The sequence below is a fragment of the Colossoma macropomum genome, unplaced genomic scaffold (genome assembly GCF_904425465.1).
Source record: "Colossoma macropomum unplaced genomic scaffold, Colossoma_macropomum, whole genome shotgun sequence".
Lineage (NCBI taxonomy): Eukaryota > Metazoa > Chordata > Actinopteri > Characiformes > Serrasalmidae > Colossoma > Colossoma macropomum.
This window is the reverse complement of record NW_023494787.1, coordinates 11,306,495-11,378,583: the sequence shown is the minus strand read 5'-3', so window position 1 is coordinate 11,378,583 and position 72,089 is coordinate 11,306,495. Positions and strand designations below refer to the sequence as shown.

General features: G+C 38.2%; 5 protein-coding genes and 1 pseudogene across 6 annotated transcripts; 3 read left to right on the top strand and 3 right to left on the bottom strand.

The window, feature by feature from the left end:
* Positions 1-2,041: 2,041 nt before the first annotated feature.
* Positions 2,042-10,487, bottom strand: LOC118805367. The gene is made up of 4 exons (XM_036566117.1): positions 10,345-10,487; positions 3,971-3,999; positions 3,223-3,707; positions 2,042-3,082 (listed from the first exon to the last, which is right to left on the bottom strand). The coding sequence occupies exons 2-4, from the start codon at positions 3,991-3,993 to the stop codon at positions 2,550-2,552; spliced, it is 1,041 nt and encodes a 346-aa protein (XP_036422010.1). The 5' UTR covers positions 3,994-3,999; positions 10,345-10,487; the 3' UTR covers positions 2,042-2,549.
* On the top strand, positions 4,772-7,798 carry LOC118805366. The gene is made up of 2 exons (XM_036566115.1): positions 4,772-4,846; positions 5,256-7,798. Exon 2 carries the CDS (start codon positions 5,264-5,266, stop codon positions 7,331-7,333), a length of 2,070 nt encoding a protein of 689 aa, XP_036422008.1. The 5' UTR covers positions 4,772-4,846; positions 5,256-5,263; the 3' UTR covers positions 7,334-7,798.
* A 22,590-nt stretch (positions 10,488-33,077) lies between the features above and the next one.
* On the bottom strand, positions 33,078-35,695 carry LOC118805032. The gene is made up of 4 exons (XM_036565635.1): positions 35,654-35,695; positions 34,597-34,625; positions 33,865-34,349; positions 33,078-33,752 (listed from the first exon to the last, which is right to left on the bottom strand). The coding sequence occupies exons 2-4, from the start codon at positions 34,617-34,619 to the stop codon at positions 33,253-33,255; spliced, it is 1,008 nt and encodes a 335-aa protein (XP_036421528.1). The 5' UTR covers positions 34,620-34,625; positions 35,654-35,695; the 3' UTR covers positions 33,078-33,252.
* A 121-nt stretch (positions 35,696-35,816) lies between these two features.
* Positions 35,817-39,893, top strand: LOC118805031. 2 transcript variants are annotated; one of them, XM_036565633.1, is made up of 2 exons: positions 35,817-35,907; positions 37,528-39,893. In XM_036565633.1, exon 2 carries the CDS (start codon positions 37,536-37,538, stop codon positions 39,597-39,599), a length of 2,064 nt encoding a protein of 687 aa, XP_036421526.1. In that variant the 5' UTR covers positions 35,817-35,907; positions 37,528-37,535; the 3' UTR covers positions 39,600-39,893. The 2 variants fall into 2 exon arrangements, with proteins under 2 accessions (XP_036421526.1, XP_036421527.1); XM_036565634.1 differs by having other exon boundaries at positions 35,845-35,907; positions 37,531-39,893.
* A 17,616-nt stretch (positions 39,894-57,509) lies between these two features.
* LOC118805030 (uracil nucleotide/cysteinyl leukotriene receptor) lies at positions 57,510-63,839 on the top strand. The gene is made up of 2 exons (XM_036565632.1): positions 57,510-57,567; positions 62,047-63,839. Exon 2 carries the CDS (start codon positions 62,069-62,071, stop codon positions 63,023-63,025), a length of 957 nt encoding a protein of 318 aa, XP_036421525.1. The 5' UTR covers positions 57,510-57,567; positions 62,047-62,068; the 3' UTR covers positions 63,026-63,839.
* Positions 63,840-67,275: 3,436 nt separating this feature from the next.
* Positions 67,276-70,454, bottom strand: LOC118804875 (annotated as a pseudogene).
* Between the last annotated feature and the right edge of the window lie 1,635 nt (positions 70,455-72,089).

Below are 72,089 nucleotides of genomic sequence, written 5' to 3'. Positions count from 1 at the left end.
TTAAATGATATAAATATCATTGAATTAAGGAAAGCAAGCTGTTTTCTACAATATAAACTAAACAGCATGTAAAAATGAGCTGAGTCTGTGAACCTATGTTTTTAACTTACAGGGGCTGGCTAGCTCCTGAAACTTTGGCGCATTGCAGTATCAGATGATATGTGAACAGCTAACTGAGCACAACAATAACACAAAAGTATGTAAGGCACTTTTATTTTAAAATGATGAGCTGATGCTGTCTGATGCATTGACCATCGCACTGAATATAACGAGCATAGCAGAATGTGCAGCTACTCTGGATAACAACAAGGGCCCACCGCCAACCAAACATCCTATTGCCAGACCCCAGCCAGAGTGAAATGCAGCAGCCTGACACTGTTATGCAACTGGGATTATGACAGCATGTTCACAGCAGCCATGTCGCAACTGCAAATCAAGGTCTCACACCACAGGAGCCCAGACCTGCCCAGCTTGTGGACAGATATACCACAGCTGTAGTAAGCTAAATAATTTTGCTCATGTATGTCGTTATGTTCCACCTAGGTCAGACCACCAAACCCCCCGGCTTGCAACTAGTTATCCACAAGGTCAACTCAGGGCTGGTAGCTTTCCTAGTCTAACACACCCAGCTCAGACTTGAAAATTAGTAGGTGAATTTAATCAAGGAAATGGAGCAAGGAAAAAAAACCTAATTTGCAGGGCTGGAGTGCTCCAGACCAACAATATAGAAACATTGTTTTTAATGCATATATACTCCTGTTAGACTTAAACCAAAGACTTAAATCAGACTTAAATTTGAACTGAAATACTGCATACATTTATCTAATTATTAGAACCACACGACTGGGAGGCAATGGCCTAAGGTCAGCAATTACCCACTGCACTTGTTGTAGTTAATCAAGTGCAAACGGCACTTGGTGACCAGTGTCCTTTCTTTGTAGTGTTTGCATGTTCTCCCCGTGTCTGCGTGTGAATGTATATGTCTGTCTGTCTGCCCTCTGATGGACTGGCAACACCCTGTCTAGGGTGTATCCTGCCTTCTGCCCAGTGGGTGCTGGGATAGGCTCCAGCTCTCCCTGTGACCCAGAAGGATAAGTGGCTTAGAAAGTGTGTGTGTACTTCTGCTAAACTTTTTTTTTACTTTTTTAAATACAGCCTTTTCTAAAACCTCTGGCTGCTCATCATTTACGATCCACTAAAAGACCTTCTGTGGCTCATAAGGCTCAGTTTAAAAAAAACATAAAGAGCAGAGTGCTTGGACCCTGCAGATTGTCACCAGCATCTTTATTGTAATGTAACCTGTAGATAGCACATTAGCTGTAGCTGATGTTGCAGCAGCCTGTAGAAATCAACATGTTCTGTGGGTTTCAAAAGGCATAAATTTGTTGTATGGCTTATCATCAGGGTCAGCAATGATTATTTGTATTAACCCGTAAGTATTAACCCTTTTGCATGCACCATTTGAAAGCTGTTGACAATTTGTCAAGAAATCAGAATATTCCAATATATAACTAACTTTATTGCAGTGAAACAGAAATCAAAACAAATTAGGACAGACTCGCATCACAATTCCATACGTAAACATTAACAGATTATTAACCACATATATCTTAGCTGAAAGGAGAAAGTTACTCTACAAAACCATTAGCATAGGCAAAATAGATCAATACATCTTTTTCATTAAGATGAAGTTGGCAGACTCTACCTGGCTCCAAATTCCTGTCTCTTGTATGGTGTCTTCTCAAGCCATAATCTGTCCAAAACTTACTTATATTATCCGCAAAACAATGTGCCCCAGTGTGCATAGAAATCTCAGCATATGTTGCCCCATCCTTGACCAAAGTTATAATTAAATCATGAAATGGTTTTCAGTTTCAAAGCTTCCCCATAAGCCATATTATTAAAATAGTCTCATACACATATGCAGTATTCTCAGGTTATAATAGCTTACAATATTGCCAGCCTTTACACTAATAGGCCTTAAACAAGACACAGGGAATGAACATACGAACAAATCACAGCACCCTAAGAAACCCCACCCTGTCACACTAATAAATTAACTTCTCCCTAAATTAAACCTCTTATATACATAATAAAATTATCTCGAACCTGGTTAAAGTTCCTTCAAGAATTATTCAGATTAGCCATGATACTTTCTATTGAGGCCGTTTCAATTGTAGACCCGAGCCGTTCCATAACCTCTGGTTTCTGTGAGCTCTTACATCTACACAAAATATTCTGTTTGTGGAAAATAATTCTATCAGAGCTCCCCGAATTCTGCCTTAGTGACTCTTTCTGGCACCAAAGACTTGTCTCCAAAGAGGCACAACTGTGGTGGTTCTGGAAGTGGCTGTCCAATCCATTTCTCTATTAGTGCAACTCTCCTAATAATAATAACTATTTTCCTCTGTTTCAAAATGTATGGTGCCGTGGTGATAACAGTGTTAAACATCTGCAGCCCAAACCATATTTTTCATATTTTCATATTTTGTTTAGTTTAGGCATGTGGTAGAAAACAACTTGCTTTTCTTAGTTCAAAAATATGTATATCATTCAAAATGGGAAAATACGGTTGTTCTCCTTTTTCTTTTATTGCTGGAAAATAAATGGAAAAGCCAATTCAACAAAGGTACACGGACCCTGCCTGCGTTCGTTTTTTCATATTCGGAGTCAGTTAAGCAAAGCCAGTTCCCTGTTATTTTATCTGCTGCCTTCACCAGATCCTCCATCACCTTCATCACTGGCCCCTGGATGATGAATCTGCGAGTCTGAACCTCAGCCACTCTGGACGTCCCACCCATTTCACTCAGGACGTGGACGGCACTTCTCACTTTCTCCTGGAACTCAGCTACGGCGTCTCTCTGCTGATTCACTTTTTCAATCTCTTCATGGATCCGGTCTGCCTTTTTATGTTTTTGCTTGATTTTGCGCTCAGTCTTAGAAATCTTGGACTCGTAGCCTGAGACTTTTCTTTTGTATTTTTTCTTTTCTTTCTTTGATGCTTTCACTTCCTTTTCAGCCACTTTGATAGCTTCTGTAGCTTGGGCTATTTCTGCTTCTCCAACAGCTATCATGATGGGACCTGCATGGTGAGAGAAGAAACAAAATTTTAAGTTTATTTAAAATTTTACATTTTAAATTTGTTTACCATCAAAAATAAAGTGTATGTAAAATGGTTCAAGTTTAGTGATTGTATTGTTATATGAGCAATGAGATTCTCACCGGCAATCCATCCGACTATGGGTATTAATGTCACGCCCCATCCAACATCCCTCACAGTCGTAGCTGTGTCTCTCCTTTCTTCCTGTCTCTGAAGTGCTTCTCTTGTTGTGCTTAGGTTTGTTTTGGCCAGCTCCAGAGCACCTTCAGAATCACTCAGCAATTTTTCATTAGACGTCTGTTTCATTTTCAGGTTGTCTAACATTTCTTGTGTAGCAGTCATCTTCTGTTCAAGTTTTCCCTCATCACACGTAAGGATTTCAATTCTTTCATCCAGACTCCTCAGCACTGTAGCGGCTGCCTGTTCTGACTGCTCCAGGCTCTGCTTGGCCTGCACAATCTGCTCTCTAATGTAGTTGTAGTTGGAGCACTGGCCACTAAACGGATCTACATCTGCTTCAGTGAGGGCTTCGCAGACTCTTTTGATGGAGTGGATGCCTTCTTTTAGAGGCTCAGTGAATGCTGCATTTGAGTTCTTCACATTAACACTCCGGAAAAAAACATAAAAGAGTATAAGAGAAGAAAATATACATACAGTTACAAAATAGAGCACATAGACAAAAACATATTTTTATTTGTGACACCAATTTCCTGGAAAATCAAAGAATGTTTGTATATGTATTTCTAATTGACTATTAATGATTTAAATTGTTTATTAACATTCATAAATGTAAAACATCAATTAATTTATTTAAATGTAACGTTTATTTTAATATTCTGCTACTTTGTATGTGGATGTTATTCAACTTACTCAGAAGAACGGGGTTGGCTCATGTTGATCTGACAGAGAAAGAGGAGCAGAAAGTAAATGTGTTATCAAAAAGAGAGACAGTGAGCCCGTCTGGAGGCCACAGTGAGATATACTCATTATAAAATGTAATATGTATATATATATATATATATATATATATATATATATATATATATATATATATATATATATATGACATATAATATATTATATATATTAATGTGTCTAAAAGACTCACTAGATATGTTATTATGGCTACCTCAGTATGTCCTTTCTGTCTTAAACATCTCTTCTCATGATTCTCATGAGCTTAACAGTGGCATGGCTGAAAACAATGACACAGTTCCTATCTGTAAAGCCCTTGAGTTCAGTCAATGCAAAAAGATGATAATAAGATATAATCAAAAGATTGATAACAATGACTTTTCTCACCATTTGATAATGTTAAGGGTTGCAATATGTCTAAAATCAGTTATGCTCTCAATTTTACTAAATCAAAGATGCTGTGTTTTTAAATCAGCATGACAACAATTTGAACCAAAAATGACTAAGCATATATCATTATAAAGAGCTAGATTTCATCAATGTTACATGGTGGCCTTGTAATATTTTACAATCAGTTTAAAGAATGAAATCTTACCCTACTATTAGTCCTTTTAGATCTCGTTCACCCAAGATGATTCTCTACCTGAGACTAAATAAGTCCATCCTTTTAAAGTGCAGCAGCTCTGTTTGTGGGCTGGGCTTTTAGATCCTGCAGACAGTAAATACTCTGTGACACTCATGTGTTCCTTCATACCTTCTCTTCTATTCTGGTCAGCAGAGAGCTGAGAGAACTTCATCCACACCTTCACTGAAAATTATTTAAATATCAAGGTAGGACGGCTTATTTAAATATGTCATTATTATTTACTGTATGCTTTTTATTTTTTAATATTTGCAGCACTTTTATTGAACAGCACATTTAAAAGTCTGTCCATTAACTGGATTAGGCTCTTTTCCAATTGTGCTGATGATTAGATGCTCATTTGGGGTTCTAATAAGTTACTATTTAAATTGCAGATAACCTTGTCAGCATTATTGTATTTTCTTGCTTACAGTTTGCTTTACTTTCTACATATTTACATAGCATAATTTCTTTGTCATTCTTTGGCGACTCCTCCTCATGTTTCACATGATTGGCTGTTTGTCATAAATGTAACTATGTCTTGTGCACTTTCATCAGGTTTACTCATGTATATATATATTGCTTACATGTACATGTCTCTTTTTTACTTTGTTTTAGTAGGAACTATGAATTCCAAAATTGCAAAGACCTGCCAAAGCCTGACCACAGCTGAGGAGATGAGAAACCAAACCAAGCTTGTGATGCAGCCTTATGCCAACTGGGAGGAGTACCTGACTCCTGCACCGCTCTCCATAGCCATCCTGGGAGAGCTGGTCTTCATCTCTTCCAAAACTGATTTCTCCATCAACAAAAACCCACCAAAGAACGGCTACAAGTACATCAAATACCCAGATTCATTTCGTGCCTGTCTCATGCAAGTGTGTAACTCTGGCTGGTGGGCTTTCAATGAGGCCCACAAGAACATGGACCAGATTCGGCTCCACACCATGGCTGTTCCAGACTATATGAAGACTGCAGTGAAGATTCTGTTCCAAGGTAATGATGAAGTTGTACAAGCACACCTTCCTGACCAGCTGGAGAACATTCGTGTTATTGCAGATGACTGTCTTGAACTGGCCAAATCAACAGAAAATCACTTCATTGATGTCATCAATATTATCCAAGAGCTGCTGGAAGCCTGTATAAATGCTGAGCACTTTTACGGAGAGGAGCTGGAGGCAATCAAGAAGAAACTGGAGGAGAATAAAATTAGGAAACAGTCATCAGAAGAAGCTGCTAAACGGTATGAGAAGGCAGTTAAAATCATGGAAGAGGAGCTGAAGGAAGCACATGACACCTACAAAAAAGCAATGGATTCCCTCCCTGGTGGATGGAACATGATAGCTATGGATTTTGTTGGAGCTTTGAGTGAGAGTGTCACATCTGTAGTCACTGGCCTGACAGCTGTAGTGGCTCAGCCAGTGTTTCAAATAATGAATGCTTCAAAATTAATTACAGAGACACTGAAAGCTGCAAAACATAAAACCTCTTCTGCAGATGGAGTTGATAAAATGAACATCTACAGCAAGTCTGCAGAAATTCTGGCATGGACAGTGCATATTCAACAGTATGTGCACAACAACAACATTGACTGGAAGGATCTGTATGATCAGAAGAACAAATCTACAAAAACAGACTTTGTAAAAATGCAGTTCAAAAGAATCAACAGCAGCTTAAAAAAATTCCCAGACTGCAAAGCAAAGCAGCATGCCCAAGAGCTATGTGAAGAGGCAATTAACATCTGTGAAGTACTGGCAAAACATGCACCAGAAGGGAAATGTGAAGATGATGAAACAGAGGTGTTGATCAAGAGAATCAGAAAACTGACAGATTCAGCCCGCAGTTTTGACTGCAAAAGCAAAGATGTCACAAAAAGTCCTTCCCTGATTCCAAAACCACCCATGTTGTCTAAGGAAGAAAGTCAATTTGAAGGCATGAGTGCTTCTAAAAGGGAAACAGAGAATGCCAGGTTCCGCATAGAGCAGAGCCGAGCTCAACTGGACAAGACCAGAGAGATCTATGAGAAGAGTGTGGAGAACATGGAGAAAAACCAAAAGGAACTGACTGAAATCCTGATCACCATGAGGAACTGTGAAGTCAAAGAGATCGACTTTAACACCACCATACAAATGCTGGTCAAAGGGATGGATGCCATGGGGAGAGTGAAGGAGCAGTGGGAGAAGATGGTGCGCTTCTTTCAGATGGTGTCCAACATTGTGAAAGTCAGCCTGACCAAAACTCTCAAAGATTTTGCCTCCACATCTGAGAAGACTCAGTCACTTTCCTACAACTCAAAGCTCTTCTCTAAAGACCTGCTGTACAATCAAGCATTTCAGGCCACTAACATTGCCAGCCTCGTCCACATGATCTCAGCAACCTACACTGAAGTGTCTGACAAGTATCTCATGGATCGTGTCAGCTCACTGGGGAAACTTATGGCCATGGACAAGGAAAAAACAGAGTTTGAAAAGGAGCGTCTGCAGTTGCAGAACTCCTGTGACAAGGCTCAGAAAGGTATTTTACGCCTTGTTCTCAAGAACAAGGCTGAGTTTGAAAAGAAGAGTGACTCAAGAATTAAGAAGATTGACAAAGAGTTGCTGGCCATTCTTCCCTCTGCTGCCCCAGAAGAGATGAAGAGCATTCAAGCCGCCGTCAAAAGCGGATTCACAAAGGAAGAGGAAGCAGATTACTACTGAGTGTATTTGTAAAAGTCTTCCTCATTTAGTGGCAAAATTAAATGAGAATAATAATGACAAGATTGCCTTGATTTTCCCCACATTAATGTTGCTTAACAGATAATTGATAATGTATATAATGCATGTAATGGATAATATCTGAAAGATAACTAACCTGTAGTCTCTAGGCTTCTCATATTATTGATTCTTTACTTTATAATGCATTGTGTGTGTTATATGAATACACCACTGTTAGCTTTGTGTAGTGTGACAGACATATAGAATTGCTTCATTATTAAAATTATTGATATCCTTGCATATTTACTTTTTTGCTTAGTCATAGTCATTTAAATCAGTTTGCATTTTGTAATGATTAATAAACTCTTGTTTATGATCAAATGAGACTTACTGTCCTCATTCCAGTATTAAAACTTTGAGAATGTATTCTCATATGTATCTCTGCCCAAAAAAAAAACAATAATGAATAGAAATGAATAAGATCCACCAGATGGCAGCATAACATACCTGTACAATGACATCAGTAAAATTAATTTCATGCAGCATGTTATGTATGTGTGTATATATGTATGTATATATATATATATATATATATATATACACACACACACACACACGTGCCAAAATTCACCTATGAAACAGATAAATCAAGAAACTGGTGAGTAGGAAGCCGACTTATGTAGTATTGTAATGGCAATGGTAAGAGTTTTGTGACTAACCCTAGCAGAATTGAGGTAGGTTAGGAAGGTGGGTGCTGGTCAAACATAACACTAACTTAAAACTGCATTAAGCCTTCATCATTTTTTGATAAACCTAGTTCATCAAGTTCATCATCTTGACATTATAGTATCACACTACATTGCTTCTTTCATTATGACATTTTTTTTGCCAAATAGGAGTGAAATACCTCACAATCAAGTGTGTTTTGAAATTCAAGCTAATATTACGTCTTGTTTTGAAGCATGATGTAAACTGGAAGCAAACAGACAAAAGAAGTTCAGGAATGAGTCTGATTAGGCCGAAAAAATTTTAAAGCCATTTTATAAAATTATGGGAGCAAGCAAACTGTGCTGGACCTCCAAGGACAATTTTAAGTTTTATAAAGGCTTTACACAGCATAAAATAAAGCATTTAGGGCTCATCAAAAAGGACACTTTCATTTTGATGAAAGCGGCCTTCCATGCAAGCCGGTGTAGGCAACTCCCACCTGCTAACTGAATCTCCCCCATCCCACAATACTACTAAGCTAGGAGGTTAAAGGCTAGCACATCTTTTTGAACTACAGCTAACGCTGCATCTTTGAACAGCTCAACACACTTGAAGGAGAACACTAATCTCCAGTTCTGTCACATCAGCTTACTGACCCCTGTGCTGGATAGCATCATACTAAGTGATGACCAAATGCCACTCCCAGCCTCAGATGTTAGTTGCATTGCTGGAGATCATACTCTCGATTCCACCACTCAGGAGCATTCATTCCATAAATTCTATTTATTCTATTCTAAATTTAGCTTGTACAGACAAATATAGGCAAGAAAATCATCTTTAATAATAATAGTTGTTCCAGTGAAATCCTGCTCACTCTGTTTTCATAATGTACCTGTAATCTGATTCTGTGATCTGTCCTTTTTCTGTAACTGTAGCAGAATATGGTTGCTTTTTCTGGTATCCTGATTAATGATGTTATATGTAATCCAATATTACCCAACTGCTTCTGCTGTCATTCCTTTTCTAAAACAACAGGTCTGGATACAGCCATCCACAAACATTGTCAACTCATTTCTAATGTCCACTTCATAGCCAAGCTGTTGGAAAGGTTGTAGACTCTCAAAAGCAGGCTTTCTGTGTTAGTATCTAGTTAGTCTGGTGCCCTTAGTATTCTTATCCTCTTACATTAGTTCAAGGGATCAGTCATCTCCTATCCTCATCATCTCTTTTTCATTATCTACATGTTGGCCCTTGGTCAGATACTTCACTGTCATCCATGGTCTTTATTTTACTCTTACACTGTTAGTGCCCAAATCTATGTAAGCATCAAGGCTACCTCCACCCTGCCAACATAACCCATTTTGAAAATTTTGGACTCAAACTGTTTTCTAGTTTAACTTGTCTCTTACTTGTTATTCTTCATATGGCCTAGTTTTTTTTTTTTCTTGAGAGAGAGGCTTATATTCCATTGAATAAAGAATGGGAAATAACTTTGGTAGATGACATAATCTGTTTTAGGGAACATCATGAACAAAGAAAGAGAGTCTGGTTAACCTTTTTATAAAAGAGGTTTTAACTTTCCCTGCATTTCTTTCTGTAGATCTTGTCCACTGATTTTCCAAAATTTCTGCATGATTCAGTAGTTGAGATGTAAACAAAGTCATTCTCAGTGGTTTGATGTGAAATGCTTAATAGTAGAGAAACATACAGTCATGATTTCTATAATTTTATTTAGATAGATAATGATAAAATAATGATAAATCTGAAAAAAAAAATTTTTTTGTGTAGGGGTATTATTTTTCTCATGGTTTACATGATTTGCATATCATTGCATTCCATTTTTATTTACATTCTGCACAGCGTCCCAACTTTTTTGGAAATGGGGTTGTACATAAACACATGAATGATCAGCCATTAGAGTCTTCCTGGAAGAACTTTTGCCAAAGCTTCCAGTTGTATCAGTTGTATTTTCCCATTAGAAATAAACATTTTACTCTCAAAAGCACAAATAATAACTCTAAATGATTCAGTCACTTTTTTCAGGTCAAACAATAATTGGGAAAGCTTTACATGCTTTCTGACACAGGAGAAGCACAGGTTGTAATAATCATGCCAAAAAAACCTACAAAGCCATAAACTACCATTCAAGGATTGGGAAGTCATATTAAATGGAATACTGGGTAACACTTTACATTGTGTTGACTAACTAACATGAAGTAATGCATTAGTTAACATGAACAAGACGTTCCTGTTTAATCTTATAATGGTTTGCATAATGTGTCAGGGGCTTAAGTGAATATACCTACCGCGATGGAAGATGACCACTTTTTTCTCCTTCTTGCTCTTCTTCCCTTTTCTTCTTTCCTGTCTATTCTTTTTTTTCTTCTCAAATGAGGAATCAGTGGTGACAGAATCAGAGGAGGACTGTGAAGAATCAAATGAGCTGGAATCTATGATGACTGCTTTTTTCTTTCTTTTGATTTCATCCTCCTCATTCTCCTCTTTGAGCTTCTTGTCTAAAAACATCATCAGCAACAAGAATTGAGTAAACAAACATGAACACTTTTAATTTTTTTATCTCTGGTATTAGAAGTCATAACTTGTCAATAACAATATAAACAGAAAAATCGAATCCTACTAGAATGTATGTGGATACGTTTGAATTTTGACTATTAACATATAGTGCAGAGATATAAATGGGGTGCGATGCATTTGAATACAGAATACAAACACAACTATTTCAAATATTAATGAAATAGCTTAGCAAACCGTTCTAAACTGAACATACCTTACAAGGTTAGTTGCAAAAATAGCTATCTGTGGCTTGACCTAAGAGCAACACCGGGTGTTGGGAATATAAGGGATTAATGCTTTGGAAATGCAGTGCATTGTGGGTATTGTAGTGCATGTTGTAGTAGTCGCCGGGTGCTGCAGTCTCGAGCAGCACGTAAAGTTTCCTCTTTCACTCCGCCGCTGCTTTTTTTTTTTATTTAACACGGTCACTCGGTTTTATTTTTGTGTTATGCCTAAGCTGTCTGCAATAAACACCCAGTACTTCGAGGTAAACCTGCCTTTGACCCATCTTTGCGGTGAAAATGAACTAAAGTTTGGGTATTACCCCAGAACTGGTGGAAAAGCCGAAGCCGTTCTGGCCCAGGAGCTAGCAGGTGAAGCAGCTCCCCTGAGCCTCACGACCACGGTCGAAATCAGGAAAAGATAACACAGGGTGGAAAGTTCGGTTCATTTTACTGAACCGGTTCTTTCGAACCTATGAATCGAGTGTCTGATTCAACTGATTGAATGATTTCTTGTTATGGTTTTATAATGTCCAGATGTATATTTGATATTATAAGATTGTATGTATGATTAAGCTTATTACGCTGGGCATATACATTGCAAGGAAAAGTTTGGTTTGGCCGAATATCTGAATCGGTTCCAATGATTCTTTGAAGCGAAAAGGATCGGTTGGTGAAATGAATTGAACTTCCATCGCAACACATTTAGCTGAACCTCGATAAACAACTTACCTCAGCTGGCTGGACCAGGTTATTGCCATCCGTTTTGCCTCACTTACTGCCTGAATCCTCATGTTTTTCTTGGTCTTTTTTGGTCCGTTTGCGAGTAACTCGTGCACTCTGCATGGTAACTGCAGAGAACTTGTAGAGAGAATTACCACTCTGCAATGTCTTCCGGTTTTCTCAAATGCTAGAGGGAGCTCCCAAGATGGGACTGAGTCCACAATGAACGGGCTCATATGGAGCATTTGAGCAAAATCATAGTTTATAAATGCTTAAACATTTTTAATGTAAATTAAAATGCATTCAGTTAATGAACACAGAACAGCATAAAACATTTTAACACCGCTGTTAGATTTTTAAAAGCTTGTAAACTCGAGTTATAGGAGTTATAAAACAGCGTCTCATGTATGTTTATGATGTCAGTGAGCGTGAACAGCCAGTGAGCTGCTCCGCTCGCCAATCAATCATCACTCTCTAGCAGTAATGCCCGCCTCCTGCTGTCTAAAACCCAGGTAGAAAAAAGGAAATATATAGATAAGATTTCCTTGTTTTTTTAGTGAAATACATCCTTCTACTTTCTAAAATTAAAGAAAAGTTCTGGGAAAGTGATTAGAAACTATTTTAACTTTTCATTTTTAGCCTTGAGCACCATTTACTCCCATTCATTTAGGACTCACTCGCGGGCGCCCTCTGCTGTTTGGCAGTCATATTTTTGATATAACGGGTAGAATAGGAAGCGGCCAGGCTCCTCATAAACCAGCTCTGGTAACTGCACCGTGAACACTCCGAACTTCCTAATAGAAATTCATCTGCGCACGCAAGATGCAGGAGCAGTTTCACCTGTGATTGGCTGGTGAGGATAACTGGTCTAAACCGATTGGCTGGAAGAAATTAGGAGTTTTGCGCTTCAGCACAGACGGTCTTGGCGCATACACTCCAGTAAGATACCAGCAATGACACTCAACATAAAGTTGCTTAGATTACTCGATGGGAAGAAAACCAATAGATCTACATCAAATGGCTCATGAAGAAACAATTGCTCATGGCCAAAACTAGATGTAATAGGTGCAATGGATGAACATAGCTCCACATTTTCTTAAAAAGGACCACTGTATATGGTAATTTATTCATTCTGAAAAATGTTTTATATCACTTTATCATATTAACAATGCATGATACAAAATACAAACTTAAAAAAAAATCCTTTAGGATTTGCAACAGACAGCCACACAAAGGGAAGCTATGCACCAAATCCATTAGGAAAGAATCCTTATTTGAAAGATCCTGAATCAATTTGGTTTCAGGGATGAAAGTCATATATAGGTATGTTATAGAGCAAACATGTTTATCAACAGCAATAGATGGTGTTATATGTATATATGTCTGATACTGTACTGAGAGCCTTCATTACAGAAAGCTCTGCCTTGTTGCTGCACCTTGGTGTACAGTTAGTACTCTTTCCCTTCATGCAGTGATTTATTTTATACCAATGCAACCGCTTTCAAATACAAAATTTACAGGGTTTCAAAAATCAGAATCAGAAATCAAATCAGAGAGTATGTGTCAATGATATTTCAGCACTTTAGTTTGGTTATCATATGGTATCAGATTGAAAATGTAAATCTGATCTGATGAGCAGTTAGAGACTCTAGGTCATCTGTTGATGCTCTTTTGTGTTAGTTATCCTCTAGTCCTCCATCAGTGCTCATTTTTTGACCACAGAGCTGCTATTGTCTGGATTAGAGATGCATGAATTGCCCGATACCATGTTCATTTACTCATACTCGTAATCACAAACGAGGCTCCGATACCAACATCCGATACCTTGTACCTAGTGCACAGCTGTTATCATATAATGGAAACTGTCTTACCAAAGATGCACGACACGGTGCAAAAGCATATCAAGAGCTTGTTGCATGACGTTACAGCCTTAAGCTTTACTACGGACATCTGAAGCAGCAACGTCTGTCCAATGTCTCTCATTAGCCTAACTGCACAGTGGATAGACGATGGTTTCATTCTCCAGCGAGTTGTACTGCACGCAAAACAATTCCGTGGGTCCCACACAGGCCAAGCAATAGCAAGCACATTTGAGGAATTGCTCAAGACTTGGGAAATTCCTAAAAGTTCTGTCCATGTTGTGGTGCGTGACAATGCTAAAAACATGATAAAGGCAATGGATGATGCTGGACTGCCTAGCTTTTCATGCATTGCACACACACTTCAGCTGGCAGTAAACGAGGGTCTGCTTACACAGCGGAGTGTCGCTGACGCTGTGGCAGTCGGACGCAAAATTGTTGGGCATTTCAAACATTCTACTTTGTCGTATTCCCGCTTGGAAGACATTCAGTTGCAGCTCAACCAGCCAATTAAACGTCTCCAACAAGACGTGAAAACACGGTGGAACAGCACGTTCTATATGCTACAGTCTCTCATTGAGCAAAAACGGGCTCTCGGAATATTTGGGTCAGAACATGAGCTCCCCGACAGCCTCAGCCTTAATCAGTGGAACCTACTAGATAAGGCAATGACAATTTTGGCGCCATTCGAGGGGCTGACTCGACAAGTGAGCTCCTCTGATGCATTAGCCTCTGATGTGATTCCCGCTGTCACCATATTACAGAGACTGCTGTCCAAAGAAACCGATGAGGAGCAGGGGATCAAAACAATGAAACGCACTTTACTTACAGCTGTACAGAAACGATTTGCTGACGTGGAGCAAATCCAACTCTTCTCCACCGCAACGCTTCTTGATCCAACGTAACTAATGTGTGTGCATCTCATGTTACTAATTTATTGGGGTTGTAATGCAGGAAAATGCTAAAATAAAAGATCCAGAGATGAACGATAACGTTTTCTATTCTATTCTAAAATAACAAATTAATTAATTTATACTCTTTTAGTGTAGATTTTGTCAGTCCATAATTAGTTTACATTTTATTCTCTCGAGTACACTTTAACCCTAAGGTCGGTGCTTCTGCATGCGTGATGATGTCGCCAAAACATTCAACAAACTCTCATAAATACTGCTTTTCAAGTAGTCATCTGAAGCTGACATTTTATTATTCGTTAGATTATTATTTTCAAATATTTACAGTACTGAGTTTTTTTTCTCCTTGCTTATCTGGGTTTTATTTTTTAGATTTAATATAAACGCGCATGCACGCTAAAAATGTGACCCCTTGATACAAATCAAAAGTAAAATATATTTCTATATGTGTGTCTGTGTTCTTCACCATTGTTTCCTCACCGTTTGACATCATGGGATCACATCTTGCTATTTATTTGGACACCTATAAGATGTACATTTTCAGCAACATAGCCTATGTTCTCTTTTAGATATAAGGACCGTTTTTTCTCAAGCTCCAGCACTGCTGAGAATGCCAAGGAGAAAGTGATGCAGGAGCTGCAGAAAATATCTGGCAGAGACATAGGCCAACAGGAGAATGAGGAACCATCCGTCAAAAGGAACCTTTTGAAGGAAACTTTATTCCCTTTATCTTCATATATTGGTACGAGCATTAGTTAATGCGGAGCAATGTAATCTTATGGTTGTTAATATATGACTCATTCATTTGTTCCTGATAAATTATCTTCAGATTAATTATTCATTAGTAAATGCTTTAATTACTGTCAGATCATGTACCCTTAATATTGTTACCATAATTTCCAGGAAACATTTTACTGTTTCAAGGAAGCTGTTTTTGTGGAACTGTGTCTGAGAGACGGACAAAAGACAACTACACCACGAAGAGTCTAACAAAACTTACTTTCTCAGCTAAAATATACGGCCTTATGCAAACGTTCAGTGGGAAACTGGGAAGCTGGTGGCCTGATTTCTAACAAAGTGTGTTTACAGCTTGCTGTGGTGGTCAAGTGTTAAACCACAAAGCAGTGGACAAACAGTGCAGAAACTGAATATGAATTGCTGAATACGAGCTTGAATAAAGAACTTTGTCTCTCACGCTACCAGAGCTGCCAACTCTCACGCACTGGCCATGAGACTCATGCACTTATGTCTAATTTCATGCTCTCACGCTTGACGTTTCTCACACTGTTTACTTCATGAAAGTGTATTAATGATGATTATTACTTAGTTACCATTATTTTCTATCTTATATTATATCATATCATATTATAATTAATTAAACATTTATTAGTACATTTTTTTTCTCTTCACTTCTAATTACTTTCTGCATTTCTCTAAATCTATTTATCTACTATGCTGCTCATTCAAAAGCATAGCATTGGCTCAGATGTCAATAGAAATCAGGCAAACTCAATCCTTTTTTTCTGATCAGTATTTTTTATTTGTTTTCTGTTAATCAAGCAGCATTTTATGACATTACACAACTGCAGAAATCAAAAAACATCCCCCTTACACCCCCCTATCCCACTAGTCCATCCATTCTTGTTTTCTGTACATATTTTTATGTTATTTACTAAATAAGATTTAGCGCAGCGGATGACGTTTCAAAAATAAAATGAAAAAGAGAGAGAAAAGAACGTTAGCCTGTAAGATGTACCTTATAGCATTTGTTCCAATCTTTTTGTTTCTTCACAACAAACCTGTTTCCATGTCTAAAGAGTAGATGTTTTACCTTTATTAATCCTAGCTGTGGCCAATTCTAACATAACTGTCATGCGGTTGAAATAGCCAATGTCGTACACTTAGATTATGTGGGTGAAGCCACCTCTGTGCAATGAGTTTTTAGCCAATGTAAAACCAGCGAGCCACATCTTCCTTTGTTTCCCTGTTAAATTTAAATTGGAGTCATTTAGCAATAATATAGTTGGATCCACGGGACTTTCTTTTCCAACCAGGGCAGATAATATGGTAGTAACCTTTAACCAGAAATCATTAACATTTCCACATTTCCACACCATGTGCAAGAAAGCTCCCATTGGTTGTTGTGGACAATGGTTGCAGTAGGGATTTAATGCAGTTTTTGTAAGAAAGCATTTTCATGGTGTCCAATGTAACTCATGACAATATTTAAAATGGATCAGTTGATGATTGGGGTTCTTTGATGCATGAAATATATTCCCCCATACTATGTTCCAATCAATTGTATTAACGGATGGTTCCTTTTCCCAGATAGACTGAATTGGGAGAAAAGAATTATATTATCTGTTATCTATTGTCATCAAGGTTAGTTGTCTTCCATTGTCTTCCAGGCCATTTGGTGTTGCTGAGCCGCCAATGCATCATTTTTTTAAGATTGTACCAAATTGTTGATTTGGCTACAGTTTCTGTTATCTCTCTGATAGGTCTGATTTGTTTCAGCCTAATGATGGCCCCGTTCACTTGCATTGACACCTCTTTGGGTTGCATATTGAGAGATTCTAGGAATAACAGCTACCAAATACATATTCAACACTGGAAATCAATTCCAGAGCTTTAATCTACTTAATTTGTCATGAAATAATGAGGGAACTGCATATTAATCAGCTGCTTATCCTTCAACAGAGTTGGCAGAAGTACATAGGTCTGTTAAGTAAAACTACACATAATATAATTTACAATTTATACTGAAGTAGAAATGTAAAAATACATGCTTATAATTGTACTTACAGTAAAAAAGTAAAAATATTTCTTTAAAAATCATCATTAATTCAATTTGGGATTTCAACAGGATCTGAGAGTTAGAAGTACAAGTCCATCAAACTGAGCATACATAATGGTCCATGCTAGAACTGCATCATCCACATAAATCCACACATCTAGAGCACCCAAACACATTTACATATTTGATTTCCTTTCCAAGAATTAGAGATGGATATTGCTGGAATGTCTTCTAAAAGAAAAATTAGACTTTAGATGTAGATTTTTATTTTAGCAGTCAACACTGAACATCAAATCCTTTAAGTAAGGCCAGGACCAGAGTGGGACTTGTTTTCAGACCTGGAGTTCATCCAGTCTTCATTTGTGACCATTGCTATAGTGTTAATTAGGCTAATCCAGAAAACATGACAGCTTTTACTCATAAGTGGATAGACAGTGGCTAATGAGGGAATGTGTTATTCTACACTTACCACTGTACTCACAGAAATGAGTTAATAATTAATGTGGACCTGACAATTTTGCCTTCTTCTTAGGGTCATAAGAATTCAGGATTCAGGGGTTCCAGGATTCAGGAGTTCCATTTCTACTAAATATTGTCACATTCCAGGGGACTCCAGACTTCAAACATTTTTGTGCTTTACTGTAGTACAGTAGGTAAGATATAGCTCAGAATAGCTCATTTTGTGCTGAGGCATGTCATAGTAAGGAAAATATGAAAATGTGCAGAGCATCTTTTAATTCATTATAAAGTAAGCATTATTATTGATTATTCATGATGAATTCATAATGTTTGTGCCATCTAAAAAGTAAAGTGACGAACAATTCAGACTTTATTACTGATGAAATACCAACAAATTAATGGGTGTTAGTCATTGTCTACCATAATGACAGTGATTCTTTTGGCCTCCCAAAGAACAGGGGTGAATGAAAAGAATAAAAACAGTATAAAAACAGGACATCGACATAATTCAAATAAATATTATTATCATCTTATTAAAAACCTTTACCACAAATACATTAATATACTTTACAAACATTTAATACACTTTACAACAATATCAGCATCAGAATAACTGCTCTGTCACCACAGATACATCAGCATGTTTTACATGTTACTCTGAGAAGACGTGAGATGTGACGTATCCATTAATAAAAATTTTGGACATAACAAATTTTTGAAAAGAAGTAAACAGAGTTAAAGAATAACAAAAAAACATACCTTTATTTCCCTAATAATGGTGGAGTATATTCATCCTAATAAAGATGGTACAAATTAAGAAAATTCCCAATTTTAATTAAATAGTCTGTTTTTGGTAAACAAACTAAATAAGCAATTCACATTTTTGGTGTAACATAATCTACAGAGGTAATAGTACGACACTGCAGTAGGATTTGTAGGACAGAATAATTTGCATGAACAGAATGAAACCTGTACAATTTCCAGAAGTATGTTGATGTGTATTAATTTGCTTTTGTGTGCTTATTCCTATTCTTATCCCTGATAAATTCAGTTGAAGGAACGTTTATTCCCTTTATTCCCTTTATCTTCATATATTGGTACAAGCATTAGTTAATACGGAGCAATGTGATCTTATGGTTGTATGTATATATGACTCATTCATTTGTTCCTGGTAAATGCCTTAATTACTGTCAGATCATGTACCCTTAATATTAATTTTTAGCAAAATTTCCAGGAAACGTTTTACTATTAAAAAAAAAAAAAGGAAGCTGTTTTTGTGGAATGTCTGTCTGTTCTGCGATGGACTGGCGACCTGTCCAGGGTGTATCCTGCCTTCTGCCCATTGACAGCTGGGATAGGCTCCAGCACCCCACCATGACCCAGAAGGATAAGTGGTTTAGATGATGATGATGATGATGATGATGATGATGTGTGTGTGTGTGTGTGTGTGTGTGTGTGTGTGTGTGTGTGTGTGTGTGTGTTTGTGGAACTGTGTCTGAGAGATGGACAAAAGACAACTACACCACAAAGAGTCTAACAAAACTAACTTTGTTAGCAAAAATGCACAGCCGTATGCAAAAGTTTGGTGTGAAACTGGGAAGCTGGTGGCCTGATTTCTAACAAAGTGTGTTTACAGCTTGCTGTGGTGGTCAAGTGTTAAACCACAAAGCAGTGGACAAACAGTGCAGAAACTGAATATGAATTGCTAAATACGAGCTTGAAAAAGGTGCTTTGTCTCTCACGCTACCAGAGCTGCCAACTCTCTGGCCACGAGACTCATGCACTTATGTCTAATTTCATGCTCTCACGCTTGACGTTTCTCACACTTTTTACTTTTCTACTCAAGACAAATGTATATTAATGATGATTATTACTTAATTACCATTATTTTTATAATTATTGTATAATTCATACTGTAGTTAATTAAACATTATTAGTACATTTTTGCTGCTCACTTTTAATTACTTTTTGCATGTGTCTAAATCTATTTATCAATTATGCAGCTCATTCACAAGCAAACCCAGCCCTAATGCAGACAGCACAACACAGCTGAACACGGCTGAACAATCAATCATCTGCCATAGTTTTAATAAAATAATGCTCATTATTATATATTAAGCCATGATGTACTGCTTCATATCTTGCCAACAATTCTTAATACTTACCTGTGTTCACCTGTATGCATGCATAAACTGGTTACACCAGAAATCATTCTGAAACAATTGTTTTTATTGTCTAAATAAAATATACAGAACTTGCACACAACTGAGACAAAACCAGTGGAACAGTAAGTACACAGGTAAATAAACATTTACAATGGTGTTACAACAAATCACAAACTAAACTGGTGTGTGCAGTACACCATTGTGCATGATTATACGTATACATTCACAGGCCACTTTATTAGGTATGGCTACCTTGAATCTAGGCTCATTTCTAGTTGATCTGTTTCTCTGCAGAATCTATTAATCTATTAACCCCCTGTTCATCATTCATGTTTAGGACCACCACAGAGCAGGTATTATTACTATTTCACTCGCATCACTGCAGTGGCTCTGCCATGGTAGCATGTGGTACTAGTACTTCTTTATTAGCATTATTCTTAAAAACCTCATTGTCACTGCTGGACTAAGAACAGTCCACCTACCAAAAATATCCAGCCAACAGTGTCCTGTGACAAGAAAATGACCACTCATGAGGGACTAGAGGATGACCAACACAAACTGTGCAGCAACAGCTAAACAGAAAATGTATCATCTTTAACATTATACCTACAAGCTGGGCCAACAAGGTAGGAGTGTCTAATAGAGTGGACAGTGAGTGGACACAGTGTTTAAAAACTCCAGCAGCACTGCTGTGTCTGATTCACTCATACCAGCACAACACACACAAACATGCCACCACCACAATGTCAGTGTCACTGCAGTGCTGAGAATGATCCACCACCCAAATAACACCTGATTTGTGGTGGTCCTGTGGAGGTCCTGACCACTGAAGAACAGGGTGAAAGGGGGCTAACAAAGTATGCAACGAAAGAGATGGACTACAGTCTGTAAGTTAAATGTACCTTTAAAAATGGCCTGTGATTGTGTATGTAGAGTATGTGCGGGAGAGAGAGAGACAGCAAGAGAATGAACACATCTGACCCTTGCCCTATAATGTTATAGTGTGCATTTAACAGATGTGGAGGTCTTTGGTCAATTTCTTTGTTACTTGCAGCTTGTGAATCTGTATTCTTCATGAATGCATCTAAAATGAAGGTAAACGCACCAGATAAAACACAAGGATTAGGTTAACCCTGGAAGAATAGTAGACACTATGAAAAATAGGTCTACAAAGCATCAGCAAATAAAAGAGGAGGTATGTGAAATAGAACACAAGAAGAAGCATTTTATTGTGAATAATAATGTACTATGCTTTTCACAATAGCACACATTCTTGAAAGCCCTATTGCTTGTTCTTCAGTTTGCATGGTAAAGAAAAAAGCAAAGCAGGTGAGTCACTTTTTCAAATACATTTTAAAATACATAATATTGTCAATGTCTTTTGCTGAAAGGTGCAGTAAAATATATAATGAAATATGTACTTATATTAAAAATAGCAATACTGTAAACGATATTGTAAATAAAAGTACCTGGGGCAAGCTGTAAATCCTGATCAGTCATGAACCATAAGCAGCAGATGGATGACTATAGGAAGATAAAATATTTAGGAAAGGTTTAACATACTAACTTCAACAAGTGAAGCAGATACAGGCACATTTATGTTGACCAACTGCATTTGTATGAGCATTTAAACCCCTCAACTCGGGTAAACATATTGCTTCCATACTTGAGAGATATTTTTTTTCAGGCCTCTTCTAGGCTTTGGTGGTCAGTGAGGAGAAAGGTGGACAAAGTACTTAACTTCTTACTTTTTGTGTAAGACATGCGTTTCTTAAGTAAAAGTAGAAATACTGTTGGTTAAATATTACTTGGGTAAATGTATTCAGTCAACATTTTCTACCTGAGTACTTGCTTTTAATTTACTGAAATATATCAGAGGTTATTATTTAAAATATGCAATTTTGATGAATATTTTCTGTTAAGAAAACCTGTATGGCTATAGATATGAACAGTTAACTCATAAAACATTTACATCATTGCCCACAGCTTTTCAGACAGCCGCGACATTGGTCGATCAAGTTTTCCACTATTTTGGCATATTTGGGGAGATCATTTCTAATAGAGGGCCCCAGTTCACATCACAGGTTTGGTCAGCCTTCTTTGAACACTTAGGGGTTTCAGGTAGCTTAACCTCAGGGTATCAGCCCCATTCCAATGGACAATGTGAGCGAGTGAACCAGTTAGGAGTTTTTCAGAATTTCTGAAGTTTTATTGTCATAATAATCCTACTGACTGGGCAAGATATTTAATATGGGTGGAGATGGCACAGAACTCATTAATAAGCTCTGCTACAGGACTTACACCATATCAGTGTGTTCTGGGTTATCAGCCTTTAGTAGCCCCGTGGACAGGTCTCTCCTCTAATGACCTGGCTGTGGATGAGTGGATGCAGCACAGTGAACGAGTCTGAGAGGAGAGTCACCAAAGAATTAAAACTCTCCAGTGACACAAGAACCAGGCAGATCGACGCCGTGGTGAGACTCCCTCTTAACAACCTGGGGACTGGGTATAGCTCTCGACCAGGGACTTCAGGTTTGCAGAAGGGTGTAAGAAATTAAATCCTAAACATATTGGCCCATTTAAAATTCTAGAGAAGGTTAATGATGTCACATACAAACTTGATTTGCTGCCTTGTTATCGTGTTTCTCATTCTTTCCACGTCATCTTTCTCAAACCTGTTGTTCCGGGTCTGTTGGACGAGGCATTGCCCGATGACATCACTCCCCAACAGAGGTGGTGGATGGAGCCCCAGTCTATGCTGTTCGGCTGTTGCTGGACTCTCTGAGACATGGAGGTCAGCTTCAATATCTGGTGGACTGGGAGAGGTACGGACCCGAGGAACAGTGTCGGGTATCGGCGTGTGATGTTCTCGACCCAGGATTGATTGTGGTTTTCCACGCCCAACATCCTAACAAACCTGCTGTCCTAGACAGTTGTCCCCAGTTCATGTCCTGTTCATCTTTGTGGTGGAGGTCTTTCCAGCCAGCACCGTAAAAGCTCTGGGCCTGCTCCTGTTTCTATCTCTGGCCATGCGAGTGGTGGTTCTCTCTTCTGAGCGTTTTTCTTGTATTGCCTTTTGTGTATTGGACTGTGTTTTCTGGATTTTAGACTTTGCCTTTTGACTCTGCCCTTTTTGATCTTGTTTGCCTTTGTTTTGGATCTGACCCAAGAGGATGAGTTTGGACAATGCTTTAACCAGTAAAGCCTTTTTTTCCAATTCTATCCGCAAGTGTCTGGTCAGTTCTGTCTTGTTACCCTTGTAACAATAGAAGAAGCCTTTTTTAGTCCCATATAAAACCACTTTCAGAAAGGTTCTATAAAGAACCATTTACAACACATTCTCCATCAATCTGAATAACTTGGAATTTAAGCATGAAATGGTTCTATACAGAACTGATGGTTCTTAATAGAACAATTTCTTTACTAAAGAATGCCTGAAGGGTGAAATACCTAAAATCCATGTTGAGGAATGTTATTGGGCTGTATGAATATTCGCTGATGCATGTTTTTGGCAAAGCCTTGACCTGTCTATGCTCATAAATTACTAGGCCTCTCCTGGATGCTGATTTTATGTTCAAGCATGATAGCATCACCTGGTTAATATGTTTTTGAACATTTTACAAAGTTCATTGTCTTTAATTGCCCCATCTCAACTTTTTGGAATGTGTTGTGGGCATTCATTTCAGAATAAATGTATGTTAACAAAAATAGAGAATGTGATGAGGTAAAGCATTGCATGTCTTGTCTTTGTGCTGTTTTTGTTCAGATACAGATCAAAGTAGGTTTACAAATCCCTACTTTCTGTTTTTATTTGCATTTTACCCACTGTCCCAGCACTTTTACAGTTGGTTCTGTACATGATGCTTCATTTTCTTTACATTCTACTTTTTCTAATTAGTCACAAAATAATTCATAGTAGTTACTAAGGAATTCATAGTAGTCACTCAATTACAGATTGTAGTAGTTAATTCAAGTAAACTCCTGTTGCCGGTCCTGAGAGTTTATAGTCAATAAAGCTGGGACAGTAGTTGGAATGAGCATGAAATTAGTCCTAATGGTGTGAGTTTCACTGCCTATGTGTGAAAGTTGGCAGCCCTGGAAGCATGAAATTGTGACTTTTCACATCCTGTGAGAATGATAGTGACCTTGAAAAGGCTTTTTTTCTCAAAACCTTTGAAGGTTTCATATTCACAAGCTAAAATATAAAAGATATCCCAGCATATTTACAAGCTAAAAAGAGTAGAGGATTTGCCATGGATACACTTTCAGCAATATTCAAATGTTTCTGTTTCTTGGAAATCAGCTGTGTTTGGGTTTTTACTCAAAAGAGTGTAGAATTGCTTTGACCTTGCCATGGAAGAGATTCAGGAGATCGGGGTTTGCAGAAATAACGATGGTTGTATTAAAAAGAGAGAGTTCAGTCTACCTACCTTAGTCTCACCTCGACCTAGAAAGAAACAGAGACACACCACTCTGACCTCAACAAATCTTTGACCACCTTACGTTGTCTAATTCTTGCCATTGTCTATAATCCAAACCAGCTCTGTTTTGCGGTATTATAATTCTGTGTGGCGGCAAAGTAGTGAATATGAGATTAAAGCTTGAGCAATATCATTCACAAGCTACTCCTGTGTTACAATATACCAAGCCCATACATGTTCACACATACTCAGGACATTCAAGCAAATTAACATAATTTTTGTTGCCATTTTTAACCAGCACTGACCACTCAGCACAGCAAGCGGCTGTCCCAAAGAGCAGGCATACTACAGAATTGATGTACTAATCAGCAGTGTACCTATAGAATCAGCCCCTTATTGCTTCTGTAATGGGAATTGCTATTAGTTATTAGTGCATGCTCAGAAAGCATTGTTTCTGACTCCATTCTGATTCTGCTGGAATCCCATACTTTTTACACAATTTCTCCTTTTTCTTTGAACACAATTTATCTAACATCTGCAATAAGTCTCCCTCAAATGCAACTCTATCAGCAAACATTGAAGGCTGGGACTCAACTGTACATGTTAGATTAGACTGGGAAAATCCCACAAGTTTAAACAGGAAAAAACTCCTGCACGTTGAACTCTGGAATATTGGATACTCATAGAATCATACCGTGAAATACCCTCATATTGTCGGGACCACGAACGCCGTCGTGCCGACCCATTTTGCTACCTAGGATTTATGCGACACCAAATCGATAGGACTTATGCGACCTACTTGGTAGACCAGTACAGCTTATTTGACATGTTTATCACTAAAGCAGTGGTTATTCCTCTAGGAGTCTTTCAATTTGTTTGTCAGAGAACCTGTTCCTGATGAATTTCATGAATATAGTCTTTATTGTAGGGAAATGGTTCAGGATCCATCTTTGACCCTGACTTCAAATATTCAATGGCTTTAATCACACAGACGCAAATCACCTCTTGATGGTCTGCAATATAGACAGATTGGATAAGATCGACTATGTACAGTGTAACTTGCACTGTAGCAGAGCTATAGATTCAAGACAAGGTGACTTAATCTAAAACAAGTGCAGATTGCATAGACAGGATGACTATATGGAAACTGAATGAAGTGCTAGTAGACTAATTAACTCAGTGCGAGTATCATGTGAGTAAGGTTGGGATTGCACCCTAAATCTGCAGTTTCACAAAACAACATGCATTAACATAGATAATACTATAGGCCTACCTGCACTATGGCATCAGGCAGACATGCTGTCTGGATTCATTTCTTCTTTTGTTACATGTTGTTTCAACATACATTCAGCTTGAGCGTCACTCTGGCTCTGGGTTTTTTCACTACTAGCTGCATGTAGCAGGCTGCCTTTGCAGGTGTGTGGAAAGATTTGTTGTTGTTACAGCAGTGAGTAGTTGGCCTGGGCAGAGTTTGTACTTTACCATCACATTCTTATCCTTTTGTACAACAAATTCAAAGTAATGTGCATATCTCCACTCCTCAAAAGTTATAGACCACGCTGCCATTTTTGTCCTATCTCCCCCACAAACTCTAGCCAAAGTCACACGATTTTTGTGCAAGCGTGCACTATTAGTTACTTTAATGTGAATTTGAGTTGTTTTATAAAAGGATGTGTCCGTCAATAGGCTTACCTTGGTGATCTATGATCTTTTACTATATTTACCTACTTTACAGATGTGCACTAATGCACCCCCATTCTATCATGGATGCTGGCTTTTGAACGGTACACTGATAACATGCTACTTCATCCTAGAGGATGCAGCATCCGTAGTTTTCAAAAAGAATTTCATGTTTGCACATGGACTTATTAATTACTAATTGGAGTTAATGTTAATAAAAACACGGTGTTGGGTCGTGCTTATTTAGAACACAATATTTGACAATGAAGATGGCTAGTATTTCTCTTCCTCCATCTGAATCTTTTCTCACTCTGCCTGGAAATCCTCCCATGCAATGAACCTGCAGACTACAGTCTTCCAAAATGTACCCCACTGGCTTTCCATAATGGGGTCAAGGCTGAGCTGTGGCAGCTGCCAGAAGCCAACATCATTGAGCCGGTGGATGCCTCACCCTGGGTCTCAAACCTGATTCTGGCTATGAAGAAGTCCCTCCGAGGAACTCACAGTTCAGTTCTATGGCTCAACAGTTTCAAAACATAACCTCAGATAAGGATACTTACAGGTTCCCCTCCTTCCCAACAGCAGACACCTCACTGCCTTCATGACACATGTGGGTGTGTTTCAGAATATCCAAATGCCATTTGGTTTAAGCTCCACCCCCACCTGCTTCCAGAAGGTAACCAGCTGGCTGGCATCCCAGGTGTCATCATCTACCTTGATTACATTGTAGTGCAGACTCAACAGTCTTTACCGCCCTGTCCAGTCACAAGCTGATACTCAATGCTGACAAGTGTGTCCTCTCTGTGTCAGCTATTGAGTAGGCAGAGTTTTGCTTGTCAGCAGGTGGCATCACGTCTAACGTGTATTCCCAAACTCAGCTCTGTCACTCAGCTTGCTTCCTTCATGGCATGGCGGGCTACTACTTAAAGTTCTTCCCTTAGTATTCCAACACCACAGCCCCACTTCACCAACTGCTGCATAAGGATGAGCCATGGGAGAGGTCTCAGTGAAGGCACAGCTTGCTTCACCCCGATGTTGGCTCACTTTGAAATCTCCAGCACCATCTTGTCACCTGTAAAGCAACGACCACAGCATTAGGTTCTGTGCTTTCACAGACCCAGAACAGTGTCGAGAAGCTTGTCACCTTCGCCTCTTGGACCCTCAGTCAGCTGGATATCTGTGGAGAGTTCCACAGAGTGCACCATCACCAACACCTTTTGGTGGTTGACTATGACAGGCATTCTAAACGGCCACGTTCAGTGACCTCCCCAGGTCATCATTAACTTTCTGGACGCTGTTTGACATCCACTCACTGCTTTTTACCACCCCCAGGCTAATGGTGGTAGCGAATGCTTTCATCAATTAATGAAAAACAGCGCTTTGACCAACCAAAATGGGCTAGGGGGCCAACCATTACCATCTTGGACAGGGTCAGGCTCTGGAGGCTTCACAGGCTGTAATAAAATGGCGTCATACTAGTCCTTTCCTCTCCAAGTCCTGACTGGGCCCAGTTACCTACCTTCTCAGCAATGGCACTAGGTGGCATTCCAGCTGCCTCTGGATGGTGCCAGCTCCAACATGCATGTTAGATGATACACCCCAGATCATGCCCTCAGGTATGGGGCGGGGCACCTCTGCCTCCAGCAGTCCCTGCATAGGTCCAAGATGCCCTATTGCCTCAGCTGCCTCTGTCTTGCGCCTTCCTGTCCTAGCCCCACACCCCCTGTACCCTGCTCAAATTCATTCATGCCTGGGTCACTTGAAGGACTTTGTGGCAACATATGTTTGACTTTCTTCCGGAGATGGGGGGATGTTATGTTTGCACACAAACTTATTACTACTGTGTCTTTGTTCTCTTTGTTCAGCGTTGCTGAAAATGTTTGGTGATGCCTGATTTGAAGGATCTGTATGGAATTCACTATCTGGGTTTTGCTGGTGTTGAGTAGTAAAGGTGGAATTAATGTTAATACAAACACAGTGTCAGGTTATGCTTATTAAGAACACAATTATTTGCGATGCAAGTCTGCCCTAATTTGTCATGATTTCATTTTCATAGTCTAAACCAGTGGTCAACAACCCTCCTCCTGGAGATCTACTGTCCTGCAGAGTTTAGTTCTGACCTGCAAGTTGAGCAAACCTCCCCCTTATCTAACACCAGTGCTTTCAATTCAGCCAATCCGGGACTTGTGGAAAAGTTGACTAGATGGAGCAGGTGTGTCTGGTTGTGCTTGAAAATAGTTCATGCAGGAAGCCAGGACCAGGGTTGGTGACCACTGGTCTAAACGATACACCACACTTATTACTTACTGAATACTACAAAGACTAGTAAGTTTTGTTCCTCGATGTTGTTAGACAGGATCCACTATGGGCATAAAATGTTTCCTGACATCAGAAGGTTTTCATGCAGCAGAACATTGTGTTGGAAGTGTCCTAGGAATATTCGTCAACTTTCACACAAATAACACAACAATTTATTCTTTTAATAAGTAATGTTTTTAAAGAAGATGGGACATTGTAAAGAAATGCTCTCAACCTAATAATAATAGCAGTAGTAGTAGTAGTAGTGGTAATAATAATAATAATAATAATAATAATAATAATAATAATGATAATAACAACAATCATCATCATCATCATCGTCATCTTTATCATTGTAATCATAATAATAAAAATATTTGGTGAACTTGCTATTCATTGATATCTTATACAAAGAGGCCTACCTAGTCGTTACCAGATTTCAACAGTTTCATTTTTTCAGTGCTTATTGTGTGTGTGTGAGTGTGTGTGTGTGTGTGTGTGTGTGTGTGTGTGTGTGTGTGTGTGTGTGTTCCGGATGTGCTGTGATTCAGTATGACCTGTGAGATCAAATCATTGTTAACCATGGCAAAGAATTTTATTTGTGAATAGGCACAACCAAGACAGAGATCCATATGTTTAGATGCAAGTTTACAAAAGGTTTACTGTTCTATTTATTTTTCCTAGTCTAATTTAATCAAGCAAAGGGAGCAAGGAGAACATAATTTGCAGGGCTGGAATACTCAAGAAAGTGTTTCACTTTATCTGTTACGAAAAATGTACTCATAAAATGATTTAGTTGTAATTGTACTGGTACACATAGACATGTGTAAATCACACCACCTCCCAGTCATATTGGCTGAGTTGGCAAGAGCCACTGTACCATTTTAGTACCATGTCATATTTCAACCAAAATCAGCTAGGGGGGCTATAATGTTCTGATTTTAAAAAATTAATATTACAAAAATTGCTGGTATAAGTGTGATACTGTAAGCTGGATCATGTCAGCCAGCTGATAAAAACAGCAGATGGGGGCCTTGAGAATGAGAATGAAAAAGGAAGCCAAGTTCAGCTTTGTTTCCATCAACCAGAAATAATAATAAACCAGAAAACCTGGCCACACATTTGATTAAAAACTTTCTCCTGGAGCCATGTATGAAGACGTTAAGCATGAAATTTAAATTCATTATTAGAGAGAGAAAATACATAAGACAAATTACTTTTTAATTACAACAAGAGGTGGGGTTGTCATTTACTAGGCATTTAGTATTTGGAATGGATCCATTCACTACAGATGAAGACCTTGTGAGAGCAGGAGAAGCATTTGCAGAGGTGTTCCCAGATATGTCTCTGTTGTTTGACAATACTGTGAACTATAATTACAGAGCTTTTCAAGAAGCAGCGATTGGTCTTTTTAATGTTTCTAGAAGCATAAATAGCAAGCAAGCAAGCAAAGTTTATTCATATAGCACTTTTTCCAACAGGTGTTGTCACAAAGCAGCTTTACAAGGAAGTCAGCATTACAGAAAGAAATCCGGGTCCAAGCCCCTATGAGCAAGCCAGAGGCGACAGTGGCAAGGAAAAACTCCCTAAGAGAAACAGGAAGAAACCTTGAGAGGAACCAAGACTCAGAAGGGGAACCCATCCTCCTCTGGTCGACACCGGATAGTAAAACATTGTTAGTATAAAGTATTATAGTACAAAAACAGGGAAAACAGGTGGAGCAAATGATTAATTTGATTAGTTTAGTTCATGCAGCAGCAGCGGCAGCATCAGTGGGGTCAGGTTGTGAGGGTGAGGTTTGCACGGCGAGCAGTGGCACCCGATCAAGGCAGAAGAGGCAGCAGCATCAGACGCACAGGATGGGCAGCTGTTCAACTCGGCAAAGAAAAGAAAGGAAACACACAGAGAGTCAGTTCTGTAATGGGTGACTGATCACAAATTACAGTGTTAGCAGAGCAGCAGAGACTCTGGCAGGTATAGAACTGACAGGGAAAACTAATCACTAAAGGCTTGACTATACAAGTAAGTTTTTAGCCTAGACTTAAACACTGAGGCTGTGTCTGAGTCCTGAACATTAACAGGAAGATTATTCCAAAGCTGGGGGGCTTTGTATGAAAAAGCCCCCCACCCCCTAACGTAACTTTATTAATTCTAGGTACTAATAGTAAGCCAGCACCTTGTGATCTAAGTAGGCGGGATGGTTCATAATGGGAGAGAAGTTCACTCAGGTACTGAGGGGCGAGTCCGTTTAGTGCTTTAAGTCAGTAAGAGAATTTTACAATCAATCCGAAATTTAACTGGTAACCAGTGTAGGGTTGATAAAACTGGGCTGATATGGTCAAACTTTCTGGTTCTAGTAAGAACTCTGGCTGCAGCGTTCTGGACTAACTGAAGCTTGTTAAGGCTTTTGCTGGGACATCCAGCCAGCAGGGCATTACAGTAATCTAGCCTTCAAGTAATAAATGCATGAACTAACTTTTCTGCATCCTGTAGAGAAAATGCATTTCTCAATTTAGCAATATTGCAGAGATGCAGGAAGGCTGTTCTAGTAATATTAGTTATATGTGTGTCGAAGGACAGATCAGGGTCTATAATGACACCAAGGCTTTTTACAGATGAACTTGATGCAACTGAGAAATTGTTAAGTTTAAGTGTTAAGTTAGACAGTCTGTTTCTAGCCGCTTTTGGACCAAGAAGCAGAACCTCTGTTTTATCGAGTTTAGAAGGAGAAAGTTACTCGACATCCAGTCTTTTATGTCTTTTATACAGTCCTCAATCTTGCTAAGTTAAATTTTATCATCCGGTTCGCTTGCTAAATATAACTGAGTGTCATCGGCATAGCAGTGGAAATTTATGCCGTGTTTACTGATAATGGTGCCCAGTGGTAGCATATATAATGTGAATAATACAGGTCCTAAAACAGAGCCTTGTGGAACACCATACTTTACTTTTGCGAGGGCAGATGATTCACCGTTTATATTAACAAACTGAAAAATAGGCCAACTTCAACAGTGGAAAGGGCATTTACTTTGCAATCAAAATAGAAACGAGAAAAAAAAACCTTTTATCACAAAAAATAGAAGGCACAATATGGATTTACTTATGGATTTTAATTTACTTTATTTCACATTCTTTCCCCCTAAAGCAGGGGTCATCAATTCCAGTTGAGGTTACGAGTCTAGAGGAGTTTGGTGATCGTCCTCCTGCTGAAACACATTTTAACTGTGGTAACTATCTGTGTGGAATGAAGTGAGTTCAGCAGGTAAATCACCAAACGGGGCCAGACTCTTCCCTCCATGACTGGAACTGATTTCCCCTGAGTTTGCCACACTGTTAAAGAGTAAAATAAGAAGTAATATTAAAACTGTAAGACAAAATTCTAAACCCTTTTCTCCTTTTAAACATTTTGCACACTCTTAATGAACAAAATGTAACAACATCTGACCTGTGAACAACTGTGAACATTTAAGTGCGTCAACTTCAATTTCTATACAGTTAATGAATTGCAGCACCTACTAAGTGAAAATCAGGGTCAAATCTGACAAGACTTATTCCTCTACATTACACACAGTCGTATGCAAAACTTTGGGTGTACCTGATTGCAGTAGCTTTAAAACAATTCATCAGAATGCACCAAAATATGTATGTAATATATAATATATAATACAGTAATGTATTACAGAGTCTGAATGAAGTGCCCCCCTACACAACATACTACAGATATCATAATGGTAACTTTAACCTCTGCTTAACTCTGGTGGTAGTTTTTTGTTAAATAACTTCAATAGCTTGAACAGGTGACCTTATTGACCCAAAACTAGTTGTACTTAATCAAGTGCAACCCACATGACACACTACAGCTCTAATATTACTTCTGCTAAACTCTAGTGACATATTTCTGTCAATTAATTTCTGCAATAATTTGCTGATTACTTTTCAGTAATTACATACATACAGCACTATAATAATAAAGCCTCAATCTAAAAAAAACATTGCCAATATAAAAGGTGTAGTATGTCATGTGGGTTGCACTTGACTCTGTACAACTAGTTTTGGAGCAATTTGCTTAACCATTTAAAATCTATTAAAATTAATTCACAAAAAACCTACCGGAAACTCACAGATATAAGACGTGCAGTATTAATGTGTAGCACTCGATTACATACCATGTGTTTTGGTGCAATGTGGTCAACTGTGCAAAAGTTACTGTAATTAATTCACAAAAACCTTTTACTACAAGTCAGCATAAGTTATATTTACTAATACAACAGATGTATTATGTCGTGTGGGTTGCATTTGATTAAGGACATTTTGTTTTGGGGCAATATGGTCAACTGTTCAATCTACTGAAGTTATTTAATAAAAAAATTGTCATTAAATTCAGCAGAAATTACCAAAGTGGTGTAGTATGTAGTATGTAGTTATTATTTATTTTATGTACAATTTAACATTAAATTTTAAATTAAATTTTTAATTTTTAAAAATTAATTTAAATTTAATTTTGTTAACAAAGCAGTAATTACAAATAGAGCCTTTCCTAAAACCTCTGGCTGCCTATCATTTATGATCTGCTAAAAGACGTACTGCAGCTCATAAGGCTCAATTAAAAAATAAATAAATTAATAAATAAATGTGTGAAGTGCATGGACCCCACTAATTGTCACCTATGTCTTCACTGTAATTTCTCACGGCAGCCTGTAGAAATCAGCATGTTCTGTGGTTTTCAAAACGCATACGTTTGTTGTAGCGATTGAAGAAAGAAATCTGAATATGCCAATATGGAACCAACTTTATTGCAGTGAAGCAGAAATCAAATTAGGACAGGAATTCCATATATAAACATTAATAGGTTATTAACTGATTCCATACACAAACATTAACAGACTATTAACTGCATTTATCTTAGGTTAAAGGAGAAACTTACTCTACAAACTACAAGCATAGGCTAAATAGATCAATACATTTTTTCGGAGCCATTCTTTAACCTCTGGTTTCTGTGGACTCTTCCATCTACACAAAATGAATAATTTTTGATTGCGGAAATAATTTTGATTTTTTTTATGCAATAATATGTCATTCAAAATTAGAAAATATGCTTGTTCTCCGTTATTTTTTATTGCTGGAAAATAAACTCAAAAGGCGATTAACGAAAGGTACATGGACCCTGCCTGAATTCATTTTTTCATATTCAGAGTCAGTTAAGCAAAGCCAGTTCCCTGCGATTTTATCTGCTGCCTTCATCAGATCCTCCATCACCTTCATCACTGGCCCCTGGAGGATGTATCTGCGAGTCTGAACCTCAGCCACGCTGGACGTCCCACTCAGTTCACCCAGGATGCGGACGGCACTTCTCACTTTCTCCTGGAACTCAGCTACGGCGTCTCTCTGCTGATTCACTTTTTCAATCTCTTCATGGATCCGGTCTGCCTTTTCATGTTTTTGCTTGATTTTGCGCTCAGTCTTAGAAATCTCGGACTTGTAGTCTGACACTTTGCTTTTGTATTTTTTCTTTTCTTTCTTTGATGCTGTCACTTCTTTTTCAGTTACTTTAATAGCTCTTGAAGCTTGGGATATTTTTGCTTCTCCAGCAACTATCATGGCAGGACCTGCATGGAGAGAGAAGAAACAAAATTTTAAGTTTACCATCAAAAAATAAGCTGTATGTAAAATGGTTTGAGTTTAGTGATTGTATTATGGTATGAGGAACAAGATTCTCACCAACAACCCATCCAACAATGGGTATTAATGTCACTCCCAGCCCAACATCCCTCACAGTTGTAGCAGTGTCTTTCCTTTCTTTCTGTCTTTGAAGTGCTTCTCTTGTTGTGCTTAGGTTTGTTTTGGCCAGCTCCAGAGCACCTTCAGAGTCACTCAGTAAGTTTTCATTAGATGTCTGTTTAATTTTCAGGTTGTGTAAGGTTTCTTGTGTAGCAGTCATCTTCTGTTCAAGCTTTCCCTCATCACGCGTAAGGATTTCAATTTTTTCATCCAGACTCCTCAGCACTGTAGCGGCTGCCTGTTCTGACTGCTCCAGGCTCTGCTTGGCCTGCACAATCTGCTCTCTAATGTAGTTGTAGTTGGAGCACTGGCCACTAAAGGGATCTACATCTGCTTCAGTGAGGGCTTCGTAGACTCTTTTGATGGAGTGGAGGCCTTCTTTTAGAGGCTCAGTAAATGCTGCATTTGAGTTCTTCACATTAACACTGTAGAAACAATCATAAAAGAGCAAAGGAAAAGAAAATATACATACAGTTACAAAATAGAGCACATAGACAAAAGCAATTTTCTGGAAAATCAAAGAATGGTTTGTATTTGCATTGCTAAGTGACTGTTAATGATTTAAATATTCATGAATATTCATAAACATAAAACATCAATTAATTTATTTCAGTGTAAAATGTTAAAATGTTAGTATTCTGCTACTTTGTATGTGGATATTATTCAACTTACTCAGAAGAACGGGGTTGGCTCATGTTGATCTGACAGAGAAAGAGGAACAGAAAGTAAATGTGTTATCAAAAGAGAGACAGTGAGCCCATCTGGAGGCATCAGTAAGATATACAAAAAACAAGTTGTGTTGTAGTACTTGAGTCTGGTCTCGAGACAGTAAATTAATGGTCTCTGTCTCTGTCTTGGGGGGAAGGCCGACTCAGAAATTGTTCTCGATACTAGCTGAGTGCAAAGCCCCCATCTGAGCTAACTGGAAACTGAAAACTGGAAACTTTTTGTCTATCATTAGTGAATATCAACAAAACTTTGAAACAGAATAATACAGTCCTTTCTCTATACCATCATTTGCTATCAAATGCTACAATGCAAAGTTGGACTAAGACTATAAGTTGGACTAAGACTACACACATATATATATAAGCTTTATCTGGTCTCTGTCTTGTCTCGGTCTCACCACTCGTGGTGGCAGTCTTGACTGAGGCTCCACTGCTACTACAATTACTACTAAGTCTTGGTCTTGACTCAGACTTGATGTGTCCAGGTCTCGGTAACGATTCAGACTTACCCACGGTGGTGTTCTCCATAGTGAGTCAACTTTCCATCTATTCTTGTTTCTGTGTTATAAAAATTGCCTGCTATACCAGTTTATTTTCTGAAGCTGTGTGTTATACATTATTATCCTAGCTTAACGTGTTCATGCATAGATATGTCCTTTCTGACTCAAACATCTCTGCTCATAAGCAGTGGCATGGCTGAAGACAATGACACAGTTCCGATCTGGAAAGCCTGTGAGTTCAGTCGATGCAAGAAGATGATAAAAAGATATAATCAAAAGCTTGATAACAAAGCCTTTTCTTACAAACTGATAGCTGTTAAGGGAGGCAGTATGTCTAAAATCAATTATGCTGACAATTTTCCCAAATCAAAGATGCTGCTTTTTTTTTTTTAATCAGCCGGACAACGATTTCAATCAAAATGAGTACACATACATGAAAAGGTACATGATTCCCTTATAATACATCATTACAAACAATCCATTTAAAGGATAAAATCTTACCCTCCTATTAGTCCTTTTAGAGCTTTTATTGATGTAGCTCACCCGAGATGGTTAGTCGACTAGTCTACCTGAGACTAAATCACTCCATCCTTTTAAAGTGCAGCAGCTCTGTTGGTGGGCTGGGCTTTTAGATCCTACAGACAATAAATACTCTGTGATGCTCATGTATTCCTTCATATCTTCTCTTCCATTCTGGTCAGCAGAGCCGAGAGAACGTCATCCACACCTTCACTGAAAACTATTCAGATATCAAGGTAGAACCGCTGATTTAAATATATTATTGACTGCATGCCTTTTTATTTTTTAATATTTTGCAAAACCTTTATTGAGTTATTCATCAGTGTCCATTGACTGGATTAGGTTATTTTCCAGTCTTGTTAATAATAATAATACAATAATAATAATAATAATAATAATAATAATAATAACATGCAGACCTGGATGGCTCTAGTCTTTTGGGGGCCCTATGCAGGCCCCTCATCTACCAATTGACTATCACAAGCTGTCTAAACTTTATAACTGGCTAATTTGTTTATTGCTGATGATTAGATTTTGTTTGTAGTTCTAATAAGTTAGTACTTAAAGTACAGATAAACTTGTCAGCATTTTTGTATTTTTTGCCTAAATAGCTTACTTTAAGTTGACCCTGGTGGCAGTGGTGACAGCATGGCTTTTTATTGTTAAAAATCGCTTACCTTCTTTGTTCTTCTTTGGCAACTACCCCTCATGTCTCACATGATTGGCTGTTTGTCATAAATGTCACGTTGTCATACGCACTTTCACGAGGTTTACTCACAGTCTGAGTATCTAAACCTGGATTAACAGAGAAAGGTGTTTGTTTGGTTTTGTGAAGCCAAAACTCGGTCAGAAAACCTATCTAAGCTGAACCTGTGTTAGACACACCTAAATTGATTACTTCTTGTTGATCAAAACTAATGGCATAATGTTAACACAAAACAAAACAAAACACCCCTTTATCTTTAAGCATTTTCTCCTCATCTTCTTTTTTCTTCTCCGTGTTCCGGCTCCAGATGTGTACTTTCTTTTGTGAGTCATGATTAACTAGTTACTTTTCCCCCTCTGTCAAGCATCTCAGACAACATAATGGTACAATAACAACTCAGAAGTTGTTTGGGGGCCTCCTAGTGGCTGTAAGGCCCTAAGCAGCATGCAGATGAATATCAATCAATTAGAAGAAAAATTTTTACTGTTCTAAACAAATTCAGAGGATGCCACACCATATACAAATGTTTAAACACATATTTTGCTTTGTTGTTGTTTTAAGTAAAATAACATATCATCTACAGTGAACAGACTTCAATATGACATTTTTCTGCAAATTTTAGTGTACAATTTCTACTTATTTGCTAAGTTTGAAATGTTGGAAAAAATAAAATATAACATATGAAATGTTCTATGTTAAATTCAGCAAATAAACAGTTTTTAAAAATGTGCAGAAGTGTGTAAAGGATCTGTTGTCACTTTGAAAATCAACATTTAATCACCATTTAATTTGACCATGGGCCCCCAGAGTTTGCATATGACTCTATAACATTTCTGGGTTTAACACGAAAGTATTTAAGCGTTTTGAAAAAGCTCACGTGAAACACCTCGATTTTCTACCCATAGATATGTTGCTGTTAATTTGCCATTAAATGTAATGGTGTGCTGAGTCTGTCAAACCTGTTTTGCAAAGGAGAATATTGTACTTAACCAGCTAACTTTAAACTTAGTTCAGTCCAATCCTAGATTGTTTGTCATTAGTAGATCACTTTTAGTACTCCAACTTATGCTGTTTGCCTATTCAGCTCTAGAGTTATATATATACACAGGTTGTTTACATAAATATGTCTCTTCTTTCCTGTTTGTGTTAGCAGGAACTATGAATTCCCAAATTGCTAAGACTTGTCAAAGCCTCACCACAGCTGAGGAGATGAGGAACCAAACCAAGCTTGTGATGCAGCCTTATGCCAATTGGGAGGAATACCTGACTCCTGCTCCACTCTCCATAGCCATCCTGGGAGAGCTGGTCTTCATCTCTTCCAAAACAGATTTCTCCATCAACAAAAACCCACCAAAGAACGGCTACAAGTACATCAAATACCCAGATTCATTTCGTGCCTGTCTCATGCAAGTGTGTAACTCTGGCTGGTGGGCTTTCAATGAGGCCCACAAGAACATGGATCAGATTCGGCTCCACACCATGGCTGTCCCAGACTATATGAAGACTGCAGTGAAGATTCTGTTCCAAGGTAATGATGAGATTGTTGAAGCACACCTTCCTGACCAGCTGGAGAACATTCGTCTTATTGCAGATGACTGTCTTGAACTGGCTAAATCAACAGAAAATCAATTCATTGATGTCATCAATATTATCCAAGAGCTGCTGGAAGCCTGTATAAATGCTGAGCATTTCTATGGTGAAGAGCTGGAAGCAATCAAGAAGAAACTGGAGGAGAATAAAATTAGGAAAAAGTCATCAGAAGAAGCTGCTAAACGCTCTAAGAAGGCAATTAAATTTATGGAAAAGCAACTAAAGGAAGCACAGACCACATACCAAAAAGCATTGGATTCCCTCCCTGATGGTTGGAACATGCTGGCCATGGAGTTTGTTGGAGCGATGACTGAGAGTTTCACATCTGTTGTCACTGGCATGACCGCTATAGTGGCTCAGCCAGTGGTGCCAATTTTGAATGTTCCAAAAAACATTACAGAGACAGTGGCAGCTGTAACAAATGCAACATCTTCTGCAGATGGAGTTGATGAAATGAACATCTACAGCAAGTCTGCAGAAATTCTGACGTGGACAGTGCATATTCAACAGTATGTGCACAACAACAACATTAACTGGAAGGATCTGTATGATCAGAAGAACAAATCTACAAAAACAGACTTTGTGAAAAATCAGTTCGAAAGAATCAACAGTAGCTTAAACAGTTTCCCAGAATGCAAACCAAAGCAGCATGCCAAAGAGTTATGTGAAGAGGCAATTAACATCTGTGAGGAGCTGGCAAAATATGCACCAGATGGGGAATGTGAAGATAAGAAAATAAACGAGTTTCTCGAGCGAATCAGAAAAATGACTGATTCTGCCCGCACTTTTGACTGCAAAAGCAAAGATGTCACAAAAACTCCTTCCTTGATTGCAAAACCACCCATGTTGTCTAAGGAAGAAAGTAAGATGCAGAAAGCTTTTAACAAGGGAACAGAGAATGTCAGGTTCCGCGTTGAACAGAGCCGAGCTCAACTGGACAACATCAGAGAGCTCTATGAGAAGAGTGTGGAGAACATGGAAGAAAATCAAAAGGAACTGACTGAAATCCTGATCACCATGAGGAACTGTGAAGTCAAAGAGATAGACTTTAACACCACCATACAAATGCTGATCAAAGGGATGGATGCCATGGGGAGAGTGAAGGAGCAGTGGGAGAAGATGGTGCGCTTCTTTCAGATGGTGTCCAACATTGTGAAAGTCAGCCTGACCAAAACTCTCAAAGATTTTGTCTCCACGTCTGAGAAGACTCAGTCACTTTCCTACAACTCAAAGCTCTTCTCTAAAGATATGCTCTACAGTCAAGCTTTTCAGGCCACTAACATCGCCAGCCTCGTCCACATGATCTCAGCGACCTACACTGAAGTGTCTGACAAGTATCTCATGGATCGTGTCAGCTCACTGGGGAAACTTATGGCCATGGACAACACAAAACCAGAGTTTAAAAAGGAGCGTCTGCAGCTACAGAAGTCCTGTGATAAGGCTCAGAAAAGTATTTTACAGCTTGTTCTCAAGAACAAGGCTGAGTTTGAAAAGAACAGTGACTCAAGAATTAAGAAGATTGATAAAGAGTTGTTGGCCATTCTTCCCTCTACTGCTCCAGAAGAGATGAAGAGCATTCAAGCAGCCGTCGAAAGCGGATTCACAAAGGAAGAGGAAGCAGATTACTGCTGAGTGTATTTGTAAAAGTCTTCCTCATTTAGTGGCAAAATTAAATGAGAATAATAATGACAAGATTGCCTTGATTTTCCCCACATTAATGTTGCTTAATAGATAATTGATAATGTATGGATAGTATATGAAAGATAACTAACCTGTAGTCTCTAGGCTTCTCATATTATTGATTCTTTACTTTATAATGCATTGTGTGTGTTATATGAATACACCACTGTTAGCTTTGTGTAGTGTGACAGACATATAGAATTGCTTTGTTATTAAAATTATTGATATTCTTGCATATTTACTTCATATTCATGGTGCTTTTAATCAGTTTGCATTTTGTAATGATTAATAAACTCTTGTTTATGATCAAATGAGACTTATGTATCTGTCCTCGTTCCAGTATTATAACTTTGAGAATATATTCTCATATGTATCTCTGCTCAAATAAAAAAGAAATGATGAATAGAAATGAATAAGATCCACCAGATGGCAGTATAACATACCTGTACATCAGTAAAATTACTTTCCTGCAGCATATATATACACACATATATGTATGTACTGTATCTCACAAAAGTGAATACAACCCTCACATTTCTGCAAATATTTTATTATATCTTTTCATGGGACAGCACTATAGAAATGAAACTTGGATATAACTTACAGTAGTCAGTGTACAGCTTGTATAGCAGTATAGATTCACTGTCCTCTGAAAATAACTCAACACACAGCCATTAATGTCTAAATAGCTGGCAACACAAGTGAGTACACCTCACAGTGAACATGTCAAAATTGTGCCCAATTGTGTTGTTGTCCCTCCCTGGTGTCATGTGACTTGTTAGAGTTACAAGGTTCCAGGTGTGAATGGGGAGCAGAGCTGTTACATTTGGTGTTTTGGGTACAACTCTCTCATACTGGCACCTCATGGCAAAGAACTCTCTGAGGATGTGAGAAATAGAATTGTTGCTCTCCACAAAGATGGCCTAGGTTATAAGAAAATTGCTAACACCCTGAAACTGAGCTATAGCACGGTGGTCAGATACTTCACTGTCATCCATGGTCTTTATTTTACTCTTACACTGATAATACACAAATCTATGTAAGCATCAAGGCTACCTCCACCCTGCCAACATAACCCATTTTGAAAATATAATCTCAAACTGTTTTCTAGTTTAACTTGTCTCTTACTTGTTATTCTTCGTATGGCCTAGTTTTTGTCTTGAGAGAGAGAGGCTTATATTCCACTGAATAAAGAATGGGAATTAAATTTTCTAGATGACATAATCTGTTCTAGGGAACAGCATGAACAAAGAGAGTCTGGTTAACCTTTTTATAAAAGAGGTTTTAACTTTCCCTGCATTTCTTTCTGTAGATCTTGTCCACTGATTTTCCAAAATTTCTGCATGATTCAGTAGTTGAGATGTAAACAAAGTCATTCGCAGTGGTTTGATGTGAAATGCTTGTGTCATATCAATGGCACGATTTGCCGCCCTCATCAGCTGCTGCAGGACCTTTCTGTTCTGAACCACACCTGCAGCAGTAGGTCTGTAGGCTCTCTATTGCTGACCAATAGAAGTTGGTCAGCAGGTGATTAGGGAGGTGCATGCACCTTAACTTCCTGAGGAAGTTATGCCTCTGTTGGGCTTTCTCTGCCCAATGGGAGGTGTGTGTGGTCCAGGTAAGGTCAGCTGAGATGTGCACACAAAGGTACTTAAAGCTCTCTACCCTCTCCACCTCCTGCCCATGTATGCAGAGGGCAGAGTGCACTTTGATTACAGAAATCCACCATCATTTCCCTGGTTTTTGTGGTTTAAGTCCGGGTGATTGTAACAGCACCATTCTGTCAGATACTGAACCTCCTCCATGTAGGCTGCCTCATCATTGTCCGATATCAGTTCTACTGTGGTGATTATCATCTGTAAATGTGACAATGGTGATGGTAGAGTGAAAAGAGGAGCAGTCATGGGTGAACAGGGAGTAGAGGAGGGGCTGAGGACCCCTGTGGTGTGCCAGTATTCAGGATGAGAGTGGGTGATGTCTGATCTCCCATCCTGACATTCTGGGGTCTGAGGCTCAGGAAGTCCAGTATCCATGAACACAATGAACAAAGTTTAGGTTGCTCAGTTTTTGAACCAGTTTGTGGGGAATAACTGTATTAAAAGCTGAGCTGAAATTCATAAACAGCATTCTTACATATGTATTTTTCTGATCCAGGTGAGTAAGGACTGTGTGGACAACAACTGATAAAATATAGATTTAAGTATCAACTAGTTACCAAAGTGTATTAATAGATGTTTTACTCAGTGTTTTATTTGTTTTAATGATATATATTTAATAATAAACAATTTAGCGAAATTATCTATTTAAAATTATTTTCTGACATTTTCTGTATTGAAATTTGATGACTGCTTTTGACACACCAGGCCTTCTGAATGTTAATTCAGTGAATTAAATTTGTTCTTTATATTATATAAATTAAGAGAATCAGCTCTGTCTATGATTCTGGACTAATCTGACATTTCTTTCTTTCTTTCTTTCTTTCTTTCTTTTATTTCTGGTTCTCAGTTTCTAGTAATCTATTCATTTAAAGCATGTGATTGTGCACAGGACCAGAATATATGAATACATTTATTTGCAAGCAAATGGGTTTTATTTTATTGAGGACACTGATTCCAAACATTTGAATGTCAATGTACATCACAATATAAATATTTTGCACTATTTTTACTGAAAAAATCACAGATGTATGACCAAACCTGAGGAACTGAGGTCTTAAAGGTATGATATTTTTTTTTGCATGATTTTAGAAAAATATCTGACACAGAGCTCCATAACTTTTTCCTATATTTAAGATCCAATTCCAACTTCATGTTTAATAATCATTAATAAGTCTTAGCCTTACTTTAGTGTTTTAGGCATTATAAAGTGTTCCTTAGAAACAGGCAGTTTTCTGATACTCTCACGGTTGCTGTGGTCAAGCATCTACTAAAGAAACTCCTTTGAGATTCTTTAGTTTTAAGTAATGTTAGACCAATTTCAAACCTACTATTTTTAAGTAAAATACTAGAAAAAGTACACATACATATAATACATTTGCTCCTACATAAACATGACCTTACATGATCCTATCTGACCATTGACTTCACTTGGGCAGTTTATAACTGCTTTAAGTTATTAGGTGAAGAATGAGATGTTGGTTTGAGAGTGTGTATGCATACACAACATGACATGCATTACATGTACATGTGTGTTCATATTATTCAAATCCACAGTGTATCTATATAAAGAGCTTGTGAGAGCTGTTGAGTGTGTTTGAGTGTGCATATGTGTTAAAATGTGCTAGTTGGTCCAGTCATTTAGCCACACCCCTCTGATTCACTTGTGTAAGAGTCTTTTGTATATTGTCTCAGTCCATCTTACTGTGGAGAAAAGGAGAAAAGATGACAGTTGATGATGCACTTGAAGGTTATCTAGTGGGAAGTGGTCACTTTATTGGTACACCTCAAGGAAATGCACGAAGTGCACACACTTTGTTTTTGTGCTTATATCAGTATTTATGTGGGGAAAGTGTAAATCTTGACGTATTAGCTTACTGTAAAAACCTGTTATTGCATTGATTGTACTGCAGAGGACAGCCAGACAGACAGCCTTCCACATCTGAGAAGCCTGCTGAGACAAGCCCAGAAAAAGCCCCCAAACCTCAACTAGAGAAAACCACTAAAGCATCAGCCTGAAGCACAAGCCTGAAGAGAGCAGCAAAGCCTCAGGACAAAACAGCCAAGCTGAGCAAGGGCTCAGAGAAGGCCATCTAGTCCCTGCCTTCACCCCTGCAGAAATTACCCCACCACCACAAGCATGACCACCATACACTCAGGAGAGGTCATCTGCACCAGCAGGAAGAAGCTTGGAACTGCACAGGTACAGTGTGTGTACTTACCTGTGTAAAGTGGAAGTGGGAGAGAGTGTCAAGGTCATAGGAATGTTTTAGTGTTTTATATTCTTGTTTAATATTCCATTGAATATTATTTTAAATATTCTATAAGAATAAGCAAAGCTATTCATTTTTATTCAGAAAAGATTCATTTTAATGAATGAAAAAAAACATTTTGTAAGCTCTGGTCAGTGAACAGCACTCCAGAGCAGAAGGAAGCTTATTTGGCTGTATAAGACTAACATTGTCACCTCAAATCACGTAGTTAGCAATGGAGTATCCTGTATGCCTATAACTGGCAACTGCATTCCACTAAACAAACATTTTCCCACAGAAGACCATGGTTTTATAAAATTGATGAGTGTCAGTGTCAAATTCATTTACTTATTTTGATTGTTTAAATTATCGGATTTATTGAATATTATCAATATCTAATGCAGCTCTGTAAGGCCACCACAGAGCAGCCATGCCATGCAGCATCATGAAGCAGAGACAGTCCAAAGTGCAGTTATACCGCATAGAATGTGTTGTAACCTACACCCTAGGATACGGCCTAGAGAATGGCTGCACAAAGTTGGGGGTGTGTTGCCTGATGGTTATGCATAAAGGCAGCCAAGCAGAAAGGAATACAGATGAAGTAATCACAATGCTAAACACACAAATTATCTGCACACAAATCCCCAGCAAAGAAGTAAACAAACAAGCCACAATACAGTCGCATGAGGACATGAGCTATGTACAAGTGAATTATGTATGAATGTGAAAGTCTCTGAGATGGTGATAAATCTCAAGAGCAAGTCATGAATAAGTAAACATTTGATCCCACCAGGAGGAATGGGGGTCCTTTGTGACCTTTGTTATGACTAGGTGTTAGGAGTTACAGCTTCCAACTAGTCTGGTAGGCCTTGAAGAAAGATGGTAGGCCTTGGAAATGCAGTCTTTTGATGGTGTTGAGCTCTCCAGCAACACACCGCCCAGTTTCCCAGTCCATTAAACAATAGTAAATAGATCTCCCTCTGTGCAAAAAGGTGGATGCAAGTGAAATATACAATATCCAACAGAGAGAAAATAACTTTAGCCCTTGTATTAGCGTTAGTTTTAGCAGTAGCGTTAGCGTTAGTTCAAGGAGTTGTACAAGCAAGGGCATTTAGTCAAGGTATAAGCACAACAATTAAACCAATGTAGCACCCCAGCTAGGTACCCAGTAGATAGGTGGTTATTTAAACGATTAAATACAGCTGGGGGCCCTAGGTTACTCAATAACCTCTAAATTTGGTTAGGTGAAAGTGACTGATAAATATATCTGACAGAATCTTAAGTTAGCAATATACACTCAATATGCACAAGAAATACAATTACAGTACTAACAAATAATTCTGAATACGCGAAAAATAGAACACGTCCAACACTGTAGATTTTAGTTTTAAATACTTGTATTGGCAAAGCCTGAACGAAATAAAACAAAACAAAAAAAGCCCACACACACTCTCACACGCACAGCTCGCTTTAAGTAGAGTCTCTAGCATTATTAGTTAAACGAACCAGTTCTCTACCCCCCTCGTTGCAGGCCTGATACGTGGCTCAGATGCGTAGTGGCCGAAAAAAAGATAATGCAACTGGCCTCTTCACTCCGAAGAGCAATAAACAAAACAAAAGTTACCTCTGCGGGAGTGGCTCTGTCTCTCTCACAGGGCACTGAACGTCTGTACTCCAACGTAGCCAGTGTAAACTGGGGCTTTGCCGGACACCCCAGTCGCTAACTGGAAAGTCTGCATGCGGATAGACTTGGGATGGCGACGATAATACACACACTACAGGGGAATTACGCTTACTGAGCTAGTTAACATAATAAGACACAGAGTATAGAGCTAGGGTGCACTTTAGCAGCCTGAGTTAGCCTACTACAGCTAGACTTATGAACAATACAATGGGTGATACTTTGAGCAGCAGAGTTAGCTTATCGAGCTAAGCTCTTACTTCAACCTTCGACGAACTGCGTGCAAAACTCCTACACGGGCTCTCTATTCACCAACCCTGCACTGGAATGTACTTACAGAATGGTCAGACAGTCGTTCACTCGAACATAATAAACTTTAGGTCGCACATATAAGCTATGAGCGCCATATAGTTCACTCCGTCTCCCTGCTCTTTTCCCTGCTCCTTATCGTGTGTGTTCTCTTCTCTTTTTTTTCTCTTTTTTTCTTTTATTTCTCTTTCCCAGTTCTGCTGTTGTCCCTCCCACTGACCCTGCTGATTGGCTGCTAAAACACTCCATTAGATGTTATAGGCTCAGAGAGAGGAAGAAGTAAGAGTTATCTCAGAAACATGCTTAAATCAAATTACCAAACTTTTCTACTCACATTAATATATATTTGAACTGATAATTCAATTAAAAAAATAAAATAAATAAACTGAACTGAAAGTTTCAACTGGGCTACACCAACAAACAAAGTACTTATGATAAGCATGAAAACAAGAAGTTTCCCAAAAAAGAGATCCAAGCAGAGAGTAGTAACGAGGCCTTACTTATAAATGACTTGATCACTGAGAAAAGCCTGGACATACTCCTTCTTACTGAAACTAGGCAACAAGCAGGGGATAACCTGAACTTAAATCTATTAGTACCCTCATGCTTTACTTACCTATCTAAGCCACGTCTTACAGGTAAAGGAGGTGGCCTTGCTGCTGTATTCCTCACCAATTTGAATGTCAAACAGTTGGACTTTCATGATGTGACTACTTTTGAATATTTAGCTACGAAGGTTGTCTCATCTGTGCCACTGCTGTTGTTGTTAATATACCGCCCTCCTAAATCTCCTGCTAATATCTTTCTGTCTGAGCTGAATGGATTACTCCCATTAGCTTCATCTATGTCACCTGCTATAATGTTGCTGGGCGACTTTAATATTCATGTCGACACCAGCTGTGCACTCTCTGCCGAACTCTGCATTATTTTTGAATATTTTGGACTGATTCAGCACGTTGATTTAGCCCCCCTAAATCCTACAAGAAATCTACTGTTTCTTTTCATAATCGTACCTCTCTTCTCACAAATACCTTCTCTAAACTTCTCCAGACCTCTGCTTTTTCTGATCTTACTCAGCTGTCCTCTCCTGACGAATTTGTCACATACTACAATAGCACTATCTCTGAAATACTCAATACTCTTGCCCCTCTCAAGACTAGATGTGCTCCTGCTACTCATACTTCAGCATGGATCCCTCCATCCCTGTATAAGAAAACTGGTCTTTCAGTTTATTTCACACTTTTTACCGAGCAGGTTTCCATATATAAAGCTGCATTAAACACTGCCTGTTCCTCTTTCTATTCTGATCTCATAAACTCTGGCAGTCACAGGCCTAAAACTCTCTTTCATACTATAAACAAACTTCTTCAACCTCCTTCACTACCCACCTTGAACTCCTCTGCCCAGTGTCAAGCATTTTTGGATTATTTTCTGGATGAAATTAATAAGATCTGCATTTCCCTGAAGCAACCAGCACTTCTCTTTCTCACACCTCTGTTTCACTCTCACCTGATAATTGTCTCTCTGTTTTCTCCCCTGTGAACTCTTCCACTGTGTCTGAGATTATTTCCAAATCCTCTACTTGTACATCTCAACTAGATCCTTTACATAGGCTTTACATGGTCTGGCTCCGACATACCTTTCTGCTCTCATTTCATTATATTGTCCCTCTCGTGCTCTCTGATCTTCTAATTCTGGACTCCTCACAGTTCCGTCAATTTGACTTTCTACTATGGGTGGCAGATCTTTCAGTGCTGCTGCCCCCAAACTCTGGAATTCTCTACCTTCACTCTTCACTCTTTTTTCTTGTCTTTAGTCTTCTACATTATTTTTTTTTGACACTATGTAAAGCGTCCTTGGGTTTGTGAAAGGCACTATATAAGTTGAACTTATTATTATTATTATTATTATTTAGACAAAAGTACTAGGACGCCCCTCTTAATTACTGAGCTCAGGTGTCTCAGCCACACCCATTGCTAACAGGTGGATTAGATAAAGCACATAGACTTGCAATTTTGATAGACAAACACTGGCGGCAGAATCGGTCCTACTGATGAGCTCAGTGACTTTAAACGTTGCACTGTCAGAGGATGCCACCTTTGCCAAAAGTCAGTTTGTGAAATTTCTGTCTTGCTAGATCTGCCTGGGTCAACTGTAAGTGCTATTATTGTGAAATAAAAGCATCCAGGAACATAAGAGCTTAGCCACTAAGTGGTAGACCACACAAATTCACAGAGTGGGGCTAGTGAGTGCTGAAGCGCACAGTGCCTATCCTCTGTTGAATCACTCACTAAAGAGTTCCAAATTGCCTCTAGAATCAACATAAGCATACGAATTTTGCATGAGGAGCTTCACGAAATGGGTTTCCATGGCCGAGCAGCTACACACAAGCAAATCATGCTTTTCTATCTGGCAGTCTGATGGACGAGTCTGGGTTTAACGAATGCCAGAAATACGCTACCTGCCTGACTGCATTGTGCCAAATGTAAAGTGTGGTGGAGGAGGGATAATGCTATGGGGTTGTTTTTCAGGGGTTGGCCTAGGCCCCGATTTTCCAGTAAAGAGAAAACTTAATGCTTCAGCAGACCAAGACATTTTGGACAACTGTATGCTTCCAACTTTGTGGGAACAGTTTGAGGAAGAGCCTTTTCTGTTCCAACATGACTGTGCCCCACAAGCAAGGTCCATAAAGGCATGGCTGGGTGAGTTTGGTGTGTGAAAATTTGACTGGCCCACACAGAGCCCTGACCTCAACCCCATCGAACAACTTTGGGATGAACTAGGACAGAGTCTGTGAGCCAGACCTGTCGTCCAACATCAGTGTCTGACCTCACAAATGCTTGTCTGGATGAATGGACAAAAATTCCCTCAAACACACTCCTAAATCTTGTAGAAAGCTTCCCAGAAGAGTGGAAGCTGTTATAGCTGCAAAGGGGGACCAAATCCATATTAATGCCTATGAATTTAGAATATCATGAAAGATCCTGTGAGTGTAATGTGTAGCTGTCCCAATGTTTTTGTCCATAAAGTGGACAGGCTGTGACAGTAGTATTGGCCTCATGTTGAATGTTAACATATTAAATGATTGCAGTGGAGCACTAGTTATTCTGTTCTGCCTTGTATAGTTTCATAGCTTATCCAAACATCTGAAATACATTAAAATACACAATACTTTAAAAGACATAAAATATCACCTGTGCAAAAGTTATTTCATATTTTATGCTTTATTTTTAACTCAGCAAATAAATAGTAGTTGTTCAATAAAATTTGCAGAAGGAGGCAATATTTGCACATTTGTAAACTTATATCATTATATTAACATATCAACAAAACATAAAAATTGACTTGAAGTATTCATACCTTTGCCTACACCTGTGTATCAGGGGCACCGTTAGTCAACAGAAAGAGCCAAATGTAAATGGTAATCAGTTTGCTTCATTGCTCATAAACATTTCCAGACTAGGACTTGGTTCAGTTCAAATATAGGGTAAATGCATCTAATTTAACATGTTGTTCTTGCATAATGCATTTGTATTGGAGCAACTAGAAACTGGGAAAGCCCTTAAAGATATTTATTTCTTCAGTCATGAAGCTTAAAGTCAAATGCTATAAAGCACTTTGCCGCAGATGCATCAGAGATGTGGTTGTAGGTCTAAGATGCCTGTTTGTATTGGATTTGTGTACAAATATAGTTATATTAGCTGTATGAGCTATAGTTATATATAAAGCATCTAACACATATGCTGAGTTGAGTCTGCAAACATAAGATATGTGTTATCTGTTGCTAATACATATGCATGTTTAGATGCTGTATTTCTCAAAACCACAAATGGCAAAAATAACACCCCAGGCCACAGTCAGTGGTTTTTGTGCATGATTTTCCGATAGCAGAGCAAAAAACCCTGTGAATGAATTACTTGGCTAAAGGTAAAGGTTTATACTTAAATATATAAGTATATTTAAGCTCCCAATTCAAACTGACAGAGTTCTCGTTCAGAGCTTTTAGTTGTTTGCTGCATAGAATTTTATTAATGTGGGTGTATTCAACAGGAGTGAGAACAGAAGCCTCAAACTCAACTAAAGAGCCCTTCAGAGACAAAGCCCAAGCCATGTACGCCTCTCCCCTTCACTGCAACTGCCATCCCTGAGGAGGAGGATGAGGGAGATAAGATAATGAGTGAGTTACAGGTGAGTGACATACACAAGTGTGCACATACATAGGCTGAAATGCCAGTTTCAGGTACATTTACCTTGTACTTGCATTCATTGGCCATTTTATCAGAAACATTAGGTACACTATTATAATGGTACGTGAGTATCAATATGATTCTACTGTAACATTTAAAGACTTGTGATATGTTAAGTATTGTGATATAACATTGTGATTTATTGAAAATCATTACTGAAGCAAAACAGAACTGTGGAGTAGATATTAAGAAAAAGTTGTCTTTCATGTACAGATTTAGCAGATTGTTTTATTTTAAAACATTCAAATATATGGGTTATACTAACCCATCTGTTTCTGGACAGTTTATTAGCCCCCCTCTACATCATCCATCAGTGGAAAGGAAACACTATGGAGCTACAGCTGTCCACAACTGTAAAAGACACAACAGTATTGCTATCACTTTTAAACTCCTGAGCCTTAGTGCTGGGATGAGAAAAGGCTGCCAAATGAAAATATCTAGCTTGCAGTGGTCAGAAACTGACCTCAGTTAAAGGGCTAAGGAAAGACTAATTCAAATTACTGTAAAAAGGATCTGTGTATCAGCGTGGCACACTTGTATCTGCGCAGCACCCACAACCATGCTACTTGCTAAGAATGGCCACCACCTAAATAATATCTTGTTAGTGGTGGTCCTATGGTGGTCTCTTTCCATTGATGAATGGTGTGGAGGTGAGTTGATAAATTGTGCAGCATCAGATGAGCTACAGTCTGTAATTGTAAACCTATGAAGTGCATGTATATGGTAGGTGTACCTGATAACCTGGCAACCCAGTGTATGTAGGATCTGAAATTCATGCCCTTGTGGGTGTGAGTGTGCCTGTATTTGTGTTCCGATTTTCTTGTGGTGACGGGGCTTCATTTCTCTTTGGCAGCAGAGCTACAGTTTTACTCTAAAAAATTTAAATCCTGTAGAACATCAAATTCAAATTTGACTGGCTTTATGTACATATATTATCATTAACGTAACATATTCTTTGGTTCTCTAAAGCAGTGGCTTTTAATGTGTGCTTCAGCTTAAGCTTTAGCTTTTGGACATGCAAATTGCCACTGGTAAACACGTATTTATACTTTGTCAATAATACTTATTGATATAAAAAAACAGAGTGATCTGAAAACTGAATTTACTGCTCTTCCACATAAATGTGGTGAAAGTGGTAACTGGTCTTTTTGTGTACAATGACAAATGTAATAAGAATATGATATTCTTAACTCTGATAGCATGGGTGTTATGACACCGGACACCATTTAAACCAGAAAATGGCAGGTTTGTTTTCTTCAAAAGCTCAAATACACGATGGGATGATGGCTTGAGGGACGAGCGTATGCCAAAATAACAAACAAAACAACTAATTACAGGAGAAATTATACTGTTATTATACATATATCACCCTCACCTCATGGCCAGTTGTTTGGTAACAGATATAACAACTGATTATCTACCTTGATTGAGTAGTTCAGAATTTCTTATCTTGAGATAAGGTGTTGTAAGATATAACTACAAATTTAAGATATCATTTTCTTATGTGAATATGAATTTAAACTTGTCTGATCTTAGGAATAAACATGGGAAGTCTATAATGTGGCCCCAGATGCTTTCTACAGTAATTCCCACAGTAATTTCATCTGCACAGTGTACTATATTGATATGGTAGCTACTTAGCAATGCCTTATCCTATAGAGAGTGTGCTATACTGTAGTCTGAGAGCCAGGCATCAACCCCCTACACATGTTTTTATATTCCTCTACGAGTTTTCCAGAAGTGCTCTAATAAGGATATAAGTCTCAAAGGTTTGGTGGAGCCACAAATCAAAGAGCTAAGACCCAGAGCCTAACTGCTTTCAAAGATAAGAAGGTAACGATCATGACATCCTTTAGCTCTCCCTCTAGCTTCCTGCTCCTGTCAACTGCTTGTCACTGATGGCTGCCTTTGAAAAAGGCCTGTATGTCTTTATTTCACAGTCTGCACACTGTACTATAATGCTTATGATGGATTTGTATACAAAACATTCTCGTTGATTTTTTTTTCACAAACTGTTCTTCTTTCATTTTATTTCTACTGAACTCATGGCTAATGCTGCTTAGTTTGTAGCAGAACCAGACTAAAGTTCCATTCTTTGTGAAGTTGTATTTCATTATTTCAAACTTGATTGGCTTTGTGTTCATCCAATCAATAAACTAACATGTTCTTTGGCGTTCTAATGCAGTCAAACTGTGTTGTGTGTTTCTTTTTATGGGTTAGTTTTTAGACACTTGGCAATACGTGTACTGTAATACAGATAGTTGTACTTTATTCTATAGAAGAACTACCCTGCCTTTATCATTGGAAGATAATTAGATCATTCAATTCAATCAATAGAATTGAACCTTACAACGATTCATGAATTATATTTTATCTTCTGATTTTTGTCAAATGTTGTGTAATCTGTTGTCTACAGTATGTCAAAGTATGGCTTCTACAGACTTGTTCACTACCACTATCATTTGTACTACTTTTTAAATTCAAAGTGTATTGCCTATGTTAGATGTCATATTTTTAAACTGTGAGGTTAATATAGGTCTTGGAATTCTTAAAATTCTGAAGTTCTTGTGAAATAGGATTACAGTTTCCAAATGTTTTAAGTTCATTTTATAAAACCTTCCAAAATTCTTAAGATTCAGAATTATCTCATGGTAGAGAACTGAGTGGGAGGGTACTTGTGAGCAGTGATGTTTCACAAACTGCCTTAGCAGAATACAGAAGTCCTGGAAGACAAAGATCTAGTCACAGTTGAAAATGGCGACAGCACTGTCTGTTATAATGGAAAGTTAAAATTTGTTACATTTATTATAGACCCAGTTAGGAAGACTGACCCTTACTTGAGCTCAAGGAAGTCAAGAGAATGAACACACAGAGTCAGTGTATTCTCTCTCTAACCTCCTAGTTTATTAAAGCACACACAGAGATATAAATACAGCAGTTGTTGTGCAACTCTTGCACCCGCACCCTCCCCTCTCTTTTCCTGTTCTTCAGGTTAAGGTGAGGAACAGTTTGTTCTTGCATACATAAGTGTATCTAAGATGTTTTCTGAAATGTGCAAAGTCCCCTTCCTATCTTACTGACAGATTTACACTTAGACTAGACATGTTTCAATCAAATTTCAAATGTCAGACAGTTATGAGTAATGATTCTAATGTTAGATATAGAAATGTTACACTGTAAAAAGTGGCTCGTCAGATCTACTTTTAAAAAATTACTAAATTAAATTACTAAAAACTAAAAAATGACTGTATGTAGTAACAAGTAAATTAACTAGTTTTAAAAGTTGAATAACACTAGTTTAATTGCTTGTTACCACATGTAATTTTTTAAGTAGATCTGACGAGCCACTTTTTACAGTGTACTGACAAGTACAGAAAGATGTAAATTAATTATATGTGCACAGGTGGTGTGTATTATTTTCAGTTAATATTAATGTCATAATATATTTCTTATGCCACCATTATAAGTCACATTAGTCAGGTATGCATTCTAATATAAATATTTGAAAGACCATATTAATACACTGTTTTATTCCTTCTTTACTACTATGTCACAACACAGGGCACTTCTGAGGAAACAACAGACCATAGACCTGCTTCACAGCCACCCCATCTCATATGTCAATACTACTGACAAATCCCAAAACCAGCTGCAGGTATCACAGATGGCCCATCTGGTGACCCTAAGAACAAAGACCCAACTGCAATTTGAAGACAGAGGTGGAAAGTAAGGAAAATGAAGATGAGGAGGAAAGGAATGTAAGAGAGCAGGTAAAGGGAGATAAGAGGGATTCTGGGAAGGCAGTGAGACAATCTCTCTCCTGATCCCTAGAGACCATGGTACCATCTCTTCATTATCATCACTGTTGTCTGATGGGGCAGTGCCAACAGAGGCTAATACAGATCCCAAACAGGATGCTAAGAAGAAGTCCAAGTTCAAATTTCCTAGGAAGCAGCTAGCAGCCCAGACACAAGCCATCCGCACAGGTAGCAAGACAGGCAAGAAGACTTTGCAGGTCATAGTCTAGGAAGATTAAGTTAAGTTAAACAACACAAAGAGAACAAGAGGTTTGAAATTGCTCTCTCTAAACAAGAGTCATCAAAACCAGAATCAAACCCTCGGGAATATTTTGGACAGACTGAAGAAATCAGAAAGAGCACTTACAAGACCCTTGATAGACTTAAATGGACTATCAAACAACTGAAGACCACCATTTGTAAAATGGGACAAAAGTCTTCTAAGGACGTGCACTCCTCTGAATACTCAATACCTCAGGGCAGTCAGGGTGGAGAGGCTTCTAACAAAGTAATACCTCAGAAAGCTTTGGTTTCCAAACCCTCCATCTGCAGTAAGGGTCCCGTCCTTTGGAAGAAGCCCAAACCGCAACTGCTTCCTAAGCCTGCTGTGATTCCTACAGCAGGCATGTCCATCACAGTGGCTTCTATCCAGCAGCTTTCTTACTAGATCTGACTGCCTCACTCACAAAGACTGAGACTAGGGGTCTCTCCTTCTCTTCCTCACAGCTTACTGAGAACATGTAAATCAGAGTATGTATGTCATAGAATAGGAAGCTTTAAAAGGGCTTGAGTTACAAAGAAAGAGAAACTAACAGGGAGAACCTGAGTAAATGGTCATTTGTATGAATGACTCACAGCCACCATGGCTCTTTGGCTGTGCTTTAGTTAGCTATGACTGAAGGCATGTGACTGTTGTAAACCACGGAATGCTTCTGCTTCTGTTCACTCTGCTTGTGGCTTTGGTGCTCTGTAGATGACTAGGACAAAAAAAAACAAATGAACTGAAAAACAGTTATCTTCTCCTGAGTTGCCATCACAGATTTTTGAATGACCCTCTACCATCCCTGTGCTTGGGTTACATGCTGTCTAAACTACTAACATAAACGACATCACACATTTTACACTTCAGTTTTGCACCCAAATTTATTTCTACTAAACAGCAAAACTGATATTTAACAAAGCAAATGTCACTGTTTTCCACAACACGACTTTCCATACTAGCCAAGATGCTCCTCTACTAACCCCAGTCTTGGAAACTTTACCCTGTTTACCTCTCAGGGGATGTGTCCACACCCCTCACCACCAGGATCAACCCCCTACTAAACTCCAGTTAGCAGATGGAAGTGTGTGACGTGAATAGAGGACAAATTACATATTATAACAATAAGAGACAATTTCTGTTGTTCTCAATTTCACTGCCATTGTCTTTTCAGATGTTACATGTGTCACAGTGAATGATTGATAGGTGCCAAAGTTGTTTGAATTCTCCAACCCTTATTTAGAACAATTGAATATGCTGTGTTAGAGACTCAAGATGTATATTTACGATAGATTGTCCAAAAAGAACCTATAATAATGTCTGCAATAATTTACTGGAAGACTATAGCATTTAAGTTAATACAAAATTGATGTCTAAATATAAGCTTAAAACATATCAACAATACTGTTCTATATTCCCTGTGTATATATTGTAACTGCACTTCAGAGACTTAAACTAGTTTTATTAACATATTGTACCAAAGTTGGTTTCTATGCATGCCTTTCCGCAACAAATAAGGCAAGCTCAAGATACTTGCACAGATAGATTCTGTAAATGTGTGAACCTTTAAAAGCTGCAGCAGGAAAGAGTTGTTAGCAGTGTGTGTGAGGAAAATAAACATCTGTATGTTTGTCATCTGGGTTGTCTCCTCTTTTTCAATTTTCAGAAGCTTTAAGGCATTACTACGGTTTGTGATGCTACAGCTAAGCCTAGAATTTCAGAGGTCAAATAAGTAACTTATTTGATTTAATTAACCCCTTAACATTCCAGGCTTGTTACACACAAATGCTTACTATTCAGTAGCTATAGGGACCTCAATGCAAACTAATGGAGCTATTCTTAGGTTATAGTAGCATATAATAATATTTTTGGCTTGTTATTATTCTATGAACAAGTAAATTTTAATTTTGCATCTTGAACAAATCCATAGTGTTGGTGGCTCATTAGTAATATACACTTCTAGATTTTGTTGCCTGAAAATGAAGATGAGAAATAAACTCTCCATAGCAATGCTGTGGGTCCTATAGATCCACCAAGCAAATGCTGTTTTCTTCAATTCAAACAACACAGAATGCCATTTTCAGCTCTTGATTTGTAGAAGTCTTTTTCAGAATTTCTTAATGACTTAGAAGCTCTGATGAACCATGACTGGTAGAGGTAGATAGAGGTAAGAGGTAGGATGATGCACCCCTATGAGATTTCTTGTAGTATGTTAGTGCGAAGCTAACGGTGATGCACATGGGCATTTTTTCCTGGTTCTAGACTAAACATGGACATTTGAAAACCTGTAAAGGCCAATTTATGTTTTATTTAAAGTCTATAACAGGCATTAACATATCGCTGTTGTCAGAACAAAACCTCGTATCTCCATTTTTTATAGGTTTCAGTTTTTTGACATCATTTATAAACGCCTGTTGGCCTTTACACTGTGTGTGAATTTTATTATGAATAGACTGAAAATGGACCAAAATGACTTGGAAAAAAGTCTGGTTCCATTGACTTACATTAAAAGTAAAGTGTTTTTTCTTCTCCTAAAATAGTATAGTTACCATTTTGGAGATACAAGGTTTTGTTTCTGACAGCAGCAATATAGTTCAACTTGCATGTAGTCTTACAGTGATTCTTTTAGTAAAGAGACCTGCTGCTGACTCAAACCTAGACTGCATCCAAAACTACATACTAACTACACATACTGTTCTGATGAATGAATGACTAATGTTTGTGTACAATTTTTGGGATACAATATATACTGATAGTGTAACGTTTTGGACGCAGTCCTGCTCGTAATGACAGTCAGTGAAGTCTCTAGGACTTGCAGAATGTTTGAGGCTTATTTGTATTACACTTGCCTGTACTGCTAACAGAGCAGGAAAGAGCTGTGGGCAAGACTGTGTAGGTGTGAGGACAGAAAAAACATCTGCATGTTTGTCATCTGCCATCTGGTTGTTTCCTCCTTTTCAACTTTTTTAGATTCTTCAAAGCAATACTAAGGTTTGTGATGCTGCAGTTAGATGTAGAGTTTGCTGTGTAACTGTGGTCAGAACATTTTCCTCAGACAGTTTCCTTCTGCTTAAATCTATCCATGTTAAGCACGACATGTAATTATACTGCACATTTGCAGGTACTAAGACTTCTGCACTTGTGTGAGTGATTGTACAACTAAATTTATAAAGTACTAGAGACAGCACCAATGCACTGAAGTGTTTGAGCAATTACAGTAGAGCTCACAGCATTTTGGTTCAGTTGGCCAATAATATTGGTTCAGTTGGCCAATAATATTGGTACTGGTCAATACTCAAGGTTTTCAATTGACTACATTCAAAACTAAGCAGTGTTGCTCTGGTTTATTGTTAGCAAACTTGGCAATTCACTATTAATACAGTAAATAAAACACTGATGTTCTTAAAAACAATTTTAATGATACTTTAATGATAAATAATACTTTAATAATTCAGTTGTTTTATACTGATACAGGACAGGAAGATCCTGTAAATCTTTTTATACTTGGATGCTTTTACAACAAGATCACCAAATGCGTCTGACTTTAGGTAGTGTTTAGTACCTCATATGAAGCAGATGTGAGCGACCAAAAGAGGAAGAGGCTACAATATAGATTAAATGTAGGAGGGGTCTTTTGAAATGACAAACAGAGAAAGATTAAACTGGACAGAACCATTCTAAAACATACTTACGACTGAAAGAGGACTACTGCGCAAGCTGGTAAGTTTCTATATTCTGAAATACAGTCTTACAGAATGTATATAGTTGATATTGTAAAATCAGTGCGACTGTAGTGAGTGATATAGTGATCTTCCAATAAATGATGCTGATTGTGATTGTTAGTGAAAATTCAACAGAATGTAATATATTAAGCTCTTTAATTTGAGCTTTGGCTTATAAGGCATAGTTATGTAAGACATCACAGAAATGAAACATATCACTGTGATGAATGACTACAAGAATCAAGCAGCAATATTTCAAGTACTTCTTTATTCCTATATACAGATATTTTGACTTTAAGTTACAAGTTACATGGTTAGATGCTGGGTAAACCCAACTAAAGCACATTAAATGGAAGATGCTAATTGCTCTCCCTGGGCATGTATGACCACGAGTCAAGTTGAACTGAAGTTGTTTTATTAGACAAGAACTTGTGTGTAATTTATGTTGTATTTTATTTAGACATGATTCCGGTTCTATGCCCTTGTATTGTACTATTGGTGATAAAACAAGGACACAAGGTGTGATTGATGCGAAGCACCAACATGTAGTGCCCCAAAAGAGCTAGAAAGCACACACTTTCATGGGTCCACAATGCTCAAAAGACTCAGTAGAGCTCAGTTTTACTCTGCCTGTTCTTGCTGGTCAGCGCTTCATGCTGTTTAGGGAAAGCAGAGGTTTTATGTGTGTGTCCTAACCTCAAAAGATAGTGGGGCGTCACCCCAGTACTGTGAAAAGTAGTAGGTCAAATACCCTTCCTGTATTTTGTAATATCATTAGAAGCACAGAAAAAGCTACAGCATTCAGTCCTATTATAAAATTCAAGGGATGTCAGTAATGAGCTTTTGAGTCAAATGCAATGAATAAAAACAATAACAGGACATTTTAAAATGAAAATACTCAAAGGTATAAATAAACATACAACAACTAACAGGAAAGTAAAATTAATATTTTAGTAAAAAACCAAGGGCAACAATAAAAACCTAGTTAAATAGTAAAGTAAAGAATTATGTTTTAGGAAGTCATATGAACAAAGCATTACAGTAATCAAGTCAAGAAAAAAACAAAAGCACCTTGCAGACAGAAATAAAGTTGTTGCTATTTGCCTTAAATCATAAAAATCAGTTTAGTAACATTATTTATATGTGGTTTAAACGTTAACCGGAGTCTAAAGTTACACCAAGATTCCTAACTTAGGTTTTATTTGCAGAAGAACATCACCAAGTCTTTCACACACCTTTTTCCTCTTTGCTTCACTATCGATTATAGTTATTCCTATCTTGTCTTAAAAAATTGCCATTGATCCAGCTGACAATGCTGGACAGACACATTACAAGCTTGTGTACTGTTTTTGGACACTGGTATCGAACATTCACCACAGTCAGTAAACACTCTGTAACTGTTTATAGATACTGCTCTTATACCATGATCATACACCCTGCTAAGTATACACATTGTAGCCAGAAGTTTCTGGACACTGCTTTTATACATACAACACATACCACAGTCAGTAAACACTCTGTAGCCAATGGTTTTTGGACAGAGTTTTCTTACATTATGACCATACACCACACACTATAGTCATTAAACACAAAGTTTTTGGACAGTTATCTTACAGCATTATCTAAACCACACACCTCTGTCAGTACACATTTTGTAGCCAAAAGTTTTTGGACACTACTCTTATATCATGATCTAAACCACATATCTCAGTCAGTAAACAATCTGCTGGCAAAAGTTTTTGGACATTATATCATGATCATACATGGAGATGGAAGGATTGATTGGCTATGTGGGTCTGACTTAGCTGATCCTAACAGAAAGACAACTTTAGCCTTCAGCCTTCACTGTAAACTTGCTGTGCGAACATGCAGAGCTGTTATTAAAGTGATTTGTTTTCAAAGCTTTAAGGATTCATTTTTGTTAGCATATTAGCTTCTGAGCATTTTTCATAGAAAAGATTAGTGGTTTCCTAATGTGATAGATAATCCTAACTGCTTAGCTTCGTAGTAGCAATTGTAGCTACAGTTTACTAACTGTTTTTTGTCCATATAACATTTGCAAAGGGTTTTATGGCCATGGAGATTTTTTAAAAGTGTCATTCGCCTTGGCAATGCATTTTGGGGGTTGGAGATTGTGAAGGAGCACTAAAAGGACAGGTGTATTTGTTTTGCTGTTGAGTTGAAATATGAAAAAATGGTTCTTCAGAATTGCTTACTGCACCTTTGAATGTGACATCCAGCCCTACCCTCGAGCGGCATTGGCTATCGGCCTTAACAACCTTAACAACCACCTGATATACCATAGCAACTGCCTAGCAATGCCTTAGCAACCACCTAGGATCCCATAACAACCACCTATAATATCATAGCAACCACCTAGGATCCCATAACAACCACCTATAATATCATAGCAACCACCAAGCAAAATATTAGCAATCACTGCATTTTTTCAGGAAATGCACTTCTCTAGTTGAAAATAAAACTTGTGAGTTGTGTTTGTCATCATTAATAAGTTTTGAATAGTATTCTCTCTGTCCACAACACTGAGATCTAAGATGGAGATATCCAAAATGTATTTTATGTTAACTAATAAATTTTATTTCATGACTAAATCTAAAGTGTGACCATGAGTAAGTGTCAGACTAGCTGGGTAAAATCAAATGTGGGTACAAGTTTTTGTGGCTGGAGGCTTCATCAACATGAAAATGAAATCCCCAGTCAGAAGAATCCTATCATGATTAGTCACACAGACAGACAGTAGTTCAGACAATTCTGGTAAGAAGGAGGGGTTGTATTTGGCTGGATGATAAACAACCACCAGTAAGACTGGTCACTGACCTTTATGTAGAATGGCCAGATATTTAAAACAAGACCGCTCTAAATACACAGTTTCTTTTTAACAGTTCTGAAAGGCTTTTGGACAACTTTATTAATATTTCAGACAACAGGATATATAATTCCACCAAGTACAAACTTGAACAACATTGCAGGATAAAGCCGTCCCAACCCCTTCACAGTGTGCTGGGTAGTTTGCTAACTGCAGTTCACCCAAACTGCAGCTAATAAAGACTTCCCCAGGCTTAGCTGACATCTATCGGTGGAAGCTATATCAGCAACCATTTACAATTAGATCTGACCCAACAATCTGATTGGTTGAAAAGTGTTTTTCCACCATGCCTGTGTCATTCTGTACAAGCAGCAGTTCCTTTACTGTAAGCTGCTAGAACATTAGCAAGAAATTGCCACTTGTAAGAACAAGGCCTACACTCTTTAAAAGATGGCTCTTCAAGGGTTCTTTAGTAAAAAAATGGTTCTGTATAGAACCATGAAGACTCAAAGAAGCCTTAAGTTTAAAAGGTTCTTTGCATGACTAAATTGTTCTTTGGATTGATGAAGAATGTGCTGTAGATGGTTTTATATAGAACCTTTTTGAAAAAGGTTTTACATAGCACCAAAAAGGGTTCTTCTATTGGTACAATGTCAAGCCTGTAACAACAGAAGAACCCCTTTTGATACTATTCTTTCAACAAACAATGTTTGAGGCTTCTTTGCATTACATTTCCCCTTACTTTACAGTCATTCCTGGGAAAAGGAGGGCACAATCAAATGTGAGGCAAAATATGACCTGTTCATTTTATATAGTTAACAAGGTTTAATTAGTACATGCCTAATACATTCCCATAGCAATGTCATCTTGGCAGAGTTACATCTGTGTCTTCCCAATAAAAGGTGTCCCCAAAGGAAGGAATTATATTTCTCTTCAAAAAGATAATTACATTAATATAAGAAACTACTCAAAAGCAACTTATTTATAAGAAAATCCACTCACATTAGAAAATGAAAAAGTCAAAGAAAATGAAGGAATTTTTTTTTGTTTACTTTTTATGTACTTATCAAATATATATTATACATTATACAAGTCTACTTGGCTTAAACTAAGTATGCAGAAAAGTTTAAGTATATTTGGTCTATACTTGTACTTATACACATACTTGTATACATAAATACTTGTATGTACTTATTCATATACTTGTATATCACTGTTGTCGGAACAAAACCTTGTATTTAAAAAGTTAACTTTACAGGAGAAGAAAAAAACGACGTTACTTTTAATGTAAGTCAATGGAATCAGACCTTTATCCAAGTCATTTTGGCCATTTCTTTGGTCCATTCATCATGAAATTTATTTACAAGGTAAATGACAACAGGCATTTTCAAATTATGTCAAAAACTGAAAAATACCAAAAATGGAGATACAAGATATGGAGGTGTACAAAAATATCTCTGAAGATTTATTTGTAAAAAACAAGTCTCCTCAAAAAGGATACAAGCTGCAAAGAATAAACTAGATATTCAAAGAAAATTGATATATATTAAGTTGTTGAGGTGTGTAATTTTCTGTTAAATAAATCGTCTCTCTCTCTCCTTCTCTTGCGCTCTCTCTCTCTCTCTCTCTCTCTCTCTCTCTCTCTCTCAGACTTAACGTGAAATTCTGCGACATGTATATGAATTATTCGGAGGAGGAGAGGAACGGCCTCTACTCGGCTGGGTCCCATCAAGAAAACATTTGGTTTGCCACCTTCTACATCATAGTCTTCATTCTTTCAGTGCCCTGTAATGCCCTGGCTCTCTGGGTATTTTGTCAAAGCAAGAGAGGCTCCTCATCCAAGGTGTTCCTGCTGAACCTGGCTGTTGCTGATATTCTCTACGTGCTAGTTCTGCCCATGCGAGCGGTCTACCATGCTTCAGACAGCAACTGGCCACTCGGGGAGGTATCTTGTCGCTTGGTGGGCTTCCTCTTCTTCCTAAACCTCTACTGCAGCATGTACTTCATGACTTGCATCAGCCTGGACCGCCTTTTGGCCATTGTCCTACCACTACGATGCCAGAATCTGAGGAAAACCGCAAATGCTAAAGCAGCTTGCGTGATCCCATGGGTGCTAGTGACTGCTTCAATGGCGCCTGTGCTTTTCACATCCCAGACTGTGACAATCCAATCGCCAGTACGGAACTTGACTGTGTGCCCTCAGCTGTACCTTGAGAAAACTTCCCATAAAGCTTTGGTGTCAACTGCGGTGGCCATTGCCATCCCTCTGGCCCTCCTGACAGTCTCCTACATCCTCATTTTGCACAAGCTCAGAACAATGATTTTTCATGAGAGAACTCCTGTCCAGCAGAAAGCAGTGAGAATGATTGTGCTGACTATGGTCAACTTCCTCATTGCCTTCGTGCCCTACCACGTACACCGTTTCCTTTACATCAAACGCCACACTCAAGGCCACATATCAGATGTTGAAATTCGATCGCTGGCTTTCGGCAACCGCTTAACTTCTGCTCTCACCTGTGTCAGTGGTGTGTTGGATCCAGTCATGTACTTTTTCCTGGCAAGGAACTACCAGAACACTCTGCTTCGGCTGTGCGGAAGGATGTCAGATAAAGACAGGTCCACCACCTGAATGCGGGACATTGTCCTCTGTGAAGAACAAAGTGAAATTGGGACAAAGCTACTCATAAACTAGGTTTATATAGGGAAGGATTTATGGTCTACAAATAATGTTCCATTGATAATGAGTTTTAAGCACTTTATAGAATATTATAGAAGCCGTTGTAAAATAAGTAATAGGCTAAGTTAAAGTCCTCACTAAATGAACTGGACAAATAGGGATCATTTTGTGCAATGGGTGATTTGGAAAAAAGCCTTGATGGCATCAGCTGTTTGAATGTTCGTCATGTTTCCTAAAGCATTACCAGTCATATAACTAAAACAGTGAATGGCAGTCACATGTTTCCCTTTATTGGGAAGACACACAGTTTTTCTTTTCCCCTTTCAACTATGTGACTCATTTATGTCACCACCAGCCAGTTTCTCATCAAACAGCCTAAAAAAGAGGGAACTGTAATGAATGTGTGTATCTGCTGTTCTCCACTTTGGTAGCCTCACTGGTCACAATATGCTATCAGTTACTCATGGTAGTTTAGGAATAAATGTGTAATAAGAATAATCGCAAGTTATTGCATGTCTTTATGGAAGAGTAAGGGATACAGTACAGTCTGGAATAGAATAGAAAACAAAGTTAAAAACAAATCCATACAAAAAACCTTTGTCAAAGTAACTTTGGTTATTCTTTTATAATGATGGACCATACGATGCACTGTTAACATGTTTTTTTCTTCAATTTTCTTACTCTCTCTTTCATGTCAACAGAAGCAGACACACTGAAAACCATATAGTAGTGGTCTGAGATTGCAATATCCAAAACTCCATTTATGTTAATTAATAAACTTTCTGGCATGACTAAATCTAAAGTGTGACCATGAGTATGTGTCAGACTAGTTATGTGCTGGGTAAAATCAAATGTGATGTAAAGTTGCATGACTTCAATTGTTTTGTCTGAGGCCTCATCAACATGAAACTGAAATCACCAGTCATAAGAATCCTATAATGATTAGTCACACAGAAGGACAGTAGCTCACACAGTTCTGGTAAGGAAGAGGGTGTATATTTGGGTGGACAACGAACATCCACCAGCAAGACTGGTTCCTGACCTTTAAGTAGAACTGCAAGATATATAAACAAAGACCATTCCGAATAAATGGTTTCTTTAACAGTAACTTTAATCATTCTTTAATAATGCTGGATTAATTGAGAGAAAATATAAAGAGATTTTGTGGTTAGTGAGGCATTTTTGTGAGAATTTGGAGTGATGATCTGAATCATTGTCCTGCTCAGGCCCAGATCATCAGGTTTTTGGTGGCCTGTCCTCAGAAGCAAACACTCCAGAAAGTCCTAAAGGCTGAGTTAAGCTAGGTTTATACTTGTGTACATGTAAGTAGTACGCTTCCAAATGCTTTAGAGGCGAACCTGCTCAGCAAATCTAACTTCAAATTTTCAAGTGAAATTTATTGAGTTAATCTGGTTTGAGCTATTAAGGCCTTTTTGGTGCGCGCACCTTCACGCCACAATGCCTTGTGCGTTATCCTAGCTTTAGGGTCTGGCTATTGGGCCACGCGTCTTTCTTCTGTAGCTACGGGTCTCTTTTTACTGCTAAAATATTCAACATGAATTATGGGCTCATACAACCACTGAGTCTTTTGTGGTAAATGTATCCCTGCCTGAGCCGCTAGACTCTTGAGACTCTTTACTTTCTAAAAAGGGACAAGTGACAAAGCTCACAAGGGGGAAAGCAAGAATATAAATCTTTTATAGGACTACTGTAATTTATTCCCACGCATGCTGCCCAGAGTAATGTTAACGTCCTTCTCAGTCAGCAGTCTGTTTCTCTCTCTCCTCACACATGCGCACGCAGGCAGGAGTGAGTTAAGTTGAAGTTTATATATATATATATATATATATAATTGTGTGTCATCAGTGTAGCAGTGGAAACTGATGACATGTTTACTGACAATGGTACCCAGTGGTAGCATTTATAATGTGAATAATACAGGTCCTAAAACTCCTACAAAGGTTTTCTAGTCTTTCTAGTAAGATAGAGTGGTCTATTATATCAGATGTCACACTAAGATCAAGGTGAACTAGCTAAGATACATTTCCTTGGTCAGAGAATAATTAGGGATTGTTTAAAATTTTGAAATGATGAAATGATGAGACCCAAAACCAACAGAAATCTTTCATGTATATGATTCCTATGCCCCGTGTCTGTGTGGGTTTCCTCCAGGTACTCCGGTTTCCTCCCACAGTCCAAAAACATGCAGTCAGGCCAATTGGAAATGCTGAATTGCCCCTAGGTGTGAGTGTGTGTGTGAATGTGTATGTCTGTCTGTCTGCCCTGCGATCGACTGGCGACCTGTCCAGGGTGTATCCTGCCTTCCGCCCAATGACGGCTGGGATAGGCTCCAGCTCCCCACCGCGACCCAGAAGGATAAGCGGCTTAGATGATGTATGTATGTATGTATGTATGGATGATTCCTATGCAAATAGGAATGTAGTTGTTATGCAACAGCTTTTTCCAAGACCTTTAATACAAAGGAAAGATTTAAAATAGGTCTAGAATTTGATAGCTTGCAGGGATCAGTGTTAGGTTTTTTTTGATCAGAGGTCTAATTACTGCTAGTTTTAGAGTTTTTGGAATATGGCCAAGGCTAAGAGAGGAGTTTATTATTGACAGAGTAGGGCATGGTTATTTCTGGCTAAATTTCTTTGAGTAAATCTGTAGGAACTGGATCTTATATGCAAGTAGAAGAATTTGAGGAGGAAATAATTTTAACTAGCTCAGTTTGTTGAAGTGCCCGATTGTGTCCGTTTTATTATTGAAGAAATTTATGAAATCATTGTACTGCAGTAAGTCCCTTTCTATAGTCTATAAGGCTCTCACTCCAGTTGGACTGGAATACTTCTAGTTTAATCAGGCACCATTTTCGCTCTAGTTGTCTGACAGTCTGTTTTTAAGATCACTCTACCATTAGGCAAGCTTTTTCTGCATTATTCTTTTGCTTTTAAATGAGATTAAGTAATGATCTGAGACAGCAGGAAAGTATGGCTAAATGATCCGTGTTTATTTCAAAAAACATGGAGAAGTCTCTTTTAGTTATTATGCTTTTAAACTGTGGAACTCAACTCCACCTTTCATTAGACAGTCCACCTCAGTGCACACTTGTAAGAAACATTTGACAATCTGTCACACTTTCACATCTCATCCTTTGAAATGTCCTTTAAGATTCATGAGTCCTATATTAGAAAACTTTATTGATGCTTTCAGTGGAGGACATACCCAAAACAAAATAAAGGAGATATATAACAGCCAAAGTTCACACTTGAGACATAACACATGTGCAGCTCTTTTTAAAGACCTTTTCCTCTTCAATGCTTCATTATCTTATTTTAAATATAAAGGTGCCAAAAGGGCTCTTTTTGAGCAATTCCATGGAAGGCCCACTCTTGGCTCCCTAAAGAACATTTCAGATGAAATGTGCAAGAGTGAAGGATTCTTAGTGATTTGGAATATTGTTATGGACATCTATTATAATGTGTTATGATATCTAACCATATGATTCATACAAATAGCAATGCAATGTGTTATGCATGTAACCTTAACTATGTACACCTATGCAGGCCTAAACTTAGCATTTTAAGACATAATGTGCTATTGTAAATGTATTTATAATAGATTATGTATACAGGATTCATATGTGTTACCTGAATTTTACCCCAATATGGATAAAGGTTCATTCTCAAAGGCAGCATAGATAGTAAGTCTGAATCATTCACTTAAATTTTATTTGATTTATTTGCTTTATGTTATTGTCAGTGCAAGCAAAGCTAAACATTATTCAAACAAGCCAAATAAGAACATCAAAGATACTATGTAAGATTCTAAAGTTAGCTGTTTAGGCCACATAACTTGTGTATTTATTAACATTTCATTTAAAATGCAGTAAACATAATCATTCTGTATGTATTCAATCATCTTAAATTCATCTTTTAATGTGGCTGTATGTAACATGATTTATAATATGCTTTCTCATAGACTCACTGCACATCAATGGAAAGAATGCTATAAGCTTTGATAGAACAACTTATAATAAGCTATTATATCATATCTGTATGCTATATTAGCATAAAGGAAGTTTCAGATGATTTTATCCTTGAACAGAACCAAACTATTTGGGCACAAATTTTGCAAACGACAGTAATTATTATCTACTTCTGTGTGTGCATCTGCTTTACTGGCTAAAAGTGTGATTTCACTCAGTAGTAATCATCTAACACTTTCTGACTAAATCCACTTTCAACAGCTGCTTGAATGCTCTTCATCTCTTCTGGAGCAGCAGGGGGAAGAATGGCCAGCAACTCTTTATCAATCTTCTCCAGTCTTGAGTCACTGTTCTTTTCAAACTCAGCCTTATTGTTGAGAACAAGTTGTAAAATGGCCTTCTGAGCTTCATCACAGGCATTCTGTAGCTGCTGACGTTCCTCTTCAAACTCTGGTTTTTCCTTTTCCATGGCCATAAGTTTCCCCAGTGAGCTGACACGATCCATGAGATACTTGTCAGACACTTCAGTGTGGGTTTCTGAGATCATGTGGACGAGATTAGCTATGTTAGTTGCTTGAAATGCTTGAATGTACAGCAGATCTTTGGAGAAGAGCTTTGAGTTGTAGGAAAGTGACTGAGTCTTCTCAGACGTGGAGGCAAAATCTTTGAGAGTTCTGTTCAGGCTGATTTTCACAATGTTGGACACCATCTGAAAGAAGCGCACCATCTTCTCCCACTGCTCCTTCACTCTCCCCATGGCATTCATCCCTTTGACCAGCATTTGTATGGTGGTTTTAAAGTCTATCTCTTTGACTTCACAGTTCCTCATGGTGATCAGGATTTCAGTCAGTTCCTTTTGGTTTTTCTCCATGTTCTCCACACTCTTCTCATAGAGCTCTCTGGTGTTGTTCAGTTGAGCTCGGCTCTGCTCTATACGGAACCTGGCATTCTCTCTTGCCCTTCTTGAGGCACTCTGCCTCATGCCTTCAGATTTACTTTCTTCCTTAAACATCATTGGTGGTTTTGGAACAAAGGAAGGAGACTTTATGACATCTTTGCTCTTGCAGTCAAAACTGCGGGCTGATTCAGTCAGTTTTCTGATTTTCTTGATCAGCTCCTCATCTGATGCATTTGATGCCAGTTCTGTGCAGATGTTAATGCCCTCTTCACATAACTCCTGGGCATGCTGTTTGGGTTTGCAATCTGGGATTTTTTCCATATTATTAATGATTCTTTGAAATTGATCTTTCCAAAAATCTGTCTTTGTTGCTTTATGTTTCTGGTCATAGAAGCCCTTCCAGTCAATGTCATTCCCTTCCACATACTGCTGAATACTCTCTGCACATTTCAGGATTTCTGCAGATTTGCTGTAGATGTTTATTTCATCAAATGGATCTGTAGCACTGTCCTTGTTTGTTGTATTTGCTTTGTTCATGTTCCTGATTTTGCTAACAATGATTGCCACTCCATTCAGCAGACTAGTGATGCTTTCACTCACTCCAGAAACAAAATCCATACCAATCATGTCCCAACCACTAGGCAGGGAGTCCATTGCTTTTAAGTAGTTCTCTTGTGCCTCCTGCAGCTCCTTTTCCACGGCCTTCATTGCCTTCTTTGTACGTTCATTGACTTCTTTTGATATCTGTTCTCTCAGTTTGGTGTCCTCCAGTTTCTTCTTGATTGCTTCCAGCTCTTCTCCATAAAAGTGCTCAGCATTTATACAGGCTTCCAGCAGCTCTTGGATTATGTTTATGACGTGAATCGCTTTTCTGTTGTATCAGCCAGTGCAAGACAGTCATGTTCTCCAGCTGGTCAGGAAGGTGTGTTTGTACAACTTCATCACTGCCTTGGAACAGAATCTTCACTGTAGTCTTCATATAGTCTGGAACAGCCATGGTGTGGAGCCGAATCTGATCCATGTTCTTGTGGGCCTCATTAAAAGCCCACCAGCCAGAGTTACACACTTGCATGAGACAGGCACGAAATGAATCTGGGTATTTGATGTACTTGTAGCCGTCCTCAGGGGGGGTTTGGATGAAATATAGACCAGCTCTCCCAGGATGGCTATGGAGAGCGGTGCAGGAGTCAGGTACTCCTACCAGTTGGCATAAGGCTGCATCACAAGCTTGGTTTGGTTTCTCATCTCATTAGCTTTGGTAAGGCTTTGAATAATTTTTACAATTTTGGAATTTATTGCCTTCTTTCTTCCTGCTGAAACAAATGGTATCTGAAACAAATGAATATGAAAAATTAATAGGTGGAAAAAAGCTAATATGGCTTGTTTTCTAAATATATAAATATTAAATTGTTGATAGGTCATTAATTACTTCTTTTTCTATATCAGTTAACTGTTTTCACCAAAATAAAGGCAGAAATCCAGCTGCTTATGATGCTATTTATTTGGGGGGAAGCAGGTGATGCCCAGCTGCACAGCCCCAGGAGCAGACTTAGTGTTTCCAGGTAAACAAGCTGAGCAGTGTCTTTCCTGAAGCAGGTCATCAAGATGAATAGCCATACACCTCATAATAATATAGTTAATATGGTTTTACCTCAACAAGTAGCCTGCATTATTTAGCTGTATTTATGTTGTTAAATCAGAAGTCACTTAAAGCATTCTGTCATATTGATATGTCATGTTTGTGTAGTCAGATACAGCTGTCATGACTGAAGAAGCTAACATTAAATCCAACATCTGTTTATACAGTAGGTCTGTTCCATGTCAATGGGTTTTTACTGAATTTGACAGGCTGGCATAAGTATTATGTTTTGCCTACTGCTTTGCTAATGGAATGTTGCTAAATGTACTCTGAAGGCACACGTTTGCACGTAGCTAACAGTGTTTGTAATTTAATATTGTTAATCAGAGTTAAATCAGTTAGTTATGTAAGGTAGGAAGGCCGGTAGTAGTTTGGAAAGCATATTTCCAAAATTTGATTGTATGGTGGAAGAGCTCAGTTAGGTTCAGTTAAGCCCAGCCAGTTTGCGGTGAAGTCCCTGTAGTTACTAAATAATAAGCCTTAGTATGTAATAAGCATGAGCTTTTAACAGCAGGTTCAGGGTTTGTATTTGGCAGTACCACCTGGGACTGATCAGCTTGGGCCTCAAACTCACAAGGATGGGTCAAGTTTAGGCCTTGATTTCATGCCTGTACAGACCTCTTGTACATACAGTGCTGTGAAAAAAAAAAAGCCCCTCAGTTTCCTCTATTTTTGCATACTTGTCACAATTGAATGTTTCAGATCATCAAAGTACTTTTACTATTAGACAATGATAAACCAAGTAAACACAAAATACATTTTTTTTAAATAATGATTTAATTTATTGAAGAAAAATGCTGTTATAATCAAATTCGATTGACTATGTGATTCAATTTCACTTGCCACACCCGGGCATGATTACTACCAAACCTGTTGAATCTAAACATCACTTAAATAGAACCTGTCTGGCAATGTGAAGCAGGCTAGAAGGTCTCAAAAAGTAGTACATGTGGCCACATTCCAAAGAGATTCCAATACAGAACTGAAACAAAGTCACTGAAATCTACCTTTCTGGAAAGAGTTACAAAGCAATTGCTAAGGCTCTGGAACTCCACTGAACCACAGTGAGAGCCATTGTACACAAATTCTCAGGAATGACTGGCCTAGCAAGTTTCATTAAGAGTGAATCGATGATTCATCAGGAGGTCACAAAAAGCCCAGATGGACACCTCAGTGTGATGAATCAGACTCAGAAACTTCAGAAGGATTCATATGCAGATGTAATGACAAAAGGGGCAGTCCAAAACTCGACGTCAAAAGGCTAAGCAAAAAAGGGTCGTAACAGTGAAATCAGTCCAAAAAGCCAGGCAGACAGAGCACAAAGGGGCAAAAGGCAAAAACAGAATCCAAAATCAAGCAGAGGTGCAACATACCAGCAAAACAGACCAAACAAATGCTCAGTAGTCAGACACAAGTGAACTGGCAATACTTCGCACTGACTGGCTGCTTAGGAGGAGTATTTAAGGTGTGACTAATTAGGCAATGAGGTACAGGTGGTTTGATTTGAGAACAAGGCTAGTACTCTGGAGAATGAAACCTCTGGTGGCTAAACAGTGAGTTGCTGACACTCTGTCTGTGACCTATAGCTCAAGCATGCTTGGGTTATGCAGCAGGACAATGATCTGAAGCTCACAAGCAAGTCTACCTCTGAATGGCTTAAAATAAACAAAATTAAGGTTTTGGAGTGGCCAAGTCAAAGTCCTGAACTTAATCCCATTGAGGTGCTGTGCTAAGACCTTAAGTGGGCAGTTTATGATGAAAACCCTGCAATGTAGCCAAATCAAAACTCTGCAAAGAGAAGTGGGCCAAAAATCCTCCTCAGCAACGTAAAAGACTCATTGCAAGTTATTGCAAATGTTTGCAGTTGTTACTGCCAAGAGTGGCACAACCAGTTATTAAGTTTAGCCGGCAATTACTTTTTCACATGAGTGATACAGGTTTTGAATTAATCTTAATCTCCAATAAATGCAATGATCATTTAAAAGCTGCATTTTGCATTTACTTGTGTTGCCTTTATATTATATCAAAATTAGTTGGATGATCTGAAACATCTAAATGTGATAAATTAGCAGAAGTAGAAGAAATCTGGTGTACTTTCCAAGTTCACTATGTTATTACCAACATAGCAAACTTGTAATTGCAAATAAAGCATGCATGGAGTATATTTTGCAGTGTAAAAATATAGACGAACGAGTGGGGAAAACAAAAGCAACCCTACTATTTTTGCACCGTTGTCACCTGTGCTTACCTACTCCTCTCACTTTTTAACACTAGGTACTGAGCTGTGGTTAACAGTTTCTAATTCCATGTGAAAAAAACTCAAAATGAATTTTGTTTATTGTGTTATGGAGAATATGGCCTTTCCTCATTGTTTATTTTGGGTGATTTACTTACAACACCATGGTAAACTAACACTGTTGTATGGAAGCTGTACTTTACCCTGGCTAGCTTTTGCTGAGTCTTGTTTATATGCTTCTAAATGGTATATGTA

What these genes read in the sequence shown, in the direction of transcription:
- LOC118805367 (XM_036566117.1), bottom strand. Translation starts at nt 3,993, where the DNA reads ATGAGCCAACCCCGTTCTTCTGA. An exon ending in AGCCAACCCCGTTCTTCTGA is followed by an intron (nt 3,708 to 3,970) that starts GTAAGTTGAATA and finishes TTTTTTCCGGAG; the next exon opens with TGTTAATGTGAAGAACTCAA. An exon ending in CATAGTCGGATGGATTGCCG is followed by an intron (nt 3,083 to 3,222) that starts GTGAGAATCTCA and finishes CTCACCATGCAG; the next exon opens with GTCCCATCATGATAGCTGTT.
- LOC118805366 (XM_036566115.1), top strand. Translation starts at nt 5,264, where the DNA reads ATGAATTCCAAAATTGCAAAGACCTGCCAAAGCCTGACCACAGCTGAG.
- LOC118805032 (XM_036565635.1), bottom strand. Translation starts at nt 34,619, where the DNA reads ATGAGCCAACCCCGTTCTTCTGA. An exon ending in AGCCAACCCCGTTCTTCTGA is followed by an intron (nt 34,350 to 34,596) that starts GTAAGTTGAATA and finishes TTGTTTCTACAG; the next exon opens with TGTTAATGTGAAGAACTCAA. An exon ending in CATTGTTGGATGGGTTGTTG is followed by an intron (nt 33,753 to 33,864) that starts GTGAGAATCTTG and finishes CTCTCCATGCAG; the next exon opens with GTCCTGCCATGATAGTTGCT.
- LOC118805031 (XM_036565633.1), top strand. Translation starts at nt 37,536, where the DNA reads ATGAATTCCCAAATTGCTAAGACTTGTCAAAGCCTCACCACAGCTGAG.
- LOC118805030 (XM_036565632.1), top strand. Translation starts at nt 62,069, where the DNA reads ATGTATATGAATTATTCGGAGGAGGAGAGGAACGGCCTCTACTCGGCT.